At 40.9% G+C, this 72,089-nt stretch overlaps 1 protein-coding gene and 2 long non-coding RNA genes across 3 annotated transcripts; 1 reads left to right on the top strand and 2 right to left on the bottom strand.

Annotated features, from left to right (window-relative positions):
* Window positions 1-17,567: 17,567 nt before the first annotated feature.
* Window positions 17,568-20,099, bottom strand: LOC146755690 (uncharacterized). Its single transcript, XR_014937948.1, has 2 exons — window positions 19,948-20,099; window positions 17,568-17,722 (listed from the first exon to the last, which is right to left on the bottom strand). It is a non-coding gene; the product is annotated as an uncharacterized LOC146755690 (long non-coding RNA).
* Window positions 20,100-20,162: 63 nt separating this feature from the next.
* Window positions 20,163-63,230, top strand: LOC146755688 (cytosolic carboxypeptidase 4-like). The gene is made up of 4 exons (XM_085525324.1): window positions 20,163-20,235; window positions 24,594-24,725; window positions 32,011-32,187; window positions 61,671-63,230. Exons 3-4 carry the CDS (start codon window positions 32,053-32,055, stop codon window positions 61,887-61,889), a joined length of 354 nt encoding a protein of 117 aa, XP_085381450.1. The 5' UTR covers window positions 20,163-20,235; window positions 24,594-24,725; window positions 32,011-32,052; the 3' UTR covers window positions 61,890-63,230.
* On the bottom strand, window positions 58,824-61,560 carry LOC146755689 (uncharacterized). Its single transcript, XR_014937947.1, has 3 exons — window positions 60,512-61,560; window positions 60,250-60,341; window positions 58,824-59,099 (listed from the first exon to the last, which is right to left on the bottom strand). It is a non-coding gene; the product is annotated as an uncharacterized LOC146755689 (long non-coding RNA).
* Window positions 63,231-72,089: the final 8,859 nt, after the last annotated feature.

The raw sequence follows: 72,089 nt of genomic DNA, 5'->3' as shown, positions 1-72,089 counted from the left end.
AGGAAGAAATTAATCTTTGGTTCTTTCACATTAATAATCCTATTAAGGGTTGGCTTAATGAAGTTTTACTGACTAATTTTCGAGCTGTAATTTGCCTGTGATTCTTTTGAAAATTTTTTAATGAAATGGAAATTTACATAGACTGCACAACAATAACCTAATGAAGTGGCAAATCATATTTTAAAATCACTTGTGATTCCAAATGGCATCTTAATTCTTGGAATTGAAGACCATTCACACTGAGAGGTTCTGAATCATTGAAAGTAAGATGGAGCTTTTTCTAACCCAGGAAATGCTAACGAGTACAAAATGAGTCTGTGAAATGGTTCATGCAAGCTTGGACCAGTTCTGTGTGTTGCTGAAAGAAAATGAAATAGAGAAGATCTGAAAGGAAGCCCTCATCTTCTTGAATGAATGCTATGGAGAGTCTGTGCTTGGGTAGCACAAACATGATACTGTCAGTGAATGCAGCCAGTACCGAGATGGGGCTGCATTCCTACAGACTAATGGCAAAAGAGCCTGGATGGATCATGGTCTGATTGTCATCTCTTAACACTTGAGAGGGAGCGCAAAGAGTGATGAATGTATGTGAGTGTTACAGAGAGCAGAGCTGAGGCCCCAGCAGTGGCTCCAGTCTCCTCTTATGTTTTCACAAATCACCTGGGAACTGACTCAGTGAAATTTTTCATTATAGAGTGATTTCTGATTACTGTAGGTAGCCCAAAACAGGGCCTACTGGGTAATCTCTAGAGGCTTTCCTGGGTGTTTTAACTCCATTCCTTGCCCTTGAAGAGCTGAGATATGCCTCCATTAAGCAGCCGAGTTCAGGAGCTTATCTGCATTGCTTTAAGCTTTCTAGTTTTGCATCAGCCCATTAGAGAACCTCTTTCCTGGGTTGGAAAGGAGAAGGAATTCTTTAGATCTGCCAGTATTTTTCCTGATGGAACTGGAGATTTTTATCTTCCTCTTTTCTGCCAGACCTGACATTTTTCTGGTTTTCTTCTACACTGAAGGCTTAATTTCTCACATGTGTGAGACAGAGTGAAAATTAAACAAACAAGCTGGCAGATAGATAGAATGGTTCTTCATGTCTGGAAAGCTGCAATGAGCTGTGACTTAGGAATTACAATGCTTCATATTCAAACTTTTCTTTTTGATGCATTGGGGTGGCACAAGAGCTGACAGTGACATATGGAGAAGGCCCTGTTAGGAGGATTGAGGCTGTTATGTGATAAATGACACAGTATGTCAAAGGACTTCTATTATCCATCATGCTGGCTTCCTCTGAACACGGTCTCATTGAAAAGAGAAGTAGCTGCACGTACAACTGGGGGATGCTGTAATAGGGTCAGTGGTATGCTCCAGAGAAAATAAGAAAGCTGGCAAGTACATGTTTGCGTGGGAATTGATGACTCTGGAGCTTTGAGTTCAGAATTTTCAAGTCAAATTTAATTCAAATATCTGAGGTATCCCCACTGTACATTTGTGTCAAGGATGAGCCCTACCTTCAAAAGAAGCTTTCTCAAAGCTCGCTCACGTATTCAGAAGGCTTCAAAAACCCACCAAGTTTTCAGTGTTGAGAAGCTAAGCTTTCTTAGGAAAAAAAAAGAAAGCTATTTATTATCAAGTTCTGGACTGATGGCATGATTCTGGCTGCTAATAAATCCCCAGAGTTCTCTTATTGCGTTTTTTTAACCTCTGTTGACTGCTTTGACTCTGAAATGCAGTGGAGTAAAAGTTGTGATCTGCGCTTTCCTATATGCAGGAGACATGTAAGTACTGTTGCCCTTATAAATACAAGGGATAAAAAGTACTGCTGACGGAACAAGACTTTGTCTCTCGTGACCTGATACAGAAATATCCTCTGTAAGGCGCCTTCCACCCTTCTTGACCATACAAGTTAAGAATCAGAGCAGGCTTTCACAGCTCTGTGCCTCACACTGGTGGAGAGTCTGTCAACATTTTCCTCTCTCTCATCACCCTTAACCCAACAGTGCCTCCTTGTTTGTATAATCTATGTCAGAATGACGCACGAACTGGGGGCTGTTCAAGAGAAGCGAGGAATGTATGGCACGGCACAGGCACTCATCCTTTTCAACCTCCTTTAGACCATCTCTTTTTGCAGTACCCATAATAGCTGTTTTTTTCCCTGCTTGATTAATGGACCCTCAATAGCTATGTAGTCTATAAACCCAGACAAGACAAGTAGCCTGTCTCTTTTGATCCCTGCACCCTAATAGCCTGATTTTGACTCCGCTTAAGTGGTGTTTATGTGCCCACATGAGCGGTAGTAATTGGTGCAGAATATCAAATGTCACTATTTGACATTTCATTCGTAACAGTAGTATTTAAAGTAAAGGCTTTAACTTGATGATTCATCAGTAGCCAGTGTCAAATGATCTGGGACGGTCGGTATTTTAAAAGTGTCAATCAACAGATGGATCACTCTGGAGATAATTTAATCAGAGCCCATCAGTGAACTGGCCTTAAAAAACAATCCTTCAGGATTATTGTCACAGCCGTATTGTTTAGAAGATGAGAGCGGTGCTTCCTTGGGAGCAGGCTTGGTAGCAGAGTGGCTCCTTCCATAGCTCCTCTAACAAGCCTGTTTCCTGAGAGGATGGAGTTGCAACTTCCTCAGTTGACTCTGCCCTGTAGTTAAATACAGGACTTCAGGCTCTGTTGCTGTTGAGCTGAAAGCTCTGCTTCTTCAGAACAAAATCTGCAAAACACAAACCAGCCTAAATATATAGATAACTTCACCCCCTCCAACTCCTAGCACTGCTGTGCTCTGTTTTATTTGACAGTACAGCTTTTTCTTCACCAACTCTTCATGTGATGAGACGCTTATTTCAGCTGTTGACCCCTATCAGTGACCCCTCACTGGGAGATCAGGTGTAGAGAACCGGGCTATTATCTACCTTCCACTCCTGTGTTTCTAATCAAAGCAGCCGATTTTGCTAATGCATACAGCTGAAGTCACAGTGAGGAAGACCTGGCTGAGTACAGAGAAAAGAAGTGCTTGGAACGGTAGAGCAAGGGGTAAGAAATCCTAAGAGTAAGAAAAATCAAGCTGGGAGAAAAGATGAACAAGCAAAGCAGGGAGAAATGTTAAATTCAGTTTCATATAGAATGTACAGCCATGGCAATCAGTTCGTGGAGTGAGGCAGAGCATCACCCTCCATGCACCTGTCCATCCATGTTCCTTTAGCTTTCATACTCACTGAGGTGTCAGCAGCACGCAAGCGTTGTATTAGATTTTCAGTTTATATATTTAAGATAAAGCAGGTTAAAAAAATGAAATCCAGAGCGGATCTGAGAGGGTTTAGTCCAGGTGAAACACATACTGTGCTCTTCTGACCCAGGCATTGAATTCTTTGACATCTCAGATGCACAGAGTTCTGAGCCCCAATGCATTGGGTTCACAGAAGAGGAGATGGCAGGACTGTCACTTAGCATCTTCTGTTTCAGAACTTACGGTCCGTGCTACTACTGGCAATCACTGTTTACGGTTATTACCTGTAACCAGGTAAACCTTGTTAGAAAGGGCAGTGATGCTTGATAATGTATCAGGCATTGCTGCTGTTCCCTTCCTTGCAGTATTAGCATTGGTTCAATCATTTGAAACTCAGTTCCTTTTCACCATGATGTAGAGCTGTTACTGTTGTCACGTTTGAATGTTTTAACTGCACTTCAGTAATAGGCGAGTGATCCCAGTATCTTATAACCTGGCAGAGCAGGTTGTCAAAGGTTTACAATCAGAAATGATTGGCTGGCAGCCCAGGCTGGAAACTGACACTGCCTTTATCTGCCATGGTCTTTGATTTTCATTTTTTTTTTTCTGGTTTAAAGGTCCTGTAGTCTGTAATTGCTTTTTTTGGGCTGATAAGGTTGTATTGTTAGCCATGAATTTGAGACCAGCTGTTGTCTTCAGTAGTTGGATGTTTCACTGCCTGAGTTATAATTATAGTCCATAAATTGTGTTAGAATACTTGGTAGCAAGGAGCATACTGAAAATGAGATTCTTTTCAATATTTGTGTCACTTTGCAGAAGACAGAGAAAGAAGTATTGTCAAAGGACAAGTGTGTGCTGTTTTTCTCATCTTTCTGGGGCTTTGAGGTGAACGAGAGTTTGTCTGGCATTTTCTCTTGGATTGTACTCGGATAAGCATGTGGCACTACTTGGATTTACAGCATGAACTTTAAGCCAGAACCACCATGCTGCAGAAACTTCACAGCCATAGGAGTGCAGTGTGAATATCTTTTCCACTGAAAGACCCGATTCCTTGTTTGTAACCCTGCAGTGAAGCTGATGGAAGAAGCTCTAAGCAAAGTGCTGGCTCTCTATGTGTAAACAAAACAGCACTGAGAAATCCCCCAAGGTCCAAGCTGTTGGTTTTTCTTATGATTTATACCTTCTCAGTTATGTGAATAGAAACGTAAATATTTACCCTATCTTTGATTGTTTTCTTCACTATCTCAGCATACATTTTCTTTCCTTGAGGTGCCCCCAAAGGGAGTGAAATCCCAATTTCTTTGCAGTTCAGAGTCTCTTTTATTTTTGTCTTTTATTTCTTAGCAGAAGTCTTTCTTTCTGTTTGCACTTCAGCTTCTGCCCTTTGTGTGCTGCTTTCCTGCTCTTCCTTTTTTACTCATTTTTTGTTTTGCTAATCCACTGAGATTATTGAAGCATCACATGTCGTTACTGGTAGGTACTGTCCAGAACTCTTTCCAACCCTTTACTTTGTTCTTTGCCAAATATAGCTCGATATTGGCCTATGGTCACAGTTTTATCTCTATGGAATCCATCCATGCTGTCAACTATAGAATCTCTGTCCTAGTAGTTCTTTAATATTTGGAAAATAATTCATCTTCATTCCTATTCAATGCAATGGACTGTATCGTATTTCTTGAGTAGCTTTGTTCCCCATTGGCCTATTCTGTTACAATATTTTCCCTATTACTTATGTAGGACTGTTTTATATTAAATAATAGAGAGCGTTAAGTGGTTTTGTTATTAGTGTTCAGAAATCGTTAGTGTAGCTTATGCTCTCCTCAGACCCGAGTTTAGAAGATATAATCTGTAGTTTTCATTGCTGTGGCAGTTTCCCTTCATCAGCAAGGAAAAAACAAGTGGTGCTTGTAAATTCTCTGTCTAATAATTCAGTGATTACGATATTAGTAACATGTTGTGCAAAACAGGTGGTGGTGGGAGGAAGAACTAGAAGAGAAGAGAAACTGTCAGTCTTGAAAACGGCAGTAGATTTCTTTGTTTCTCCTCCTTGAAACTCATTTGGTTAAGTGAAGTGGGATTGGGTTTGATCGCTTGTTTGAAAAATCACGTTAAATAATCCATTTATCTGCGGGATGTGTGGAAAGGCCTCTGGATTCCATGACTTACTGTAAAGAGCTGTGGGGTTTCACTCTTGGCAACTGCATTTGATGCCACTCATCCCAAATAGGTAAAACGTACCTCAGTGGGGTAGGAAAAGATCTTGATATCATTTAAAAGCCACACTGTGGGGTTTATTTAGATAAAATTAACCAGTATATGCCTTTTTTTTTTCCCCTCTTTCTTTCTATTTTTTCTTCCAGTCGTGCGATATGAATAAAACATTTGCCTGTGTGGAGCTGATTGTAACGCAGTGTTCCTATTGCTTCCAGTAGGGATTTGAGAAGGAAGTTGCTTTTCATATACAGTCCTATCTGGTGGTTAAAAAGATAAACGTCTGGTAGGGAAGATGAATTGTTTCCATATATTTTTCGGTTATATTTCTTAATGGGGCACATTTAAGAAAGAGATGATTGTGTTTATGTAGAATGATGTGTGTCCTATCTGTGGTACATCCAGGTGTTTGAAGGTCATTGATGGATCAACCCCCTAAATGTGAGGCTTCTCTTTGAGCAATACTTTTCACAGTCCATAAGCGTTTCTTCACTGTGGCTTTGAAGTGTACTGAAGATGGTTATTGTTGTTGGAAAGAAGGCATCTTTTCTTTAAAAACGTACAATGTAATGGAAGTTGAAAGGAAGGTAGAAAAGCACAGTGAGGAATTGACAGGCAGCTCTATCTATCACATGACAGTTGTACTCTAACAGGACAAAAGTTGACATTTGCTACAGTCATATTCAATAGGCGACACTGAGTGTCAATATGGAGCTCTGGGCAGTCGTTATAATGGCTATGAGTGGTAAGGGAGAATGACATTTTTGATCTGTTTACTGAGATCATCTTATATCCAGAAACTGAAGGAATAAGAATCTCTACGACTTGGCTCTAAGTAATTTATTTTCATTTGCTCCTCTTATTAATAGAAATCACTTCTTTTAACATGCACCATAATGCATTGAATGACAACAGTGATATCTTTGGCAGATTCTGAGCCTACAAATGTACTGGAAATGCATGTTCTGCTGGAAAATCAGACAAAATAGGAAGATACTGAGTTGGTGAACTTTCTTGTTTGCATTGTTACAGGAAATGATTAAGGAAAACCAACTGATGGCCTTTTGGGTCGCATTCTGTGAAGCATCTCTAGTGCCATCAGCATGATGGGGAAATTGGTCAATAAAGGGGCAGTGGCTTATGGTTGCATTCTGCTTCCCCTGCATTCTGCTGTAGATCTACCATTGCTCTGCTGTAGTAAGTGAAATTAGTTTGCAGGCTGGTAGCGTTACTGGTAGTGTAACCCAATTGTGGTGTGTAAATTCCCCCATTTCCTTTTTTATCTTCCTTAAGAAACTGTAAACTTTATTTGTCAACCAGTCAGAATCTCTCAGTGAAACATCTGGCTGAAACAACTGCTAGCAGATAAAACAAAAACTTCATCACTGCTAAAAACAAGTAGCAAATGTTGTGTATGTGAGGATAGTGATGATAAGGGACCATTTCCTTTGGGAACAACAGAAATGAGGGATGTACCGATGCTTTCTTGCCATTCCAACTTTTGCTAGGACCTGATGTGTACACAAGTGTGCTCTGTTAGAGGATATTAGAGGATATATATTTGCTGTTCAGGAAACCTTCTCTGATAATCTGGCTTAGCCCAAGCCTGGGGTGAGTTTCCCTGCTCCATTTTTTGTTTGTGCTGATGCTTTTTTGACTCAGGGTAAATGGCAGATGAACTGACCCTTCCACTCTATGGCACTATGGTTTTGGTTGTGCATGAGTCATCTACTGGTATTCAGTACTTGGTGGGATGTGACCAGAGTCCTTCCTTACAGTGCTAGCTGATTTTTAGCCCAGGTTAAGTATCCATTAAAATGTAGCCCATGATCTCATGCATAAATGCAAGGCACATCTTCTCCAAATGTAGTGTGGATATTTTCTGTGTGGACATTCTGAGTGTAGTTTGAAACATAGATAAGTGATCAGGTTAATGGAGCAGCAAAGGGATATTTGCAGTTGCAAGCAGAGAGCTAGATAATAATAATAAATCAGTAAGAAACTAAAATTCAAACATCTCTCTTCTTTGATTGCCATTAAGGGATTGTGGCCATTCAATCAGTGGATATACTTTGCATTTGATGAAATCCTGGGATGTGCGTGTAAATAATACTTTGAAAACGTAGTTGACTAAACTACAACTTAAAAGACACATGATTTGACTGTACTGATTTCTATTATTCCTTTGTTCAAATGGCATCTCCCATATTACTGCTGCAGCAAAGCTCTCTCTTCAGAGAGCTTGTCAGTGGTATCATTGCTTCGAGTGCCTCAAGGGTTCTTCTCCTTGCTCTTCCCTTTGCCAACTTTCAGTCACATCTATGAGCTCAGCAGGAATGTTATTTGAAGCAATGGCAGTGCTTCAGTTCTTCTAACAACCCTCTGCTAAATCATTTCCCTGAACTCAAAATGGCAATGCATCTGAACCACCGATGGACTTAGTGAAGGGAAAGTATGGGAGAGTTGGGAAGGGCTCAGCCAGATGCCACAGTGAAGCAAAGCTATTGAATATGTGATCATGCAAAAGTATCTTAGCTTCTTCCACCTTTGCCAGCATCTTCAGATGGAATTATCTTAGACGTAAGCTAGATGAAGGAGGTGCATGCACCCTAAAGGGTATATTCAGAAGTATTTCTCATCAAGTATGACATAATATTGAGGAAGAAGACATAAGTCTGTACTTTTGCATGTAACTGTCAGGCTGTTAATTTGTCCCTAGTATCTGTGAACCATCCAACACAGCTACTCTTTTAGACAGCAATCAGTACTCAATGCCACATAGACAGGAAAACCCTAACAGATAAACAAGAGAAAAAGGCACCTGCTTGTTCTGTAATCATTGGAAACTTGCTCAAAGTTGGAGTCATGAGGATTTCCTCTGAGATGTGTCTACTCTGAAATTCAGCTATTATCTTTCTGTTTGAAACCATTATGCTTAGGAGGTCACCTCATCACCTCTTCCAGTGGCGTAAAACCACGTTCTTGTGATATCTTCCAAGCAAGTCCTATTCACCTGACTGAGCTGGGAAGCACTAGAATGAAATAATGCTCAGCAATTTTGAACCATTCCAACACCCACAAAATTTGTGTTTTCCTAACGTTTGCACACAATTGCAGTTACTGCCTTTTTTGCGAGGCAGCAGCTGGGGGCTGAGAGCAGGCAGCTGCAGCCTGCCACAGCCACCGCTGGAGTGCCTGCACATATAAAAATGATGGAACATCCAGCCCCGCAGTTCCTTAATTGCAGCTGGGATTTTGCAGCTGTGGAGTCATACCATGAGAAATACATTCAGTGCTGCCATTCAATGAGCATAATTTTGGGGCCAACAGATTTGCTGTGTGAGAAACGAGCTCTATAAGGCCTAGTTCTTCCTCTTTCTTTTTACCTTGTTGCTATCTCTGTTAGCTTTCTGTTCCTGGTATTTTGCAGCACTCAGGGCTAGAGATAAGCGTCTATCACGCTATCCACCACTAAGGAACTGCTGCTCAGACTGTGAGGAGGTTAAAAAAGTGTTACACCTTAAGAAGAATTAAAGATATTTAGCATTTCACAGCACTATATAGCACTATTAATTATATATATTTGGAATTAAGTTGTTCAAGAAAGGTGGAAGGCTGAAGTTTTTTTCTAGGTCTTCTGCTTCAGGCAATCAATGACTTTGCTTACAAATACACTATAAAGATAAGAAGCTGAGAAAGCACTAATTTACCTAAATTCAAACAGTAACAGCTGAACTACGTTGTTTATATATATAGGAGAAAGATAACTTAGATCTTAAGGTCTTTCCTTTGTTGGTGTTTATTCCTCAGTGTTTTTACAGCCACGGTCAAAATAATTTGCAACATTTATTCCAGTTGATCAGAATGGCCTACTTGAATTTGCACATTGATTTTTGTAGAGGATATTTCTATGAGCTTATCGGTATTGATTAAATGTTATGCAGCTGAGTCTTTAATCTCTCCTGGGTCTGAGAGGGGCGGGATAGCTCAAAGTACAAGGAGTCCTGGAGAAATTCAGAAAAGAAAAACACTATCAGATAACATCAGAAATATTCCAGAGCCTCGTTAGCCTTCCTGCCTCTATTTATGATTCTAAGCACATGGCGTGTTTCTGTTTCAAATCCATCTTCAAACAGAGAATTTTATTCCCCTGTACTTCCCTTCCATGTCATTCTGTGGATAGAAATGCTATGGATGCCCTCCACTGAAAAATATGGTTGGAAGTTGCGTCTAAGGTTGTTTCTTTGCAGTGATGAAATATTGGTCTTTAGAAGGCAGTTTTGAAGCTCTTTTGGTTTAAAGTTGGTGCTTAGCACAATTTCTCCTTCGTGGCATAAGTAGTATTGCCCTGTATGATGCACTTAGCAATAAATCAGTACTGTTATTCACCTGTTAGGTCTGGAAGGTCCATCAAGAATTAAAACATAGAATCATGGGCAAACCCTGCTTTACCCATGAGGTGATGAAAACTGTTTCTCGTATTAGAGAGAAGAAAACTGTAGTGCTCGGTCGTTAACTTAAGTAAAGGTAGACAGTATGGTCCTACTCCTTGTTTAGTGACTGAGCATGTAGAGCAGCCAGCAGACACATGTTGTTTAGTGGCACTGTATCAGCTTTTAAACATGGACCTTTGAAGTAGAAGAGCTATAATGATCCAGTGGTCCTATTAGTGTTCTTATCTTGTACCCTTTTCTCCATGTCTAAATGAGAGAGCTTACTGTGCTGCCCTTTGCTATGTCGTGAGTTATTTCAGCTTTTGATCAGAACCTGAGGTTTTGACTCACTGACGCAGGACAGTGCTTCTAATCTGAAAGTTTTTTAAGTGCTTTATTACCAGAATTGGATGCCGATCATTGATTTTCTTCATAAGTGTCTTCAAACCCATTGATGCCCAAATATCCTTAATTCATTACCCTTCAAGAGATTTTTCCTCTACTTCAATACATTAAAAACAAGGGAAGGGAAGGAAGAGCTATGCAGAAACTCACCAAAATACTTGGAAAAGTTCTGTGTCCTCCATTCTAGAATATTGCTGATATATTCTGATACGTAAAGCTTCCTGATTCAATTGAAGAACAGAGATAAAAACGAATAGTAAGGACCATAAATTAGTTGCCCTGATCCAATATGTTTTAGGAAGCTAGTTAAGAATTTCCTGACTTTGGAAGATGCTGAGTGCTTGCAATTCTATTGAACTTCAATAGGCAGTGATGAGTAGCTCCATATTTTGAAAAATCAGGTCATTTATTTCAGAATTCAAGTAACTTCACTTTACAAATCTGTTTCAAGAGGGATTTTTTTTTGATCGTACGAGCCCCCAATTAAAATTTGCCAATTGCTATGGAAAAAAAAAAAACAGCTTAGATTTCTGCTCACATAAGTATATAAGAACCGCTTACATTTGTTCCTATCTACTGTCCTAGTTTTTCTTTGACTTTTGTTTTTTTCCACTAGAATCTTCCAGCAAAACTGCTGCACTTAATGTGTTTGCCCTGGTTTCTAAGGCAGATCTCCCCTCAAATTCAAATCCTTTTTCTTAGGAGTCTTCATTTTTCTCTATGCGCCCTCACTTTTCTGTGCCAGCTTTACTTACCACTTGCGTGGCATCTCTTAAACACTTGGCCCAATCTCACCATTATGTGAGTTTCCCTGGAGAATTGGGTCTGTTTTGTTTTGTTTTATAGCGATTTTATCAGTTACTGCATTTTATATGGATATTTTAATTTTTTTTTTTTTTTTTCCTGAATGTTTTGCAGACATTTACAAGCCCATCAGGTTTCTCCAGTGAATACTTTATTTTAATAAGTGGGTATTGAATGCTTCGTTTAACTTTACTATTGTGCAGTGCCCAGAGACACTGTGCTTGGATGAGCAGTTACGTAAGTGCAATTTGTTTTAGTGCATCTTTTCGTATCAGAATTAGCATTCAGTTGAGCTTTGAAGTCATGTAGTGCATAAGCATAGGGGGAAAGTAAATAAAACAACTTAGTGCATCTGCAGATATAACCCCAAACTGATTTACTTATCTGTGCCTGCTCACTCTGCTCAGTGACAGATCAGTCCCTCAGATGCTTTTCTAGTGATGGTAGAGCAGCGGTTGCCTGATCTCTGAGGATGCATGGAATGCGTGTCTAGTTCAATAGAAGACATGCATTTCCCTTCAGAGTCAGGTGGAATGCATAACTTGAAAATAAGTCTTTTGTTGTTTTTTCAGTGTTTTGCTCTGGCTTTTTTTCCTATTTTGACATGGAAACTGTATTGCAAACAGACCTGATCTGTAACTATTGCTTATCTCTACAGAAAGGAACACTTATTGCAAAGAAATCAAATTGTTTCATAGGAATTCGTGACTGTTCAGTGGACTAGGCAGGCAGAGCTGGAAATTCTGTGTTCAGAAAGGGGAAAAGCTTGCATTCATGTATATGATTGCTGAGTAACCTGTGAGGAATTATTACTTCATTGCGGGGAGATTGTATTTGTCATGCAAGTAGCCTGTGAAGTTAGTAGGCATCGTCACACAACAGTGTATATATCCTGTTATAGCGGGCATTTCCAGTGGAGCTGTAGGCATCAGTAGCAATATGATCACAATCATATTGGTTTTAAGGCGTGACTGTAAAAAGAAAGGGAGAAAAGTAGGAAGAAAGAAGGGAAAGCTCCTCCAATGTGAGTGATTAGCAAAGTCTAGTGTTACTTTCTTTAACTGTGCCTGCCATGGAGAGGGTGGTTGACAAACTGTGTTCTTGGGTTTGTGTTATTTCATAAGCTACCGCTCAGCATATTTCTGGTAATGGTGCTTTGTCAGTACTCTAATTTACTGACGGAGGAAGTATAGTATGTCTTCATATATGTCAACCTGCAGTCAGTTCCAGCATAAATCACATCACAGTCTCATGTACTGAGATCTCTGCTCGTGCTGCTGTCAGTTTGCTGAAACAAGTCTGATACACAGATCTTTGCAGGCCCCAAACTGAAAAGGGACTCTAGGTTTCCAAAATTGGTTTGTCTTCTGAGGTAGGCGCACAATGTCCTGATCAATGACTAGCAGGAAGCGGGATGTTACAAGCTGGACAAAACCTTTTAGATGATGCTGAACATGATTAGACCAGGATGATGTTAGTGATGGTCCAGAAGGGAACTGTATCATAATATCTTGGACCACAGTCCTTGTGCAGTGTTTGTTTCATTACTCTCATTACTAAAACAAAAGTGCAACGGTTCTTCAGCACTCACTGACAATGTTTTTGGATTACTCCAATTATTCTATAACTTATTAGCAGAATATTTCTGATTCGTAGCATCTGTTCTGAGGTCTTTTCCTCCCATTCTAATTAACATCTTCAGTTCGCTCTTGCCAGTAGGAATGAGTGCTACCTACTGGACTATGGGGCTGCATAAGGATCCTAGGAAAATTGAACAGATCTGAAGGTATCTCTGCACATTCTATTTATTTTTTATTCTTGGCCTCTACGCAAGGCTCTGCTTGTAGTTCTTATTATTGATCTATGATGCCACACTTTGCTCTTATGTGTCACTTAGTTGGGTTTAAATTTTAGAACAGTCATCTGGAAAATGTATTTCTTAGTGTTCATTTGTATATGGAGATTGCTCTGATATAACTACCCGATATTTAAATCAACTCAATTAATGCAATCCATATGTGAGCAATTAGCTTAAGTCAGTTAAGAACCTTTCTTCAGGTATATGAATGTAAACCATATTTAAATTAAGAAAGTGAACAATGCAAGACTTAGAAGCAGGCTGAAGGACATTACTTCAAAAGTAAAATGTTAGTTATTCAGTCCTTTGTCTTGAAACCTCTGGTTCTGGTCTTAATTTTTCACTGATTTGCTACCTTGTTGCATGAGTGTCTTCACTTTTCAATATTTGTGCCTGCAAAATTAGGATCTGCTGAAAGAGTTTGTAGGAGGATGAGGCTGTCTTAAAGAACTGTTTTCTCCCCATGGTAAACTTAAGCTTTTCAATGAGTAATAGTCAAAATTGGAGCCAAATCTTCCCATTTAAAAACATCATTTCCATTTGGAAATGTCATTGCAGTGCCATTTGGGAGTTGCTTAGCTGTCCCGTTGTCCTGGCTTCACCTGCCTCCCCTGCTGCATCTTAATTTGTGCATCTTACTGAATTAGTGTTGTCAGCGCTTTAAGTTGTGTTGTAGGACACGTGGCCCAGACAAAGAGGCGCTTTGGCAGAGAAGAATGAGTACCTTAGAATCCTTAAGTGCACATATTCTGCCATATGCTGAGGGCATCTCTTAAACAGTTTAACATTCTGAACTGGCCAATTTGAAGTTTTGATGGAAAACTCCAAGTTTTGAAGAGAATGAGCTGAGGAAAAGCTATGATTTCCAGCAGGAAGCAGGTACTTGTTAAAAGAAAAATCTTGAGTTGAAAATTACTTTTTCCAGTCAGAACTAGTGACTAAAAATTCTGTTTTGGGCTTTCTTACCAGTGAGAAAGTATTTGAAGTTGTTGCAAAAAGGGTCTAAAGATGACTCAATCTCATGGTAGGTGTCAAGAAACTTTCAGTTTTTAGGTGCTTCCTGAATCCTTATTTACTCCTCCACAAAACAGTACAGATCATCATAACTTGCATTTTCCTCATAAATGACAGTGCAAAGTGTCACCAACTGCAGGTGAATTTGTTCTCATATTTGATAGTTACTGTTGTTGCAGCTAAAATAGTAGAAATCTGATGAGCGTCCTTTCATGTGGAACTGAGGAGGTAGTTTAGCTGTGATAAGGCTGTTAACTCACCTTTTCAGTAGGTCATGTGAACTTCTTGTCTCATTTGATTATGACATTGACAGTGTTAGCTGGGAATGATGCAGATCTCATTCTGTGTCTAACTGGTTTGTGACAAAGTGCGGCTTAATGAAATGTGTCCGCTGAGAGAAAAGGAACTCTCCTATCAGAACAAGGACAGAGACACAGTTACACGGACCAAAAGGAGAAAGCACAGACTAAATCATTTATCTTGGGAAGGAAGAATTGTCCACTGTAAAAAAAATCAGTCAGATGTAGAAGGTGAAACTCTGAAGGCTCGTTATGCTAATTAGCATCAATGCTCTGATGTGGGTAGGCAAGAAGAAGCTGATGGAGTGGTGCTTTAGAACACCATTTGCTCAAGAGGAAGTACAACGCATCATGGATTCATTAATCTGTGCTGAAATGGAAAAGTCTTTGAGCAGCAGTGGTCTAAAGTGGTCAGGATCTTTCCAGTGGCCTTGTTCAGTTGGTTGGCAGCCAGATAGTACGAGTGTCATCTAAGAGATAAGCTATGATCAGTAGTGAATTGTTAGCTGCAGTAATGTGGATGGAAACTGCTTTGGTCATTGGTGCCTGTATATATGCCTTGCAGATATTCACCTATATTTCACTGTGAACAAATGAAAATCTGGTAACTTCAATCCCTGAACAAAGAAAGAACATTGCCCCCTTTGTTTCTTGAAGTAAATGGGGAAGGGATCACATTTCTTCAGTGAAACCCCGTGGCTTGCCAAGATGCCCAAGTGAGGTATCCCAGAGGGAACTTTAAGCAGCTCACTTAAATGATGGGAAAGAAGTTTCACTATGAAATTAATGATGCAGCCCAGAGCACAGTAGGAAAACACCTTGCCCTCTTTTTCCCCATCTTTGATTCCAGATGTAGAGTCCTGTAGTGCTTATCTGTATATTTATCTGCTATAAAATGAAATGGATTATATGAAGAGCTCTACGAAGCAGTACTCAGTACTTCAACATTTCTCTAATGCAATTAAGGCAGATATTTCAGAAAATGGAAGACTGTTAGTTGCCATAAGCTGGTGTTTCATTGGATTGCACACAGTTTAAAGCCTCCAATATTGCTGTTGTTGTGGGGGCTTCCTGTTTCTAGAATGACCATAGACATCGCAGGGCAATGCTGTAATGCAACGACTAGATGGCATTGGATGAGCATCTCCATGGAATAAATGTATGGTGAATGTAGTCAGTTCCAGCGCATGGACTTCAGGCTGTAAAAAAATAATTCTATTTCTGTCACATCTTCCTTTTAATTATGAGGGAGGGCTTTACTGGTTCTGCTGCTTTCCAACATCACTGCCTTGTTCTCTGAAAAGGTTAACAATCAAGAAAATTCACGATTCCACCTGCCCTCTCCACATGTACTCACATCTCAGGTTGATCTGAGCTTTCTTAATTGCAAGACCAAAACACCTTAATGCAAATATTCCTCTTGCTTCCATCCTGGGTAAGCAGTAGTTATTTATAAGTCCAGCATGCTGTGTCTGTCTGAGGCTGCCACACGCTGTTCAACGGCATCCTGATGTTTACTTGTGCCTACTTTCCTTTATAGATATTCTTATCCTGTGCTGGTACTGCTGTCTGCTTTTAAGATGCACAGTGAATGGTGATGTTGCTCTCTACATATCAAACACAATGCATCCCTTTAGATTTCATAGTTCACTGTGCCCCAGGTGCTGTTATTATCAGTCCTGACATCATTCATTTGATATGATGGGCCCTGTCTTTCCATTTATCTGTAATGGACAGGAGATTTTGAATCATTTTATCTTCCAAGCACAGCAACATCTTTTCTTTAAAAAGTGACTTTCCTCTCTTTCCACTTCTCGCTTTCTTCCTGGTCTAATATCTTGTGCATTACATTTATCCCCCCCATGTCTTTATTTCATATTTCCTTTTCCCTTTTGTTTTAGTGTTTTTTTTTTGTTTTGGTTTGTTTTGTTTTTTGGTGTTTGTTTTCTTTTTTCCCCTCTCCTCCCCATGTGTTCCCTTCTCTCTTTTTCCCCTCTCATTTTTCTTTCCATGCAGGGCATCGAACCAGTCTTACAGCAGCCAACTGAAGGGTTCTGTTGACAATATCAGCCTTGGGTTAGGACTAGTTCATGTCTCCCAGTCCAAAGACATTTCAGAATTCAGTACAGTTGGAAGCTGAGGCGCTCAGGGATCTTTTGCTTTGCTCTTAAACCAAGCAGACCTAAGGGTGAGAGAAAAAAAGAGGATGAATCTTCATTAAAACTTGATGTCAGACTTCGAGGTACAAGATTAAAAGCAAGGTCTTAAAATTGCAAACAGACTTAAAATATCATTCTGTTTTTAACTGAATAGGTCCGTGCTTTAGCAACTTAACCTCTTTCTCATTAACTCTCTGTGAGGTGTCCCTGCCTTCAGAGCAAGGTCTAATGCTTCTCTTCGAAGTGCATTTACTGCCTGTGTATTCAGAAGAGAAAACTCAACCTCATCTTTATGACTGTGGTGTATCAATTTGAGATGTTAAGGATCTGGCTTTTTTAGAGTAGTTCTCCCATTTGCAGTTCAGAATGACTACCTGCCTTTATACATCTTTAGAGGTGCGGCTTGCAGAGGTGCAGGAGTATTACTGATGATGTGTACTGATATTTGAAACCAACAGTCATCAACAAATTCACCTGTGGTTGAGTTTTCTTTGCTCACAGCCAGTCACAGGAGAGCTGAGCGTGTTCCATCAAATCTTTGCTTCAGGGTGTGGGCTTGACTACTTTCTGTTCATTTTCCAGGGCTGCATGGCACTAGTATATCTGAAAGGCAGACAACCCAAGCGTTTCTTTCCTCAGACAGTTGTGAGTGCTGGGTGCTTTGCTGTGGATCACTGTGGCAGTGTTTTCTGGCTACGTACGTTTTTAGAACACCTTAGTTATGCTTTGAGGGTCCCATCTTCTACCAGCTCTGTGGGTTTTCCTGAGTTATTCTAGAACTACTTACAGAAACGTTACAGCCCCAGAGTCTGCTTGGAGGAGAAGGTCAAAAGTGTTTGGTCTTGATTGGTGGGAGAGATGTGTGATATTTGCACAAACTACTTCAAATTGTGGAACTGATCCTTTCTACAGTAGCACTAATGGATCGTGTATCTCAAAGGTTGTGGCCGAACGTTTAATGGAGCCACTTCAGTTCTTATGTAGAACAAAGGAGCAAATAGTTTCCTTTTTTCTGTGCTCTGGTAGTCAAGCAGTACCCCAGGAGGCAGCTAACAGCTGTCCCACATGCTGACCCCCGTCAAAGAACTGTTTAAAGGTAGAAAAGGAGGTAGAGCTATAACAGAAGTTCAATCCAAAGCATCAGACTTGTGAGCAAGAGAAATACAATTTAATTACGGGTAATCTGTTTAGAGGTAGAGGTGGGGTTTCCTTTACTCTATTGGAATTCCTTGTGGCAAACATTTTCATCACTTGGTTTGAGCTGCTGGGAGTCCCATCCAGGCTGTCACGTAGTCTCACTAATGCTGCAAAGGAGAGAAGACATAAAGCACTTAAAGCAAATACAGTAGCTTGGAACTACGTTGTGAGAAATGCCTTTGGTTTGAGAAGTGAATTTCATTAAATCTTGCCAAATGTAGAAAGCCAGTCTCAGCTTTCCAGTCTCTTTATTTGCTATCAGCACTTGAGATCAGCTTAATATTTTACCTTCACCCTTGGATGCAGAGCATAACGGACAAAACCATTATCTGCGAATGTCATCGCTATTAGGAGAGGAAGAGAAGGAGGAAAGGAGCAAGGGAACAGCTCTCCAAAAATAAACAGCCTATAACAGTATGGTCAGAGGGAGTGAGCGAGGTTGGAAAAATCAGTGTCTCATAATTTAATTAAAGTTCTGCATCTCCTTCAGAGCTATGGCTACAGGCTGCCAGGCAGAGGGCTAATATCTAAAGGTCATTCGAATGAGCGAAGATACTAATCACTGGAGGACAAAACTGAACTCTGCCTCCCAGTTCTTGCCTTCTTGGTGAGATTTTACCTTCCTTCCATTATAAATTAGCCTGTGAATGTCATGGGGCAATTGAACTGTCATAGAGTCTCCTCTAGGAAGAACCTCCTTTTGTATCAGAATGATGGAATTGGTAAATTGCAACATGGGCAGAGTAAAGACTGAAGAGTGAGGGTACTGTGACCTATGAACATGTCAGCATGCTGTGTACAAGATGTGCTTGTGAACCAGCCCTACATTCCAGACCACAGTCCATAGCAGAATCTAATGCTGCAATGAGAAACACTGCAATGCAACAGGATCGATTAGTTTTTCTTGCCTCCTTTTCTAAGAGAACATCTAATTTCTTCTTGTGTTCAGAAAGAAAAATAATTTATATATATATTTACAAACTGGCTTTTTGTTTAGTGACTTTTAGAATGGAGTTACGCCTGCTGGAAGGAAACTGTGTATGCACACAAGTTCTTGGCAGAAATACACTTGTAAATCTCAGCTGAGCATCTGTTCTCTTGCAGGTCAGGAAAGGTGAGCCTGCAGGTAACTTTGCCTGAAGGGCTATTAAGAAACATAACAGAAACGGTCATGTTTTTACATAGAATATTTGGTAGAAGCATTCAGTGACTTCTCATGCTTTTGTTACTGGCAATATTTTTCAGCTTTCAGAATGAGCAATGTAGCAGCTGTGGGTTATGAGGAAAAAAGGGAATTCAGGTAACACTGAAACTAGAGTAAAGTCAGAATGAGTCTTGTGATGTTGCCAGAAACCCCAAGATGGCATCAGAGACCTTGTTTTTCTCCATTAGAAACGTATGACATTTTTAGTGGATTTTATTGTTTCTTTGTTTTCCTTTCTTAACCAGTTCTCCATTGTATCTAGTATTTTTTGAAGTATTCCAGCCTTAAGACCTTTTTTCTGCAAGCATTATTTGCAAGGCTCACTGATAACGCTGGATGCAATGCACCCCAGTTGCAATGCGAGATTCTATCTTCAGACCGCCAGATTGTGTCCCCAGGAATACATCTGTACTTATTCTGTGACTAGGAGGCTGGAACAGCAAAGCTGGATGTAACTCTGTAGCTAGAAATTTGTCCAGTACTTACAATAATTAGGCTCTGCAGTGCACACAATCACTAATGAGGGAAATTAGTCAGATTCTGCAAAATTGTACAATGATGTGCTGCTCCTTACAATCAAATATCCTGCAGATTTTTTCACTGATCACTGAGTCAGGAGCAGAATATTTTCAATCCAACTAATGAAAACACTTTCTCAGTGCAAATCTAGGATCCTTATTTAGCTTTTTATCCAGTCTTTGCAGTGAATCTAGGTAATTGTTCCACATAATGATGTAGCATGCATCAAGATCTTCTTGATGTGCTTCAGATAGCTACATTTCTCATGAGCGGAGGAGCTTAAATGAGATATCCAGCTCATCTCATTTAAGTGCATACATATTTCAGGCTGGTCGAAGAGATTCAAGCACCTGTCTTCAATTAGAATGAGTAGGAGTTGGATGTACTTATTTGCTGTGGAGGTTTTGAGAAGCCTTTGCTGTGCACGTAAGCTGGGTGAGTTTTGTAGATAGCGCAGAATTTAGAGCGTTTCCGAAGGTAATTTTGTTTGTAAGTGGTCCTGATTGTGTATGTACTTAAGTAAAGGAAAATCTGCATTTATTTTCAGGGCTGTAACTGTCTGAATTCTGGAAGGAAAGGGGATGATAAAATCTGCATGGTGGTACACACCTCTGAAATGTACCGACTGTTGATTCATTCCAACCCAGTGTTAAAAGTCTTTGATCTGTGTTTTAATTGGCATTCCCCATCTTTGTGCCAGGTCTTGCCAGAATCAGGAACTCTTTGGAATCAACTTTTGTTTGTGATGTGTTGCTTTGTGATTTCAGCCACCGTTGTTCCTTGAGTGGAGATGATCTGAACAGGCAGTGGCTGACTCCCAGTTATCAGCTCCATCCAACAATTTACCACACCAAAGGTCTTCTGTATTATCTGCGCAGCATCAACCGGGCCCCTGTGGTGAGTAACTCCCTGTATCTTCTATGGGTTATTGCACGCAGATGGATTATTGCAGTTGTGTCAACAGCCCTGTTTTATGGTTAGAGATGTGGAAAGCATACTATACCGCTATACTTTCATCATTGTGGGGTGTTTTTGAAAGTCTTGGGTTATCTACTGAATCTTCTAACCAACTCCAAACTTCAGAGTCTTCGTGCACCTGCAGAGTGAATACAAATTCCTTACAGCTCCTTAGTATCCTCAAAGTACTTCAGCTAAACTAGATATTGTTAGTAAGTTATTGTTATCTTTCTGGCAATGACAGGAGAAATTCTGTGAAGACATAGTCTGAATGGATCATGCAAAAGCCCAAACTGGAGCAATCTGTGCAATCAGAGAAACACAAGTTAGCTTTCAAAATGGTTGAACTTTTCTGCTGCTTCAGTGAGAAGAAAATGACTTTTTGGGGGAACTACCGGAAGTTCATGAGGGGTGATACTACTGGCATATGTCTGGGATCTGTCCCCATCTGTTCGGTCTTGATGCCCAACAGAATGAATAGTTCTGAGACCTCAGGATAAAAAAAAAACACTGATGGTTTCAAATGTTGATGAACAGAATGGAAGTGGATGGAACAGCGAGTTGGCTTCTTATAGCCCCAGTTAGGCAGGAAATGTCCTAAGATGCACTGTTCACTCTGGTCTTGATGAGAAAATCCTCAGACAAGGTGAAAATGTCTGTGAGTTTCTTTAAGTGAATATTTGTGGAAATATGCTATTTTTGGCCTAAATGACAGCCCTGACATCGAGCTCTGCACTCCAAGGAATCTACTGGAAGTTCAGCTTGTATCTGAGAGTTTATTCCACCTACATTTACTTTGGGTTTTGAGCTACATCTGATCAGTTTTGTTTTATTGTGCTAATCGTATTGGGCCTTTTTAATTTAAATTTATCATAACCATCCCTGTCACATCCAGATGCATGAAGTTGAACATGCGCCCAGTGGAAGTTTTCATCTTGCTGAGTGAAGTAAGACTATTGATCGTATCATGTCTCTCACTCACAGGCAGTATGTCAGACGTGGTAAACTGATTTTTTCTTTGCCTTTGAAGAGTACATTGATTTTGGTTTATACATGCTCGCAAATGTCTTTTCCCAACTCCAGAAGAAGCTGGATTTCTTCTGCCCTGCACTCACTGCCAAGATGCCATGAAGGCAATTTCACTGATAGCCAAATGATTTCTGTGGAGTGAATTAGTTTAATTTATCTTGGGGATGCGCAAGCAGTTTCTTCAAAGGAAAGGAAAGCTTCTTGAAAGTGAAAAGGAAATAACTTTAAAGTTAGCGGCCTTTCAAACCAAACCCATTTTAATTGGTAACTTCAGCCATAGAAAACAGCCATCTAAGTGCTTTATTTGTTTATTTATTTTTGCTTCTCTTGTTGGTTTTGGAAACCCTAGTAAAAGAAGGGGCTGGATACGCTGTAGTATTGCAACTCTCCACTGAGGGTGGTTTCTTTTCAACTGAGAGCAGCGGGAGTATCAGAGAGCTAAGCTTGGGAGCAGCTAGGACTGAAGGGGAAAGAGATGTTGCTTTTTCCCCTTGAGCATTCGTGGTGAGGAAATGTGCAGTTTGTGAATTACAGTTGACAGTGCACTTGCAGGATGCAACAGGAAAAGTGTAGCTCTTACAGAGGGATCAAGCTGCAGCAAAGAGCAAGTTACTTTTGGAGGGGACAGGAAGATGCTGTTAGGGACCAGGAGACACAAAGCGGTGTTTGCTTTTTGAGATATTCTATCAAGGTTGGAAACAGAATCTGACTGCAAGTACATAGCTTTTTGTGAGCAAAGCATCCTAAACGTGTCTACCTCAGCAGTCTGAGATTGGGTCCTCTCACGAAGCTACTAAGGAAAAAAAAGAGTATTTGCATCCATTTTCTGTCTTGCTTTTCCTTTGTTTTAAAAGCTTCCTGATTCTGTGAGTCATGAGGGGGATTGTTTTTGAGTTTGAAAGCAGTCCTTACCTTTGTGGTGCTCAGTGCTGGCACATTACTTTAAATAGATAAAAATTTGCATGTGTGTCTTGAGTCATACCCCAGTGAACACCAGACTTGGAATTTGACTGTGTGTTGGTGTCACAGCTGTACAAGAAGGATAGAGAGAAAAAAGGGGTGGGTAGGTCTCAAGTTTACCTTGTGGTTGCCCAGGCTTAACCCAAGGAAAGTTCTTCATTGGGTGCTGCAACTATAAAATACAGTTTTGTCTTGGCTGAGTGGTGAGGCTTGAGCTACTCTGTAGAATAAAAATAGAGCAGAAGAATGCATTGTAAAAACAAAAACAAAACGATTTGTCATAAACATTGAGAATAACTGCAGTGCTCAGTAAAATTAATTAAAATGTAGGTATATATGATACACAAATGGAATGGAAACATTTCCAGTAGTGTTGACTTCTCTGCTGTGGAGGTGGGTGGCAGTCATGGATTCATCCCATGGCATGAAATAGTGGTGTTACAGAGCCTGGCTTTTACAATGCTTTACTAATATGGAAGGCTTGTTCCAGACTTGTCACTTAAGGATTCACTCTTGAGATGCAGAATTATGGACCTCCTGCTTATCAGGCAGCACAGCTATCTGAGCAGCTGATCATCCCTGTGTGGTTTCTGATAAGTAATCTTTTAGGTAATAATATATGCATCTTGCATGTTAGTAATTCTGTAAATTGGCAGGTAATTGATACCTGGTTGAGCTGGGATCTCTGCCTCAAAATAGAACCACAGCTATAAAACCTTCTTTGATATTCATAGGAGTAAATTCTAGTTGGTACCTGTGGTTAAACTAATCTATGACTGTATTGCTGGAAGCATAGATGGAACGCTAACTGGAAAAATGCCTGTCATTAAAAGAACCAATAAATGCAGCTGTTTAGAAGGGGGCTTTATGGGATAATTCCCTGTTTTTCAGGCAGTTGCTTGAAGTGTAGGACTGCATAAGCCCCATGTGTTGGACTGGGTGATCCTTTTACAGGTCCTGTCCAACTCAGGATGTTCTGTGGCTATAGCAGTCCTGTTAACTAGGACTTGTGGGATGAATCTGCGTGTGAGTGTCTTAGCATCTCCAATCAACGTGCAGCTTGTCAGAGCAGCTGGAGGAATTTAAATGCTCAGTTCCTTAGGTAATTAAACTTCCTGACTGGCTGCAGCTAAACTGAGTTACTGTATAACTACTAAACAAGCATACTAGGGTAAAACTTGCCTTAACAGTTGGTGGAAGAAGTTGATCTATTCCATCTGTTTCTCTCCTCCTGTCTATGTTTATATAAGAATATGTATCTTTCTTCCTCATCTTTTTAATTGATCCACAGTGCTTCCCTACCTTATGACACCTGTCCCTTTGTCTCTGATAGATGCCTCAGAAAACTATTTAAATGATATCACGATGTTCCTTTCTAATCGGCAATGAATATTGCCTTAAAACAAACCAATTTCTTCTCTTTAGAAATCCTTGTCTTTTCACTGCTGGATTTCTGAATGTTTCTGATAAAGACATGGAGAATATATGTAACAGCAGTGTCTATATTGACTTCATATTCCGGAGGGCAATGAGATTGATTATTATTTAACACTTGGGTCAATATTTTCCTCTTGGGTCATTAAATCGTGATTTTCATTTTTATCAAAGTTGATATGTGCCTATGAAGGCAATCAAAACTTCCATTAAAACCTGGAATGTACCTTGTACCTAGTTTATATGATAGCTGACATGAGAGATGGATTAAATAGATACATTACGTTGTGTGGAATCAGATTATTTGTCTGACAAAGATAATGTCCCGTGCTTTATGTCCAGGAATTCATGTAAGTATCTGACCACATACAATACATTTTTACACAACTGCACAATTACATTTTCCTAAACATTGTGTAGCACAGTTTTTGTGTTTAAAGAAGCCAAGGTGATTAATTGCTGGCAAAAGGTGCAGTTTTAAAATCTCCTGAGGCTAATGCTAGAGTTGAGAAGTCAGAGGAGCCCAACAAATTGCTCCGTTGTATCATAAGTTACCATGAACTCTCAGGTTCCTCGGTTGGCATGGAATCTTGCACAGATGTCATGTTTATTTCTGCTGTGGACAGAAATGCACCGGTGTTGACACTGGATTCATGAGATCATGTCAGTTCCAATAGGTAAAACGAGGTACGGCTGACTAACAAAGTTTGACACTGATTATAGGCTTGGCCCAGAGCTCTGCTCTGAGTTTGTCTGAAGAGCACTGACAAAGGTGTAATTCCTCACATACAATCCTCTAGTATTTATAGTGTCTGTTGTGAAGAACCACAAAGCTTACTTCAGTATTACAGATTTTGCCTTTCTTTCCTCCCTAGGTGTTCTGTGACTACCATGGACACTCCCAGAAAAAGAATGTGTTCCTCTATGGTTGCAGTATCAAAGAGACCTTGTGGCAAGCAGGTTGCGTGGTCGACACAGCAGTTATCACAGAAGATGTTGGCTACAGGGTAGGTCTGCTTTGTTCCTTTCTACAGTTGTTGGCATATATGTGCACCTACATCCCTCTTTAAGATGAGGTCAGATCACAAGTTCTGTTGGTAGGTGCAAACTTGTCTTGCAGCAGAGGAGTAGAGATCCAGAAAAGTTTAAATGATTCCTACTATCTTCATGCACCAGATATCTGCGAGAATATTGTCAATAGGTGGATCTCTAATTCATTTCATTAAGATGCTGTTTTGTTGTCACTGCCGCTGACTAATAGAAATGTTGTATTTTTGTGTTTTATAAGTTCCAAGTATACATGTGCTTCTCTCACCCTCAACTCACGAGAAGTCCCCGTGGAAACACTTGTTTCACAAGGAAAAGCAGGAAGGGTGCTTACAGTCAGAACATCGCTTGTTGTATTTGAAATCAGTGGGCTTGAAAAGGCTGAGGATAGTTCACTGTTACACAAACAGAATTCAAATGCTGCTTTCAGCATCTGGTGCCTGTCTTGAATCTGCAATGAAGAAACCAAGAGCAAGCCTCCAAGGGTGTCCAAGAATCTGCAGTGGCCTAGATGAAAGGCTTTGTGATTGCAAAATATGGGAAGTTTCTCTCCTTCCTCCCATGAGTAATTGGGGACGATCCTGCTCTCCATGTATTTACTTCCCAAAAACATGAGCAAAATACCTCAAGAAAATTGTGATTTTTGAACAGCCTTTGCTGTAGCCCTTGATTCGTGGGAGAAAGAGGCATTGTTACTTCCTAATACTTGGCCTCAGATGACATGCGTAGCATTGACATTGGAAAACCCAACTTCAGGATTTCTCCTTTTAATCACCATTCTGTTGCCTTGTGTAAGGTAACCTAAAGAACTACGTCCATCATTGAGAATGTGCATCTGACGGCCCCATGACCAAGTTACACGCTGATCACACCAATATGGTGAGCTGTAAAATGGCGTTTAATGAACCGTGTGAGACCCTTATATAGGGCTCCAATTTCAGCCTCATACATATACATTACCGAGCACGGGGAGGCCTATCGCGTTACATCCCGTGAGTTCGTGCCGCCTAATACATCATTTCCCCCTCTCCATGCTCGATAAAGTATGCCCCGTTACATCCCGAACGCTAATCCTAATATAAAAATGTTAGTCTCTATAATTTAAACTTAATAAGTTATCTAAAAAGTGAGGTAGACAAGCTACAGAGGTAGGTAGTGCAATATCTAATAACATCAGTAGTTTTCTAATGATTATATCCAAGGCATCTTGGGTTTATACAGTTCCTTCTTCTCAAAGTTTATCATATACCCGTTGGTACTCCATTTTTTCGTTAAACATTCTTTCTATCATACGCTGTAAACAACCCTGGACACACTGAAACAAACAAGGTAAGCAAATCATTAAAGCTAAAAAGAATAAAATACCTATGATTAATACTTTGAGAAACTGCTTAAGCCATGGGCCCAGATTACCAAACAGTCCCTCCAACCAGCTTCCGAATGCATCATCTATTGCGATCTTCTTCGTGTGTTCTTGCATCCATTCCAACTTCCTATGTATCGAATCGCTGTGGTCGCTCAGATTGAAACAACACATCCCTTCAAAGTCCTTGCACCCGTGCCCTTGAGCAAGCAGCAGAAAGTCAATTGCAGCTCTATTTTGAAGAACAGCGTGTCTGATGTTGTTAACGTCCATCAGGAGTTCCGACAGGACTGCTGTGGTGACATTAGCTTGCTTCACGGACCAGCATGCCAATCTCTCAGTTTCTCTTAGGGCCTGGGCTGAAGCTACTCCCGGAGCTAAGACGGATGCAAAGATTCTAGCTGTGGGACCCCACAGCTGAACCTCATCACTACAATCCTGGTCCAATGTTTTTATTGACCTTTTCTGGCGTCGAGCTCGATCGATCTTTTTCATAACACTTATCATTGCAGTGTGATTGGGAGCCAACAATGTCAGCTTTCCCAAATAACACGGCCCCCCAACTGGATTCTTTGGTATCCCTTGCCAAGCTCTATCCCCACATATCAAAAATATGTCCTTAGGAAGGGCCTTGGCTGTACCATTGCAGTTTATTCCTTCCCCAGCTAAAGGTTCTTTTCGAGAACAACAACCAGAACATGCCAGATCGTCAGGGCCCCAGTAGCATGAGAGATTATAGGTGGACCCGTTAGGATGACGTACCACATACTTCTGATTGTAAGAGAGCCACCTCCCACCCTGCTTTATGCATTGGTCTGCAAATCCATTCTTGGAGCCATCCCCGGAGCAGGGATGGGAGAATCCCTCCACCCTTTCAGCTGAGAAACCACAATATGCCCCTGACAAGCTATATATGTCAAATTGAATGGGGTTAAGTAAAGTAAAGGGTTCCGACCCAGTTGTTCCCGAGAATGGTGCCCCATTCCCGAGTAGGCCTTCCCATACCCTGCGATTGGACAGTTGACCCGGTGTCCTAAAACCCGAAAAATACAAACATCTAACCGGGCGTTCCCACTTTTGAGAGTTCTTATTCCATGTTACGTTACCAACCGATTGGGATCCAAGAAGCTGCAACTCTGGTGGATCCCAGGGCAAGGAGGTGTTCAAGGATCTAATAAAACATGCAGACATTCTGGCCCAGTCAGTGAATTTAGACTCAAATGCTTTCATAAAGAAAACTTTGTCCACTGCATCTCTCTTGCAGTTGTTCTTATGCACATATCCGTTAAACTCCTTTGGGTCCCACCTGGGTACACCTATAAGGCATGTTCTAAACGGTGATGTGGCTGACTGCAGGCTAAGGCAGAAATCTTTCTGCCCAGTTCGATTAGACCATGTAACCCAAATATTTTCTGGTTGTGATGTTAAGTGAGTACCCTCTCCCCCGGTAATGAATGCAATTACACAAAGACACACAGCAAGTGATACAACAGATGTCCTTCTCGTTGGTACTAGCAGCAGTTCTTTATCTGTTCTTTTTCCTTTTTCTGAAGAGTCACTTTTATGAGCCTTTTGCTTCAGGCAATCCTTTATAACAGAAGTCAGCGCTTCCTTAGGCAGTTCCGATCCTTCTACTGCCCATATCAATCGATTGGCAAACTCAGAGAATGACTCTGAGGGACCCTGCATAATCTCTGACCATGGGGCTACAGGCTCTGCTTTTCTTATAAAGTGTATAAAAGCAGAGGTAGCTGCCCCCGTGGTGGCAAGCAGCTCTCCTGGGCGGAGGTCCCTAAGCTGCCTCTCTGCAGATCCAGCCAAATCCGCAGATGAACCTGAAAGCCTCATTAAATCAGTTTTTGGATCTCCCTCCTTCCCATTTGCTGGATGCTGTGGATCGCGCGCAGCCTGTGCTAAAACAGCTTTGAGTTGTATTATCCACTCCTCCTTCCACACAGTAAACTGTACTGGTTCGAGGGCTACTCTCATAAGGCTTTCAATATCATATGGGAGTAGGGGACCTGGGGCTACGAGAGCCTCAAAGGCACTCATTGTCATCGGGGATCTCAATCCCTTTTTGTCAATCGCCTCTATAAACCGAGCAACTGCTTTTGCTTCCAAAGGTACCCAAACCGGTCCCTCCTGTTTGACTACAATTGGGAACACCGCCCAGTCCCGCTCCTTGAGCCCCACCTCTCGCATTGTATCGCAAATGTCAGTCCAATCAGTGGGCTTACGCGATATCTCTCGCTCCTCCCACTTCTCCCCCCTCCTCCGGGGAACCACGACCGACTGGGTGGGGACAGGCAATTCCTTCCGTTCCTCCCCTTTCTCCTCCCCCTTCGCGGGAGACGAAACCGACGGGGTGAAGGCAGACAGTACCTTTTGTTCCTCCCCTTTCTCCTCCCCCTCCTCGGGAGGCGAAACCAAAGGGGTAGGGGCAGGCAGTACCTTTCGTTCCTCCCCTTTCGGGGAATGAGGTCCCTCCTCCGGGGGCGGGTCTAGGGGTGGCTTAACGCCTCCACGGCGCGCCTCCCCCCATGACTCTCCCTCCCTCGGACAGGACCCACCCCCCTCAGGTGAACGAAAGCTCTGCAAACAGGGGTATAGGCGGGGATAATATGGCGGCGCCTCCCCAGATGAGGTAACTTCCGCCATCCCTTCCGGAGTTGTTTCGGGCGCCGCCATGGCCATTGTGAAAACGGCCGGCGTGGTCGGCGCCATCTTGGGTACGGAGTCGCCGCAAGGGAGCGGTTCCTCCGCACCCTCCGGGACCCCAGACGTCCCGGAACCCACCCCAAAAACCCCATTCGCGACTGCCTGGATCTTTTTCTCCTCCTTAGCCGCTTTAAGCGCACCCAGGACCAAAACCCAGGTTTTTAACTCCTCCGCCTTATAATCGTTTGTTGCTCTTAGGAGCAGGGCAGCGGTGAAAGATTCCCACCGCTCCGAATCGAGCAAATTACAAGGGGAGGGTGAAAGCTCCGCTTCCTGCAAAAAAGTAATAACGGCAACAATCTCCTTCATAGAAGGAGCATTCCTACCGCAGTGGGTTTTACAAACCCGTAATAGTACCTTTGTGACGGAATCCATGTTTTTTCTGGTGCTCGACACCGTACGTCCTCGCACCCTTTGTATATATACCCGGGCCCAAAGTCCCACGGTCTTCCACGGTCTTACCGCAGGATAATCAGTAGCTGCAGTCAATATATCGCCCCTCTGGCGCTTCCACGGGATCTAACCGTAGGATTCGCGTCCGTCTCGCGGTTAGCCGTCGCACACTCACTCTCAGGACATCCTCACACGGGGCACCAATTGTTGCCTTGTGTAAGGTAACCTAAAGAACTACGTCCATCATTGAGAATGTGCATCTGACGGCCCCATGACCAAGTTACACGCTGATCACACCAATATGGTGAGCTGTAAAATGGCGTTTAATGAACCGTGTGAGACCCTTATATAGGGCTCCAATTTCAGCCTCATACATATACATTACCGAGCACGGGGAGGCCTATCGCGTTACATCCCGTGAGTTCGTGCCGCCTAATACATCACCATTCCAGGCCCCTTTGACAGTAATCTCTGAAGGGACCTCAGTAAAGAATCCTAATTCCATTCTGACCAAATGGGAACGGAGGTTTATGGACATGGGCAGCACCCCCGTTTTTGTGCATGCTAAATCCAGCTGTATGAGAGACAGGGAGCATGGTTAAAGTAATGTGTTGTCATAAAAGAATCCTTTGAAAAGATGCGTTTTCACCCTCCCAGAAATACAATTGAAAGATAATTAATGAGAAAAGCAGAGGGGAAAGAACTATTAGTGTGAAATCCAGTGAAAGCTGGTAAAATGAAAGGAATATTAAATTCAGATTTGATAATGCTTCTAAATGAGTCCTGACTACAGAGACATTACTGTTACCTGCCAGCGTTTTTATTTAATCAAATATAGAAGACTGATTATGCATATAATTTCAATTGTTTTAAAAACTAAACTGGATTAGAGATCTGATTATGGTACTTCATAGCATATATTTACAAAAATCTGTGTGCTGTTTCAGATAAGGACAGAATGAAAACTATCTGAACCTTCACACGCAGTTTAGCTGGATCTCATGATTGTGTTCAGGATTATAATTGTTTGGGTGACTGTGCTTTATTTTTAACCCAGCTCCAGGAAAACCTGGATGTGTTGCTCGGAATCATAATATTTTGCAGCAAATTGTACTTTGAGGGCAATTCAGAAGCAGTGGATGTTTAGTTCAGAGCAAGTAATCAATTTTAAAGATTCCTCTGTTCGGTATTCTCCCAGGAAAAGGAATGCTGTAGTTCTTAATAGCACACTGTAGATCTTGACTTAAGAGTTAGGCTCATGCTGGTCTCAGGTTTGAAATGTAATCTCTCACTTTGTTCCAGTTATCTGTTCACAAGGTTTTTTTCTGCTGATGAATGGACCTTATAGATCTTTATGTCTGTACCTTACAGAACTGGTAGGGTCCATTCATAGCTATAGATTGGATATGCTGAAAATAACATTTACTTTCTTATTACAGAGGTATGTATGATTATGATGTTTGCAGTGGATATTGCAGAACAGTTTAGGCCAAAGATTTTATCTTCTGCGTCAGTCATCCTTTAAGAGAAGACCAGCTATTAAATGTTATTTTCTCAATTTTGATGAAACCAAGCAGTCCTGTACAGAACTGTGATGTAAAGCTCAACAGAGTGGAACTAGAATTGCTTAGAATCAATCAGTTTCACTGATTGTTATTGGAAAGTGAAATTAGCTGGTTGGCTTTCACTGCCCAAACTGAATGAAATTTGAGGGTCAATGCCATTAGCAATGAGCAGAAACTCCTTCTGTATGATTCCATTCCATTCAGAAGTTTAAGAAAGCTGTCATCAAAGAAATAATGAACGTTCTTATTTTACAAGCTCTTCACTGGATGGTCTTTGGGCATGTACTGGGATGCAAGCACAAAGGTTTATATGCACATATGTGCTTTTGTATGTAAATGCCCAATTTCTACACCGAGTACACCTAGTGTTAAGGTATCTAGTATATACTTTTACAGTTAGCATGAAGAAGTGTTGCATCCACACTGATAGAAATATTTGATAGCGCTGTGTATTAGCAGTGTTTATAGGCTGCTGTTGAGAAAAATGATTTCTAGAATAAGAAAATCACTCAGAGCTAAGAGGTAATTTTACTGAATTTTCATATTTACTCTTTATTGCCGCTTTCTATACAGAGTGCATTCAATGTACCATTTGATCCCAGATGAGAATAGTTTGGTTTATTTCACAATGCAAGATAGTTAAATGCTAAGCTCTATTTTCCTATAATTATCTGTGACCTTCAGTGGGATTATGCATTCCCCTTCTTTGCTGTGTGCTGTGTTCAAACAAAATTCCTCCTATAGCTGAATCCCTTGTCAAATTGTGAGAAGGAGCTGGAAAGGAAAGAATGGAAACATTGTGTGCTGAGCTATGACTGCAGCCCTCTAGGCAGAACAGGAAAATGTAGTTAATGTTGAAGCAGCTTAAAAAATAAAGCTTCATAAGTGACTTCAGCAGTCCAAAACTATAGGATGTGCAAAGACATCATTTTGGATGGGATGTACCAAATGTACTTACAGCATTTTTGTCTGTGACTGGGGACAAAAAAACAAACAAACACAACAAAACATTAGAATATGAAGATTTCACTTGGGATGAAGATGAGTCCAGTTTGGCACTAACTGGAACTATCACAGTGACAGTTTCTACAGGTAGCTTTGGTGATACGCGCTTTAAACAGCATAGGCCTCTTGTAGATGTATTTGTGATATAAATGCATGTACATCTGTTTGATTCATTTTCTCATTGCTGATACTTTCTTATAGACTCTTCCTAAAATCCTGGACAAAGTGGCCCCTGCATTTGTCATGAACAGCTGCAGCTTCCTTGTAGAAAAGTCCCGCGAGTCAACAGCCCGGGTGGTGGTATGGCAAGAAATGGGTGTGCTGAGTAGCTACACCATGGAGAGCACGTACTGCGGCTGCAGCCATGGTCTCTACAAAGTAAGTACCTCTTCCAAAGAACTACATGGCACACTCCTTCTAATGTGTGTCTAATGAGCTTGGGAGAATAGAGAGTGCTGTTTTAATGCTGTTTGGTATTGCCAGCTTCCTTCTATAATATAAGTGTAGCCATTCTACTGAGTTTCTTCTCAGTTAAATCCTTCCACGATCCTTCACTTTTAATCTTCCATGCCAGGGAAGTAGGTTCCTTGCTACGAGGTTTCATTTGACAGTGAAATAAAAAGAAATTCCAGTCTAATGCCAAAAATATTGAGCTGAATGAAGGAGTGTTTTTGAGATGATACAGACTGTGTCTTTATAATGGTATTCACAGTAGATCTGAGGTAATTAACATGAATATTAGGAGTCGTACACTTCCTGTTGCAGTCTATCTGGGCATTTGCTTGGCTAAACTTAAGAGCCTGCACTGAGAATTCTGCACTTGGAGTTTGTTACTGACAGCCAAAGGTAGCTCATCTATGAGCTGAAGCCACAGCTTTAACTGTGAACTAAATGGAGCTAAATTTCTTACCAAATGATGTTCCAGATACTGTGGGAAGGGCTGTACTTGTGCTGAGTGCATCAGAGACAGGAGCCTCTTGGCACTTTTTAAGTACATGGTTTGAGCTCTGGTAATTGTATTTAGCTGTACATAATTCTCCACTTGCTCAGTTGGTGAATTCTTTTTGTTCCTTTCCCAAACCTGTTGCTTTCCATGGAAGGGATTCTGTGCTCCACCTTATTTCTCCCACTAGGGAGCAATCCTTATCTATACAGCATTAATATGTGGTTAAGGATCCGAAAAGACCCTTAAGGAAAAAGCCATTGTTACAAATAACAGTTAATAAGACGTTCAAATTATTCTTTGCAAGTTCTATGTTAATCCTTTTACATTCCATAGAATGTGGCCAGCAAGTACTCAGCTACTGTTTTAACAGTGCTCTACTATACTCACATCATTTCTTAGATAGAAAAGGCAGAAGAAATATCTGAAGATGGTTTAAAGAAAGAGAATATAACTGCCCTGAGCATTACACCTAGTGCTCCCTACTCTGAGAAGAGCTGATGGGGTGCAATAGGTACCACAGGTTGTGGTGGGGTTTTAAATTTCCTTCAGACAGTGGGGAGAAATTCTACCTTGACTAATGTCAGTGGCAAAACTCCTAGTGATCTCCATGGAGAATTTAACTCATTTCCTAGATAATCTGAGTAACATCTAAAAGCAGTTGGACATCAGGTTATATCAGTGTCTAATGATTTGTTCTCTACTTCCTTCAGTATTTTCAACCCAAGTTTGCATAAGTTGTGCCAGCAGATCTAAAATGTTTTATGCAACGTTCTCCCAAGTGCACCACCACTCAGTAAGCTGGTGGTCAGGCTTCTAATGGTGTTGGTAGCAGTTCTGGATCCTGATCTTTGACTTTCTTCCTTCTTGAAAATGGTGAAAATAATGGTGAATGTAGCTGCTTTGCTGACTGTAAACTGAGATACAAACTTCTTGTGCTTGAAGTTGCACATATCTGATAGGGAGTTTGCAAAGGATTTAGGAAAAAACAGAGGAAGGCTTTGTAGAGACTGTAAGAAGCTTAAATATTAAATACACAGGGCTGTCAGGTAAGCCCCCTCTCACCACAGAGCAATGTTGTAGGAGGGCTGAGGTAACCTGTCTGATAGAGAGGCCCACAAAAGAAGTTCCTAAAGTTTTTCGATTGCACGGTGTGTGGCATATCATGTATAGAAATGTGACTTTCATTTCTAAAGCAGTTTAGTGAGTGAAAAATAAGGCATGAATTTGTTACTAGTGATATGTAAATGAGAAACAGTTGTGACCCCAGCCTCGATTAAAAGTCATTTGATTTCAAATGGGTATGGGGGGAGGGCAGAAATGAGAGCAAAAGAAAAGATGACTTGTCTCTGTTGAATCTCCCTGTCTGTGTGATCAATGGAAATGCAATAAGCCATCTACCCTTAAGGAAGAGAAACATAAAACTAAAGAAACTATTGATCTTATCTAAGGTTTTATTCAACATAAAGAAGAAGAAAAGAAGGGGAAAAAAAATCCAGACTCTCTTTGATTTTGTCTGGATTGTCCAATTGAGTCTTAGAACAGCAGTGTCTCCATTTGAAAGCTGCCTAAAACAAAGCAGTCCATTTCAACAAGGAATTCTCCTTCCTACTTCTACCAGTTTACAATCTCACAATCAAAAAGTAATCAGAATCAGAAACTGCCTATCATTTCTCTCCCAGTGTGAATGCAGTCTGTATTAACTCCCTCACTGGACCTATTGCCCTCCAGGTTTGTATTACTGTCCTCCTTTTGGAGGATTTTGTTGAGCCATCTTGTCTTATTTGGTTTGCAGAATACTGAATATAAGGCTGTGCCATAGAAAGCTCTATTCAGTACAATCGGGAGCAAATATTGGCCCAAAAGAATCAAATCTGCACTGACGCATATGGATATTCTCCTAAGTTTCTTCAGTGTGATTCATTTTTAAACTGGCATAGCTCTTTGTTTTACCATATCCTATTGTACTACACTTTATTCTTCTTGATTCTTGGCTGACTAGTTAAGACGCCTGTAGTAACGTACTGCACTGGGATGTTCAGATTACTAACTGTATTCACCATCCTACGAGTTTGATGTATTTTGAGCCATGTATACATTTGCGTTCCAAAACAGATATAGTAGAAACATGGCAAATCTCAAAACTCAGCTCCGTGCTCTCTCAGTACATGTGGTGTTGGAAAGGCATTTTCCTTGACATGTTGTGCCTGGTAGAGGAGATGAAGTACTGATGTAAATAGACTTCAGCTTCTTGCTTCAAAGGGATACACGCAACAAGGAGTAACAAATGAGTTTTTAAATTATTCCAGATATTTTGACAGTACCCTTTGAAGGAGATTTTACTGGTGACGTGGATCCCTTTTTGAAGAAAGTCTTTGGGAGAGTCAAGAGAAAAAATTAATTCTGTCCAGTCTAATGCTTCTGAATGAGGGGAATTGAATGCCCCAACTTTTATTATCCGACTTGATGAGAGGGAAAAGCCATCCATTTGCAGAGATGATGGAATCAGGGAGAGCAGCACCGAGCAGAGTGGCCATACGTTCATAAGAAATTGTTGATAGTTGTTCAAAACACCTTTGAAAGGAGGATTTGGGGAATTTCAGGAACGCTCTTCCATAGAACCCATCTTCATGTTGGAAAAGTTTTTCTTCTTTTGAGTCCAACTACTCAATTCACTGAACTGGTAAAGCAAGCTAGAGGTGAGGAAAAACTGATGTTGTTTTGTTGGTTGGTTGGTTGGTTTGATTTGATTTTGCTTGCATTCTCTCCAGTCATTTACAGTAGGAGAAATTAGAGGTAAAATTGTGCCTGATGTAACGGCAGCAATTGGCAGGTGGAGCCTGGCCAGAGTAACTGTCAAAAGTCATGGCCTGTCTAACAATTAGAAGCCCCCATCTCTACAAAACTCACCCCAGATAAATTGTGAGAGTGAATGTCCCTGAAGGTTCTGTGAGCCATCTTCGTGTGAGCGAGGATGTGACATTAGTCATGTAACGTGTGTTCCACAAATCATGTGCCATCTTGCTGAAGTCTGTCTCGTTCTGTTTAGAAGGTTAATAAATTGCATCTTTTTGTTTTTCCTATGCTATACTGGCATAAAACCAAGATAACTTTCTTGTTAGATAAGAGCCAATAGTTTGTATTTCGGAGATGGAAGTACTTAAATGCTGAGGGATAAAAGGACGGAGCTGCTGATAAACGGGTAGCAGAACTGGATGAAAAGCTCTGCATCCTGGCCCCTTATACAGTAACTGCAGAGATGAGAGTCTAATAAATGGGAAGAGCTGCCATTATCCATCCCCTGTAACCTGGCTAGCATTTACTGAATTATTTTATACAAGTAATGAACCAGTGAATTGCCGTGAAAGTGTGGCAGAAATAAAGCAGTATGCCAAGATGAAAGCCTTTCCTCTTGCTACTCTTTCAGAGGTGGACTGCTCTGGTTTGACCCATTTCTGTCCAAAATAACCAAATTGTTACTAATACATCATTTGTCCCTGAAATTGCAGTTCTGTTTCTTTATAGTTATCTATAGGCAATGAAAGATTTTCTTTATCTTCCTTATTATTGCGTATCACATATTATATTTCTGTGGAATTTTTATGTATGCCTTATTCATAAGCAGTTTATTACAGTTGATAGTCAGAAATTGGGTTGTTTTGAGGGAGTTTGCAGTCGCATAACGTTGTCTTACTGGCATACAGAAGCAATGATATTCTTGTATATCATTCTTGTAATTGGATGCCTAGTGCACAAACTTGCAAATAATTTTAATTTGGACTCATGCCAGTATTCAGGCACCAACAGAAATGGTTGCAGCAATGTTCTTGCCACAGAGCGTATTTGATAAGTACTTGCAGAAGGGAAATGAAAAGAGATGGAGTTTATTCTGGGCTTTCTGATGAGCATTCCAGTAAATTGTTTACATCATCTTTGAAATCTGAGGCTTTTCCTATTTCTGGTTTCCATTGTCTCCCACGTTTTACACTTTTCCTAAGTATGAGTAAGTTTCACAAGCATCCAGAAGTTTCTATCCAAAAAATCATCTCTAAAACGTGCATCTAGTGAACCCTCTGAGGCCTGGGCACGTCATTCAAAAGCAGATGCTAAGAAATATAGAAGAATGTTTTTTTGTTTTTTTTTTTCTAAATAGTTCTGCTTCCAGTTCTGGTCCAAAGTGATTCAAATTGGAAGCAGCTGTAATTGTAAGAGAAGTATAAGAGAAAAACAAATAGTTATCTTGTAGTAATCTAAGGAGTGAAGGATTAAATTAAGGTTTTCTGCTCATTGTGTTTTCTTTAGTTGTTGCCCATTGCAAACGTTTGCATCCTGTTTTCCGTATTTTCATGCTCCTTTTGTGCCCACCAATCCTTTTCAGTAAATTGTGATTCAGTTTTCAAGATATTCTAATGGTACCTTTTAGTCTTGACGATTTCACTTAATGCAACGATATAAAGGTTAATGGCATTTAGGAAATGAGCAAAGGCACATGGGAAAGAGCAAACCAACCAGGAGACGGTGAGCATTCATCTTCCTTGGATGGCCAGAGCAACATAATGATTAGTCTGCAAGCACAGCACCAGGGCTTGTGGCTTGCAGCCACAAACCTGTATTTTCTGGTCCTCTTAGGCTGGATTGAGTCAGATGAGCAAAGTCTTGGATGAGAACTCTCCACGGACTTGGCAGAAAAAATGAGTGTTATATCCTAACTCGGATTTTGTTGATATAAACAAAAGGAGAAATGTATATGGCCTTGAACTACAGAGAAATGAAAAATCAGCTGACTTCTCAGCCTTTTGGAACCAATTTCAAAGCTGATCAAATAGGATCTCGACTTCTCCAACTCCTAAATAAACAGAGTAGCACAATCTGAGCCCTTTGGAAGTAATAGCATCTTAAATCAGTTCCTTTGTCTCTGTTGTTGATAGATTATCGAGGGCTCTCTGTCAGTGTAACTGGAGAACAGGTTCCCTCCCTTGTTGTGGTTTGTAATTGCTTTGTGTTTTGTTGTTAGTGGTGTTTTTTAGGTTTTGTTTTTTTTTTTTTTCTTCAGCACAACAGAAAGTAATGATGGGATGAGGTCATTGTAGATCTGACTTTGCAGAGTTGGAAGCATCTAGTTCTGTGGAGGTACACTAGACATGGATGTATTTGGAACAGCAAAGCAGAGCCATCATGTGCTCCCCTCTTTCTCTCAACTCTTTTCCACTACTGTATATAATTGATCAGTTGCTGTAGCTCTGATGTTTACCACTTCTGTTTGGGGCTTAGTCTTAAAGGGCTTGTTCCAACAAATCCCTGCGTTTCTTTCCTTTTACTTGCAAATGATGTGAGCATCTCCTAGTTAGCAGCTGGTTTATTTGTTAAACCAAGGAACACAGCAGATTCTGTGGGACCCAGGAAAGGAAAACAGATGTTACCTTGATTCTGTACATTTCTGAATGCTGATATTTCTCTTTTTTCCCCTTCCAATATACCATAAACAGCTGATACCTGTTTTGTTTGTTTGTTTTCTCCCTCAACTACTTCTAAACCTTTCTAGATGCTTGGTTGCAGCCCAGTCTTCCCATACTCTTGGGAAGAAAGGTGGTAGTAGGTACAGATTGGAAAGAGTTATCGAGCTGCTTCCCTAGAAGCTTTTTTTTTTATTTCCCTAGGAAATAAAAAGCCAGACTACATGGAATCAGAAATGCAAGTATTCAGTCATACCCATTTTCTGGGAGTTGTGGATGGGATTAGATCGAAGATTCCCAGGTGCTGACATTGCAAACCCAGACAACTTAGATGTTAGAATCAAAAAATTCATTTGCAATTAATTAATTTATGGTTGCATGGAAAAGATGCTGCACTTTGGATGAAATGTTACTCTTTCTGAAGCCCACTGAACAGTTCTGAACGGTGCAGCCTTGAATATAAGTGGGATTTGAGTCTGCTAATGAAAAGAACTCTTGGGAAGGATGTGAGACAGAAAAGCAAAATTCCTAATGAAAACTAGCTGTAGTATTCTGGCAGTGTCTCTTTAAAAGTCTAAATATCATTGCACATCATCCTTTCAAGTTTTCAGTGGAATTACAGCGGCTAGGTTTTTGATTTCTGATGTCTCTCTTGCTTGTTAATCTGGTCCCATGTGGATTTATTGTACAAATCTATTTGGCAGCTGAAAATTGCCCTTTGATGAAGCTCATAGTCTAATCATGAACTCCTCAGGCATGGCAAATAAGAATGGGAGGTTGCAAAAGCACAGGCTAGAGGAGCCACGTTTGTCTTTTACTCTGCATGGATTTTAGAAGCATCTAAATTTCAAAGTCTTTTATACACAGGATTTTCTGCGAAGATTGATTTTTACCCCTCTTAGCATCATAACATTTGCCATGCTGGATCAGACCATTGGTCCATATGATCAGGTATCCTGTCTCATACAGTGTTTGGTTCCTCGTGGCTCCTAAGAGAACAAAACCAGGCTGTAGTGCAACTGATTCAATTACACTAAGACATGGAAAAGAAGAAATAATCCTACCGGCCCACCTGACCTGCCTCCTTTCTGCTTCATATGCTGCAGCATGAGGCCTGATTATTTCGAGGGTGTGGTAATGATAATGAGCAACTTTCTCTGTTGATAATTATGGCACTTTTCTGTCCCCTTTCGTAATATTTTCCCACACGGGATTTCCTGCAGCAGTGAACTCCACTAGTTCATACTAGTGATATTAGTGGTATTGGATATGCTGTCCAATATTGAATGTAAACTATATATTGAAATTTAATCTCACTTCCTCCTCCATTCTGTCCCTCCACTGATTTCTGCACTGTACTTCTCACAGCTGCTGTAGCTCCCAGGTTCTTTAATCTGCTGTTCTCTGCCACATCCACTGTTGTCTTTATTCATGGATGATCCAATCGTAGGTCCCTTGGTCTTGTCAAAAAGAAATCAAACTAACTCTATTCATTCTTGCCAACTTTGAAATCTGTAGGTGCATCCTTTCTTCTTCTTTTTTTTTCTCATCCAGTTCTTGTCTCTTTGGTCTTTCCTTTTTTATGTTCCCAATTGAGATTTATATTTTTTTTTCATATGTGCTAAGCTCCTGTACTGATAGCATTGTCTTTCCTCTTTCCCTTCTTCCACAACACTTATTTCAGCTTATGGTCCCAGAAAGAACCATCAGCTCTTCTGGTTTTGACCTCCTATACTACATAGGCAGCTTTGTACCAAACCCTCGTGTTTGTGTAAGATTTTTCATAGAAGAAAGAATTCAGACTGGATTTGAGAGCATCACATGATTGGAAATCCATCTGGTCCCCTGATATTTTGTTCCAGGGATCAGAAAGTGCTAAATATTATTTCCTTGTACGAATTTGAATTCGTCTGCCTGCTATTTTCAGAGGTACTCTAGTTTTTTCTCTGTTGGTTTAAAGAGAGATTTAGTAACTTGCAGGTTCTTCTCTTAAAAATACTTACAATGCAACCAAGTTACCTTTCTGTTTTGATAATTAATTAAAACAGGCTGAATTCTATAATAGTTTGTATGAGAATGTGCAGGTAAGTACCTCTGAATTAGCTAAAGGAGCAAGTGGAAAGTCCTGTGCTAAACCACATTAAGCCACATGTCAACACTCTGAAGCAGAATTAAGGTGGCCTTAATTAAATTTGGCTTAACTCATTTCCAAAGTAAATTAAACCAAACTGAATTGCAAACACTTTAATTCTGAATAACGGAGGAGAAATATGTGTTTCTGAATGTGATAAACTTACAGATGAAAGAGGTTGCTTGTGCTGGGTAATCTATGAGGCAGAGAAGGCAATATGTTTAGACATGATATTTCTGGAGCTTCATGGCTTATCTTTAGGTAAGAGGCTCTGTTGTATACCACATATGGATGACAAAGAGAAACCTGCTATATTCTAATTTTTGTCCAAGGAAGAAATTTTTGATGCATGTGATGCCAGATGGTGGCTATCTGCAAGTGAAGATGCATGGTCAGAAAAGAGAAATTACAGCACACAGCCTATGGAAATGCAGACATTAGGGACAATTAAAAAGTGATTCACATACATACTATAAGTGGGGACAGATGAGAGGTGAACGAGCTGAAGACAGTAGAGATCAAAGAAGTTGTTGGCTACTCATAGTTGTGAGAGAAGGAGAATTTGGAGACATCCAAGTGCTGATGTTTTGCAGTATTTCTTTTACTCTCAGACACTCAAGACAGGCAGCTTCTGGAGTATAGAATATTAATCTTTGATGAATAGCTGCTGAAGTGAGACAAGGAATCGTTAAAATATTTTCAACCAAGTAATTATCATAAGCGAGTTCCACTTAGAAAAATGGACAAAGGAATAAACAAGTGTAAGTGTGATTTGGCGTCACACTTTCTTCTTAAAGCAAACAAATATGATACCAAGAGGAGCTTAGATGATGCATGTGGAAATGAGTGCAGTTGTGTGTCATGGGATACGTACGGTTCTTGGTGAAAAGGAAAGATGTATTATTGTTATTATCTAACAACTTTTTAGAGCTGAAATTGAGAGAAGGAAGAAAAGATGGAAAGGTAATGGTTGTGTAAATGATGGATAAACCGAACTGCTTTCCAGTGGTCATAGAGGAGAGTGGTCATAGAGACTTCTGTCTAGGTGTTATGTACCTGAGATTTTGTGTAGGCAGCAGTAAATTCTATTACAGATTCCGAACATTACAGATGATTATTTTCTAGTACAAAAGATGTTGTATCCAATATAGCTCTATTCTGGACCACACTATGATAGGAAAGGGTGAAATAATCTTCGGTGTGAGAGTTGGTGGTTACCTAGACACCAGTGATCATGACCCAATTACGTTTAATAAGGGCAGAGCGCATCATTTCTATTAACATGTGTTCATGTATGTTTTTCCCTTAATATGGGATAATAGTCCAGGACTGAGGATGTATTATAAATAAAGCAGACCACAAGAGGAAGAAAAAAAAGATTACGGAGGTATTATAAATTTTAAAACCAATGTTTTTAAAATAGATTCTGTTACATATCCCAAAAAAAGCTTAATCAAGAATTGAGAACACATTTAGTTAAAACCCATCTTGGTATAATAGTAAAGAGAAGGTGATAATTAGAGCATAGAGGACAGTGAATCATAACACTGATGAAGAATCTATGTAATAGATGGATTGTCAAGAGGTGGATTTCACTTCTTTTAGTCTGTTTCCTTTTTGCCAGTACTAATTGTTTACTAGAGATTCTGACAGATACGAGTAAACAGTGGTAGAGGCCATTTACCTAATCATGATCAAGATATTCTGAGGTGAAAAATGCATAGGTTAATTCTCTGTGAACAAAAGAAAAAGGGGAAAAAGGGTATCAGCCAAAGTAATGTAGGAATTAGATGTGGGAAGCTAAGAAAGTAACTGAAAATTCATGGCAATTGCTACTAAAGACAGTAAAAAAGAATTCAATGCAATGACTGGAAAAGAAAAAGCTATTCTTCTTATGACGTCTGATCAGAAATGTAACCTAAAACCCAAGGAGTTCTTTCTGAGAAGAGCCGCCTGAAGCCTGGTGTACTTCACAATTAAGTTCTGCCTTGGATTAAATAAGTTTTTCCCAAAGTATTCCTAACCAAATCTCTTACTGCGTGCCACCTCTTCTTGGCTATTGCGAAAAGTTTCCTTTGGTGGTGCTGGAAGTAGCAGGTGAACTTACACAAGAATATTGAATCAGAGATTCACTCAGAAACAAAATGAGAAAGGCGATTTTCAATGAGTTTGAAAACGATATTGCAAATGAGTCTGTGAGAGGGGTACAGCTACATACAATGGGAATAAAAAGCCCTGAAACACTGTCCATTTTGCAGTAGCTTATTCCTGGTAGAGATGACTTCTTTTACTAAGTAGGGTTTTAAGTATGTGTATGTTTTTGCCACATGATCAGAAGGACGGTTAGCATCTCAGTGGGAAGTATTCCTTTAAAAGCTGATGGCCAGCAGGCTACAAGTGGAAAGACTTGTTCTGACTTGGAGATAAATATAAAATGCTGTTAGCTTGTGAGGGAGCTGAGAATTGAATTAAGTAGTTTATTTGATTTGAAATGCTAATTCTGTGTGAAAACAATGGAGGACCAGCACTTGTTAAGATATTTCCTCTGCCGCTTTCTTTTTCTGTTATATTATGCCTTCAATTCCATTGTATTATTGTCTGTCTTGTGTTCTTTTTCCCAGCATTGAGAAGTAATAGAGTTGGATCTGACTTGTCATCTGGGTTGGGGAGAATGGGCTGTACAGCCATGTTGTGATGGCCCAGGGCATGCATGCATGCATCGCCAATTGGCAGTGATGGGAAAAAGGGAGACAGCTCTGTAACGCAGCATAAACACGCTTGAGCAACACAATACCTTGCTCACAACCTTCAGATGTCCTGCACCTGGGTGAACAGGCACCTAAAGTCAACACCGTGGCCAATACTACTGCTTTCCACCAAAGATGAAAGCACTGGATGAGCTATGTGATGGGCTTTATGTTCCCTGTAGTCTGATGGCGCATAGGAAGTTTGCAGCAGGCAGCTGGACACCATTTTCCCAGTGACCTTTTGCGAGCAGCCCTCTTGTCTTTTCTAGTGAGGGAGAATGAAGTAAATGGAGTCTGAAAACAGCTCAGACTGGCTCTGAAATAGTGACCGAAAGGTCGCTTTTCTGATCAAGCCATTGTCTTTGGTGATTGGAAGGGCTTCCAGAGGTCAAAGTGCTGAAGTTTTTCTAAATCAGGAATGCTTTCATGAGCCCCCGTGTGCACTGAAATGGCTGGAATTTCTGCTGGTTCATCAGTTGTAGGTAAATGTATTACATAGGCTGAATATCTGCAGCAAGCTACAGCACTGGTTCTGTGGTTTCATGTATTTGATCATCCCTCGCTCACATCAAATCCTTTAATTTGTGAAGCCTGATGTATGATTATGCTGGGGAGTGATATTAAATGTCAGCTTTGAAAATGGGCCTTGTCACGACTAATACGAAATTCACTCCTGTTGTTAATTTAATGAGATAGAGTGACATGCATCATACATTTATTAAATGACCATAATTATATTTATATTAATGCCAATCTCTGCCCAGGAGAGATTCAGGCCTGGCGTAATGGGACGTGTTCATAATGCAGAAGATCTCTGAATATAGATACAGTGAGAAACTCAGGACTGTAAAACCAAGGCCATGTTGTAGGCTGAGACCGAGTAGCTCTGAGATGCTTGGACAGCATTTTGGGTGGGTGAGGCTGTGAGCTTTGATGGAGGTACATGATTAGAGCTCGTGTCAGACCAACAGCTTTTTGGTTATTCCACATGCTGCAGGATTGGTTGAAATTCATTGAGGTATTGACTTGCTCTTAAATGTAATGCATTTGTATGTTCATTCCCTTTAAAAGGTCAACGAAGCAACTTGACAATTTTTAAAGGTAGCCTGCTGTGTCTGAAGTATATTTAGTTTCATGCTGTCTTCTCTGCAGGATATGATATCGAGTTGTTCTGGTGTTATACCGAGCATGTTGTGCATCGTTATGTAGACAAGATCATTGCTCAGACCTAGGAAACAAATAAGAATTGAATTTTTTTTCCGAATCTTTTTTTTTGTACAATTATGTTGTTTTAGGAAAATGGCCCTCGGTTATTGCTCTGGTTTCTTCTATCTGGTTGCATCAATTTCCTGGGAATAAACCAGATTTCTGGGACAGTGGCAGCTCTGCTTGTTGCAGGAGGCAAGAGCAGCCACTACTGAATTCAGTAGCTCCTGTCTGTTGCTTATGCTGATAGTGTCCACTTCTCCTACGCTGCATACTGATGTGTCCCCTGTCTTCACTCTTCTTGTCTGTCACTATAAACAGAGGGGAACAAAGTTGACAGTGTTGGATTGAAGGGCTGTAAGTGGTTATTGATTCCCAGCCTTCTCGCATGCATAGAGGTAGGGTATGTGTTAGAATACAGACACGAGCACACAAGTGGCAATGGCATGTTACTGCCACTGAGTTATGGGATGTGCATAATTGTTCTTTTCAATGCAGTAGCTAGGGGAACATCTGTATGCACACTAGAGGATGTGTTTGTGTGCTGCACTTGGAAGAAGTTGTGCCCAAAGATGTTTGTATGCATGCATTTATTTCTGGTTTTAGGCAGAACACAAAAGGTGTGCAACTGACATGCATATTTATTGCTTTAAATACATGTCTGTATTTTGTGCATCTATGCATAGCACATGTGGCTACCTTAAGGTCTATATTTTCTACGTACAGCTAGAATTATGTTGTGCTGTGTGTCATTCCTCTGTCGTATGACACTGTTTCATGGCTGTCAGTGGAAAGAGAAAAAGGAAGGGATGCATAACTCACCCTTTTGGCCAAACCATTCTTGCAAAGCACTTGTGGGAGCCTGGATTATCTCGTGAAGGGGAAAGGAAGTTCATTTCTAAATGAAAACTGAAAAGAAAAGGTACACAGCAATGATGAAGTTCAGGTTTCATTAGCTTTTGATGTCTGTTCACAGGAAAAAAATCATGTTTCCTTGGTGACCTTTTAATAAATGCAAAGCTAGGTGGGAAATCTGTCCTTCAGTTCCTTTGCATTTGTAACTAATTAAAGGTGTGGAGTGTGGTGTATAGGATTGCAATGAAGCCTGATGTCAGGCAGCACACTCGCAGTGCTGGGGTCTATGGATGTGTGCCTTGCTGTCCTGTGGGCTTCCACGTGCAGAGGAGATGGATGTCTTCTAAGGCTGTTTCGCATCTCCTCTTCTAGCTGAGATTGGAGCAGAAGGGTAAGGTGGGCTCCTCACACTGCGCAGCTCAGTTCTTATATGTATTGACACAAAGGGTGCTAAGGTGGTGGAAAGCAAAACAAAGCAGGCAATTGCTGTCAGTACAGGCTGTCTAAGCTGGTGTGACCTACTGCATTGTAAAGTGAGGGGAAGTGCCTTATTCCTTGTAAAGTATTTTCACTTCTGTTCATCCAGTGTTCATCAAGGTGTTGGAAGGAACGCAGCACATGTTCCTTGACTCTTCTACAGCTTTTTAGTAATATCTTTCTCAGCGTAGGTGTTGCAGAAATTAAACCAATCTGGTTACGTTTTGTGGCATAGGAAGACAGGATAAGCAAGGTTTGCCACAGCAGTGGGTGTTAGAGAAGCTGCTGACAGAAAGCAGAAAAGATAACAGACAGAAGTCAAGTCAGCTTCCATTTAAATACCTTCAACCTCTTGATTCAGAGATACAGTGTGTAAATGGTGAATTGTTTGTCATGTTTTTGATACTCACTGCTTCTGGACAGACATTTGATCTCAGGGTATTCAGGTAACGTTTTAGTGTCTGCCCTTAGTTGGTGTAGCATGAATGATGTCTTCTGTGAATTCATTGGTAGAGAGGAGGAGGAATATTAGCAGAATTTTCTGTGTCTTTTTGGAATAATCTTTAGTGATGCTCTCTGGAAGAGAAAACCTTAGATTTCTGAGTCTGTGTGAAAACATTCAGAGATGAGGGACAGCCCAAAGAGGTGTTGGTTTCATACTGATAAGATCTGGTGTGTTACATGCTGACATGCATCATAAGAATGAGTAGCACCGGACACTTCTGGGCTCACTCCAGATATATAAATGCAGTCCACTTAAGGCCAGGTTGCCTTTGCTTGAGATTCTGACTGGTTGGAATAAATGGGAGTGAAATTTTGTTTATTTCATGTACATTTAATAACACACATTTCAATCCCCAAGGTGCTTCATCAAGTACCCTACTCTTCTCAGTCAGTTCCCCTGATTTCACATGAGGATGTACAGCTGTGATAAGCTGAACTGAATGTGAGGTCTCATAACTCTACAATTTAAACAGTAAGAAGCTTCCAGAAAGGCCAAATCAGTCACTGAAGACCTTCTTTTTAAGACAACCAGAGCAGTCCCAATACAAATCATGTTTTACCCATATTATTTCTGTGTCCGTGTTACAGAGACTTGGCACAAGCCCCAAATACATCTCATTTATATATACACGCTTGACATTAACTGGAAGGGGGAGACTGTGGAAGTGGAGAAAAGACTCATAAAACCTTTAATTCTTGCAATGGCACGTTGGCACTTTTGTGTGCCACAGCTCAGCTACTTGTTGTATAGAGAGAACTCAGCCTATAGGACTGTGTAGGATTTGCATCCTGTTTAGAGGGGAAAGCCAGCAGCAGAGTGCATGGAGAGTACATGCCTATGGTTTTTGAATTACACATTAAATGAGTGTTTGTTCCGCTGGGCTGGGTTTGTGCAGTTAGTATTCGTGGGTGCAAACTACAGACTGTGGAAGACTACAATATAAACATGAATGTGGATACACGTGGGTGTGGAAGACAGTCCAATGCATGTTCAAGTGTGCACCAGTGTGTCTGATGAACGTGTAACTTTAATTGTGTCTTTATGGATGGTTGTTGTTTGTTGTAATGCTAGAGTCTTAGAAATGTGTCCCTGTACATCTGTGATCATGTAAATGTGTGTGTATGCACAGATCTATATAAATGCCTGATGAGAAGTGCTCAGGGTTTCCAAGTAGGAGATAACACAGTGTACCAAAATCAGCGGGAAACTCCAGTGCATTCACATTCAGCCATCATTTTGTTCTAAGAAAATGGGGATTTTCCTTCATGAAAGAAGAGGCACAAGTGCAAAAGGGCTTTTGTGGCACTGACTGTGCAGCTGATTGTCAATCTGAGACGGAGGACTTTCCATACGTGCCTTTTTCTTTCACTTACCCTCACAGATGTGACCTCTGGAAAGAAAAGCTAATAAAGCCTTTTTCCCCCCACAGAGAAACACACATAAGAGCTTGGCAGAAACTGCCATTTCTTCAAAGTCATGTCTAACAATTTTTCCACCAGCACCAGCTCTTCCTTTTAGTCTCTGAAAAGAAGGCTTGCCAGTAAAAGTCCAGAAATAACTTCTCTCACTAGAACCCGTGTTTGCCAACAATAGCTAAGGAAAGGGAATCTATTTTTGTATCTGGATTGTAGTGTGAGATAGTTCTGGTGGCCTAATCTAATTGTGGTTTAGGATGTTGTAATCTCTGTATTGAGGTATATGGGAGAAAAATAGTATGTGTGCCTCTTCTGAGAAAAGAATTAGGGTCAGTGCTAGCAGTAGGAGAAATTGAGATAATACCAGATAGTCTCTGTTTGGCAGCCAAGGCCAAGTCTCACTGTCTCCAAGCAAGGTAAGCAGACCAGGCTTCTGAAGAGTACTTGGATTCAGCCACGAGTCCACATTATTAGGCAAGTCCATGGTAGTGTAGCAGATCCAAAGTGAAAACACACGTTAGTAATTCAGGGTGATGTTTGTGGGATCAAACAGCTCAGAAACCACTTGGCAGGTCCACAGTGACAAGGTGATGCTGGGAAGTCAGTTCTGTGAGTCAGAGTCTCACCATAGGGTACACCATATACACACCATAGGGTGTGCTCAGGTAAAAGCATGTAAGCGTTGCTACAGGAACTACAGACCTGCAGTTTTACAGCAGAGCCCTAAGCTGAAGTGGGGCTCTTAGAATAGGTAGAGGGTATGGGTAAAGGCCCCAGGCGGGTCTGGCTGAGGACCTTTATGGCCTGTTAGTGCTTTCAGAGCTCTGAAAGAATGATTCATTTCACCATCAGAGTATCATGTCTGGGTTGTCTCTGTTCTGTATCAGAACTGTGGAACAGCTGCTAAAAATAAACCTTAGAAAATCTGTTCCAGACTTTATACGAGACCCTGTGTTGAGCAGGAGATCTGGGGTTCATTCAGACAAGTATCTGAAAACCTCACAACCAGCTGGGTGTACTCAACATGTGTGTTAGCTGTTCTGAGTTTTGTAACTTAAGCTATTAATTTAAGGCTTCTGTTCACTCTGACTAGCTAAGATCCTGACAGGGACTTTAATTCACAGGCATAAAGCTCTGACAGTCTCTGCTTCTAACTGCCATAATGGACAAACTTGATGGGCAAATGCGTTTGTTATTTTTCTTAGGAGACAAAAACTGATTCAGGTATTCAGTTGCTGTGATAATAGCTATTCTAATAGAAGCAGACGTCTCCTAGTGTTGTTTCTATCTCTTGCCAATCTTGAGCTTCACCACTCTCCTGAATGTGTAGCTTTTTAGTCCTTCTATTTACTGAAGGTCTGTAGTTGTACACTGCCTTTCTGAGAGAGCTCAGATTCCACTTGTCTGTCCCTAGTGGGCAGGATAGAAGGTACTCCCCTCCCATATGTTCAGGGGCACAACTGCATCTGCAGAGCTTTGAGGTTCTTTGTCAGAGAGTAGTGCTTGCTAGTTACTCTAGAAGCTGCAGGTGACCCAAAACACTGAGCAAGGGACTCCACACTCTCTACGAGTGTGGGATTGGCAGCACATCTGCCTGATAGAAGGTCTTTATCTCACAAGAAAAGAGAGAAGAGGGAAGCAACTGCTGCCGTGATCTCTGCAGCTGCCTGTCATCCTGCCTGAGTGAGTTTGATGTGGTGCTGTTGCTTCTTTACAGAAAAAGACGCAAGTTATTTTAAGACACTCTTATTATTTTTCTTATTTTTTGGAAATCTTAATCTTTTAAAATATGGCAGGATCTCGAATTAGATGCTTCAAACAATTTTGCTTCCAGCAGTGAGGGGTGAAGTGTAGGAGGTAAAGAGAACTGTGGGTTACCTCCCCATCTCTGCTGATGTCCTTCACTAGGTGCCCTTCACTAGGTCACTCCTCCTCTGATTCAGCATCCCTGTTGGCAGCTTGCAGTACTGCTCTCCTATCTCCCAGAGGATATCCTGCGATTAATTGAGGGATGTATCTAAATCGCTTTAGCATGCAAGCCAAAAGTCATCGGGGACAAAGCTGTTACTAGGGCAGGAATAAAGGTCAGACCCTTGCTGACATGGTTGTCTTGATTAATTACTACACTAATCTCTATAACTCCTCTTCAGCAATATAATTTGGCCTCATCCCTTGCTTGTTTGTTGGTTGTTGTGGTTTTTTTTCCTTCCATTTTCTGCAACTTAGTGGTGAGAGAATTACTGAATAAACCCACATGGAAAATGCTACTTCTCTCTTTCCCACCTCTTGGCCAAACCTATGCCTCATTCCCCCTTAGTGTCCTGGGGGAATGTGTCTTAGTGTCCTGGGCAGCCTTAGCTGGTGGGGGCAACCAGCCCATGGCAGACAGTTGGAACTCTGTGATCTTTAAGGACCCTTCCAACCTAAGCTAAGAATCTATAATTCCACGATTCTTAGGGATTTGAGGAGTGATAGACAATTACTTGAATTACTAGGAACATGATGCATGGAACTGGCAAAATCAGTTCATTTGATACTATTTTCCTGCAGCTTTTTTTATGTAGGAAAGTACGAGGTCGGTGCAAGAAATCCTTAGCGTCCCTGTTCTCTGGGTGAAGTGTATTGAAGGGCTGAGCAGCCAACCATGGCTGAGGGCAGGAGGTGCTGGTAGTTTGGATTCTGCGACTAATACAGCTCTGGGGCTCATTGTTTTGGGACAGACACTTTTGAACACAGAGACTGTGCAGAGTCCATTAAGGATCACCAGCAGCATCAGAAGAAGATACAGAGGGGCTTGGAGAGGAGCAGAAGGCAGACTGAGTGAATGTGTGTAGTGAAGGGTAGTGAACCAAACCTGCTTTGGATGAACAAGAGGGAAGATTCCCTCCAGGTTACTGCCCAGTGGGAAATCAAAGAAATGAAGAAAATCACTCCGTGTTTCCTATTCAGCTCCTCATTCGGATCTGTTGTATTTTCCACTCCTCTGTGATTACGTCCGTGTCTCAGTCAGGTATTGTTTTCTGCTTGAGTTGGGAATGTTCCCTAAAGCTGTTCCGAGTGCGCAATACTCTCTCATTCTCTTTCCCAGGCCAATTTTGGAGTGAATTTTGGCAGATTACACAAGTGCAGAGTGTTTACTGTCCTGTCTTACATCATCATTTTCCCGTATCGTTTATTTTTCCTTTGACAGATTTTTAACACTGCCAGTCTAATATGCATCAGAGATTGTTGAGTATTACCATAATGCAGTGTATTGTGGGTAATCCCATGCAAATTGTTCTGTGGAAAGTCATGCTAAATTATCTTCTTGGGGGGAGAAAGAAAAAGGCTTTTGCTTTCATTTATTTTAACCGTTTGTTCTTTGGATTTCAGAGCAGCTGCCGGTGGCAATGATTTAGAACAGTTGTTTGACACTCGGCACCATGTGAGGCGATGCTCCTCCTCAAAAGACATGGTGCTAAATGCATGGCGTTGTGTACTGTGCTAGGTTTATTGTATATGTGTCTCCAGTGTTCACATTTAAAACGTTGGTAGGTTGTCTAAGGAAAAATCTGAGTGTATGTTGGGTTGGCACAGTGAAGGTAGGCATTGCCAATTTTTCCAGCTCCATTGTATGAACATATTGAGGAAATACCAGTTCTTGTGAGCCTGAAGTGCATCAGATGTCTCTTGGAAGAGGCAGATCTGATCATACACGCTCTTGTTTTCTTTTTTTCTTTATTATCAAGGTCATTTGCTTGTAAACTGGCTGCTTTGTTCTTTCTGAGGTCCATATTACTTCCCCAAACCGAGACAGTAATCCTTCTTCTGGATGGAACACTTGATTGTAGTAGAAATGATTGCAGTGTCACAAACAGAGGATTATCGTTTTAAGTGGAAATCATAAAAACAGGTTGAAAAAGACTTCTAAGAAAGAGGCAGCTTGTTCTTATGCAAATTTTCTCAGGTAGTACAGCTGCAAGATAAGAAGTCTTGAAAGCCTATAATCTGGAGTCAGCATCTTCTCTGTTAATACAGGTTTGCCTGCGTCACACTGTGAACGGTCAGTAGGTCTCCAAAGACTCAGAGAAACTTAGTTTATTCTTCTGAGGCCTACATGTCTTTCTCTTTTTGCATGATGCTCTGGAGGTTGAGGCATTACTCAGCTGCTGTGCATTTGCTTCTGGCTGGTCTCCTCTGAAAAAGACAAAGTGGAAATATTCATTGCAGAACAAGAGGAAATATAAGCTGCTTTTGTGTGAGTCACATCAGTTATCCCACTTGATAGAGATAGTTGCCTCCCCCTCACCCTACTTCTGTCTCTCTGATCTTGTTTCCCTTTCTTCAGTCTGTTCCTTACAGCCTTCAAACACCTGATTTCTTTTTCTCTTTCTTTCCAAAAGCACAGTAAGTGGAGAAGTTAAAGTAAGCCTTTGCTGGTGGGATTATAAGAGCAGTAAAGGCTTATAGGTGGTTTGAAGAAGTTTGTGTCTAATTGACACTCATCCTTGGTAAACAAGTCCAAACGTCTGAGCTCATGCTGCTGGTAGGTTCCTTGTGGGCAAGCAACAGGGGCTCATATCTGCTGTAATAATGTAGAATATTCAGTTTTGATCTCTGTTGTTTTTGTTTGCTGGTTCCTTTCTTTTGATACTAATCGTATTCTCAGCCAAAAGAGTGGTTTAAAAAAACCCCATCAGCCATCAGACTACTTGTACCAGCGGACATCTGGGTTGGCAATAAAGTGAGCCTTTGGACTCCGCAGACCTATAAATCCTGGTTAGCAGCTGGTGGCAACTGTTTCACCTGGAGGAACTTATCTTGATGTCTGGCATCTGGTTGTGTGGTCTGTATTCCCAAGACCCTTCACAGGATGTCCCTCCTAACCCAACCTTCTTGTAAAAAGATCATTCTTTCTCCCTGGGCCTTTTGGTAAAATACGTCTGTTAAGGTAACTTTCTGACATATTCAAGCTGCAAGAAGCATCCTGTATCAGAATAATTATGCTAACACCCATTAGAACACAGCCAACAAGCCCCTTCTTTGTACTCCCATCCTTCACCTTCAAAGGGAGCAGTTACCAGGCTGGATTCCTCACCAAACAGTGTGTCTCTTTCCTCTCTGATCTGAACTGGGCACGTATGCCTTTTGTGCTTTCCTGTGTATCCTTGGCTTGGGAAATCAATGGTTCCTTTGTTGCTTTAGAAGTGCTAATACAATGAATTCTGGAATTGTAGTTGCTTACTGTCACTGATCACTTGGAAGTGTGTTAGGTGGGGAAACCAGCTTTGGCAGCTGGCTGAAGATAACCAAAGAGAACTTGTGAAATGAAAAAAGATAGAAAATTGACATGAGGAATCCTTCATAATATAGGGGAAAAGGCGCAGTGTAAGGGGACAGCCATACAATATATGTGAAATTTGAGAAACGAGAAAGGAAGGCTCAGAGCTGCAGATGGCTCTGTGCCCTTACCTCTCACTCATGAGTCTCTTTATGAAGACGTGTTTAAAGTAAATGTTTAAGGAGACCAACAAAGAGAAGGTCTTGGGCTGATCTGTGAATATGTGCATGGCAATTTAACTGCAGGAGCTGGCGTGTGGCGTGGCCCAGGCAAGGGGACTGCCATCGGGTAGAAGTTTTGCTCTGGTGCCAATGGAAGCAGGAGTCAGAGGAAATGAGGGATTTAGTATAGAACAGACTTAGATCTGGAAAAAAGAAGCATGCTCCAAGGCATAATCAAAAGGCTCTGGAAGGAAACAGTGGACCCTCAGGACTGGAATAATAAGGAATTGTGAAGGCTGAGATTTGGATGCATGCTGGAGCTATTTATGCTGTCCTGGGGCCACAGGCATGTTGGCAGAGCTGGTAGGCAGCCAGGACAGGCACAGAGCAGAATGCTGTGGGACCACTCTGGCTGTTTTATGCAGGAAGACAATGTCTGCACGTTATCTGTCGGTGTAATTTTATATTCAACCAAGGCTACAACACACAGAATCAGGTAAACCTCAGGTTTTATTGCTGTAAGAGTTATAAGGGAACAAAGGAACTGAAGATTCAAACTGGTAAAATCATTAATAATGGCCAGTGGGGTAGATAGCAGACATCTCAAACATGCTAAACAATGTGCTCATTCTGATTCCTTATGTTTTAAAATTTACTCCAGAGGTTGAGAACCACCAAAAAAAGAAAAAACCTACGAGAAACACAAGGGCAGGGAAGCACAGTGACTGAGTTAATTGCCTTGATGGCATGAGTGAAAGGGAGATGCAGTATACAAAGTTTGTCATTTGTTAAGACTCATATTTAAGTGAGCAGCATTGGTGGACATCCTAGTTAAGTCAGAACTAAGGAGAAGAGAGTTTCCCTCACCCAAAAGAAATCCCAAAGGGATTGGAGTTTTGGGGTGAGGCACAAAAGGGTCATTTGTATAGTGAAAATCTACTTAAAAGTCTGGAAAAATAGGTGGGATGTATTAATCATCACTGGGGTGGGAAGAAATGGATAGTAAGGTGACTCCAGCTACCACTCTGTTTTGGTCTGTATTTCTTTAATGACTGAGAAATGAGGAGAACAGTAAAATGCTAAGATTTACTGTTTGCAGCTGATATGAATTATACAGTAGGAAGGAGGACAGCAAGACTGTGGTTACGGGAATGGAAGATAAAATACAGACGGTGGCGGGGTAAAGCATGTTTGAAGGAATAGTTTAAAGCATTCAAACACATGGTTGGGTTCTGAATTAGCTCTGACTGTTCAGGAAAACATAAGTAGCGATTAGAAAGACAGCTCAATAAAGATATCTGTGCCATGTGCAGCAGCAACAATAAAGAAGAAAGTGAGTAAGATGCTTGTGTATGTGAGAAAATGTAGGCTTGGAAGATGCTATAATATCGCTATAGACGTGAATGGTAGTACCTCCTTTGGACTGCTTTGTCTGTTATGAGTTATTTTCTTTGTAAGGCAAAAGAGATAATGAAAGGGGGGGCTAGAGGAAGCACACAGTGGCCTGGAAGGCAGATTCGATATGGGAGAGTATTAGTGATACTTGAGCTATTGAGAGAGAAAGGGAAAGAGTGCAGAGAGCTCAGCAGTAACACTCAGCACTGTGCTGGGGAGAGGCTTCACAGTGATGTGGATATTTGGTGGCAGCATAGCAGGAAGCAAACTCGCCACCCCATTAAATTCCACTCCATGTAACGTTGCTATCAGGCCAACATGCAGCTTTGCCGGTCTGCTTGTGTCTGTAATGTGCTAGCATGGGAACAGAGCACCAGAGATCCTGTGGGGCAGACAGCTATCAGGCTGGAGCATGCTGTGATGTCTGGGTCATGCTGTGCTGGCTTCTTTCTAAATGCACTCTAGTGCCTAAATCATTATGTTGGTGCAAAAGTGATACCATGATCCATCATGGGGTCTTATTTTGTATGGGGAAGAAAAGCGTACTAGTGTTGCTGTGTCATTTTGGTCAATACATATTTTCATCACCTCTGGGATGGGCAGAATGGCATATGTTTTATCAGAGTAAGAGGGAAAGGCTTCAAAGCTTTCTATATTGCAGATTATAGTATAGTGAATTTCAAAATAAAATCTACTTTGTAATTTCCCAGTAACTATAAATACTTGCTCTGCTTTAAAGCCACACAGAAAAATAACAAGGTGTTGTGTAACATAGAACAATATGGAGGGCATTTCATGAAAAGATACAATTGGTTCTTTATATAACACATAATTAACCAGGAGAACCTGATAGTGAATGACATTATGGAGACAAATACTGTACTAAGAATGTTCAAAACAGGTCAGACGCTTTCTGAATAGCATCTGTATTTACGTTAGCCAGAATAAACATCATAAATCCTTTTGTTGCCAAGCATGTGGTGATCACCAGCCAGGATTAGGAAGTTATTTAACTCCCACGGTGAAATATGGCCAAATGAGTTAAACTCATAGCTGAAAATGCTTGGGTGGGCCTGGAGTCTGCTCACTTTTCTGTATGCTGAAGTTATTCATACAAGCAGAGAAGTGGAAGTAGAGAGGGAGGAAAAGTGATCCAGGGATTAAACTGCCAATTTAGGACTTGCAAAAATTCAACTTCTTGCTTTCCCAGACTGCTTTTATGAGCTAATTCATTTGACACAGACTCTCAGATGTACTTAGAGCTCCACCTCACATTTAATCTTCAGGCACCTCAGGCTATAACCTGGCTGTGACTTGTTCCAGGTTCCATAGAGTTCACACAGCAGAAGGTGTACGAGTGAGAGAAAGCCGTGGGTAGACTACAGATGAATGTTGAAGGCACAGTCAGATGGGGTAACAGCAGTTAACCTGTTGCCAGTACTGGAACCTGCATTAAAGACAGAAATGTTCTTGAACAAAGCACTTGGTTGTCACCAGTGTAAAGTAGTTTTCTTTTCTTACACTGCCCCAGAATCACTGTATGACCTTGAACAGTTTCCCCATTTCTTCTTCTTGTCTGCCAAGTAGGAGAGTTAATTATCTGGAGCACTATTTGTTTTCTTTCAAGAATTAGCACTTATTTTTTCTATTTATTTTCTGTTTTGTTGTTGTTGTTGTTTTTCCTGACAAACAAACAATGACAACAACAAAAACATACTGACAATTCCCACTACTTTTGTTCTTTGCCCTCTGGACCTTCTTTATGGCTCATCTACGTTGGTTTTGCTTTCTATTTTTGTCCATCTTTTATTCCTGATTCAGCCACTTTTCACAGTTATGCCCCACATAAATGTATGCATTGGTCCCAGTGATACCCAAGAAGTGATCTGGCAAAACTGGACCTTCTGGTACCATGTACTACCTTCCATCTCAGGAAGCAATGCGAAAGAGGTGCACCAGCATCCAGCAAGTATGGAAGCATTCCATACCCAACCACTACTGCTCTGTGTGAGTGTGCAGTCTCTGGGGGAGGGTGATGAGAATATATCCCCATCTTTATGCTTACTTTGGTTGGCTATCTATGCTATCTGAATAAGTAGAACTTGACAACCAGTTTTACCATTTGCTAAATCCTCAGTTCTCTTACAAACAGGCCTTTCAGGCCTCTTTCTGCTCTCTGATCTGCTTTCCTCCATCCCTTGAACAATCTAGCCTGTAGCATCTTTAGCCAGGGAAAGAGTCCGTTTGAATGACAAATCAATAACCCATCTTGTGACGAAACAAAGAAGTTTGCTCAGTCCCAGCTGAATCAGAGCATCAGCTAAATTCAGCAGATTTTCAGGGAGGGTTGACAGCAAGCTGGGCCTTGTTTCCTCACCTAGTAGCCAAAGTACTGAGGAAAGCGAGGATGGGCATTCATAACGAAGCACACCTCTCCAACAGTGAGATGGGGATTGAGGTTTCCATTAGTTTTCCTCTTGTTATCATTCCTCCACATCAGCATCCACTGACCTCAACCACCCCTCCCTCTTTCTCATCCTTTTATCTCTCCAGTCCTTTTATCTTCTGTCTTTAACTCAACCCCTCTCATCTTTCTAGAAATTCAAGCTACCCAATTTTTTTTCTCCATCTTCAGCCTTTTCTGCTTGCTTAATCCCTTTGAAATCTTTTGGCCCAAATTTCTATCCCCTAAACTTTGTCTGTTTAGAATGTCATACCTACTGCTTAGGGATCTCTGGGCCATGAGAAAAACTGGCTTGTTCCCTACTGTCCTCATCTCAATAGCTGGTTCCCCATTGTGCATCAGCATGTTTTCTTTCACAGGGGTTTAAAGGACACTATCTTTTGGGGCTGGCCCAGGCTAAAATTTCATCTGCAGGCACCAAATGTTTCATTCAGCTGTGTGGTTTGTCCTGTGCAGCCTCGAAGTAGTTTCTATTAGTATTCCAATGGAGAGCTCACTGATGGAATTAGTGGGAAACCAGACTGCCAATTTATTTATACCCAGCCTTAGGGCATAACCATTGTGCATGTGTAAAGCTGTTGAGATGCAGAGTATACTCTGCATGTGTGTGTGTATGTGTTGACTGGAAGTAAGTTTGCAGGGAAAAATATTGCCTCAAGGATTGAACAGTGCCCAAAAGTGACCGTACTGTGTGCCAAAGATCCCTTTTCTCTGAACGCAAGAGAAAAATGATGGCTCTGAAATCTGTTGTCTACTTGTGTTTATTAATATCTTTCAACTCCAGTTTAACTGCAGCTCTTGTTACCCTGGTGGAGAGAGAAAATTCTAATTTAACTTCTGGAGTCCTTCCACCTTCAACAATATCTGTGTTATGAAACTATCGCTGCCTTTGGCTTGTGGGGTTGTTTAAAGCATATGAGTAATGAATAACGAAGTTTTCCCATTACATTGTCTCTTAGCCTGTGATGTGTTTTTAGGTAAATTGAGAGACGTTGGAAGCATTTAGTTGTGAATATATAGTTGATGCATCAGTGCTGAATGCGAATGAACTCTTTTTCCGGTATAATTTCATCAACTTTCATTAGGAGAATTTTTATTGCCATTATCTTGGCCAAATGATAAATCACGGAATAGCTTTCTTATTTTTCCCCCTCCTTCCGTGTTTCCTATTACTGTGACACAGTGTCATTTAGGAGATGCAGATGAACACCTCACTGCCCTGTTATGATAAAAACAGTTTGGGCAGAGAACAAATGTACTGGTTTAACTAGACCAAGAGCTAATAGGTTGTGTTCATTTAATTCATCTGATTAGCCATGTTGAGTTCCTCTGGAATGTTTCTTCCCACCAAATCATATATACAGATACATCCAGATATTAGAGCATGGTGATGTCTCTTACCATACTGTCTGCTGTGGTATGAAAAAATGAGAAGAGATTAGCAAATAATGTCTAGTTCCATTATTCTTTATAACAGCCAGGAAACTATAAACCTGTTATCCTTTAACATTATGTCTTCAAAAGACATGCATGAGGGGGCCCAGGGGACCAGTGGGCATATTTGTATTGCGCAGCAATGTGTGTATTGAGCCAATGCTGATCCAGACTGGCACTTTCATGTTATGAAGAGCAGAAACTATGCAAAGATATGAGCTGATCATCAAAGAAGAATACCTTTGTTAGCATATCCATGAGGCTAAACTAATTAAGACTGATGATCTTGTCTGCAGCTTTCTGGTACAGTTTTCTGATTCAGACTTTGCTTAGATTTTGCTGGCTTGGAAGACTGCACTGCACTCCGCTTCTCATACAGATGCCTCCAGAGGAGGATGGAGCCATGTAGGATTGTGATGGGGAAAGATAGGGTCTCTGAGAGTTCAGGACATTGCAGAGGACCTGATGGCAGGTAGAACAGCTTCCTCCTGCATGGTAGTGGCAAACGGGTTACATATTGTCACTGTGAGTAGAAACAATCCAGCTTGACTGCTGTGGAGCTTCTTAACCAAAATCAAAAGTTCACCACTTCTCTTTCTTTATCTCTTGTAGAATTTCAAGAATTTCAAGCAAGGCAGGAGGGGCTGGTTTCTACCCAGAGCACCAGCTCTTGGCACTGCTGGCAGATATCATTAATGCTGTTAGTTTGATGCATCAGTTCTGTCAGCATCTTCACTTTAATGGTAGTCACCAATGCAGCTCCAGCTCCTGCCTCTGCTGAGAGCTGAGGAAGAAGAGGGAGAGCATTGTCTGAGTTGGAAAATAAAAGACTGCCTGTGTTTGAAGTGAATTAAATGTGTTAACTTGTAATGTTCTAGCTGAGGTTTCCAGCTGTTATTGCCGAGCTGTCTGTTCTCGAAGCAATATGGGTCCATCATAAAGCAGCTAACTTCAGAGCATGAGCACTTACTGTCTGAGGCTTCTCAGGTGTATTATACTTTTATTATTATTATTTCTCTGTTCATAGTTTCCTAAGGCCTCTTCATATCCTGAATAAAACCCTGGGGAATTGTAAGCCCACAGGCTGAGTTTTAGCACTGTCACTATTCGCATCTCCTGGATTGATAGGTATTTAGTGTGCTGCCTGGATCCTGGAAACAGGACCCTAAGATACACCCCAGGGAAAGCCCCAAGATGTTCCTTGTATTTTTTACCCCTGAGAGAATAATTCCTTTGCTGTGGAAGTGACTTATTTTTGCTCAGAAATGTCACCATTTCCACCTGCCAATTGTAACTGCCACACTAAAATGTCTTCTGAAGTAAAATAATGGAAGTGAGGAATCTATGTAGAGCTGCTAGGCCCTCGTTGTTTTGTATTAATGACCATTGGTTCCTCTAAGCCTCTTCATCTATTTTCTTCCCATTATTAATAATTACTATAGTTCATTGCACCTGGCTCTTACTTAGCAAAGCTTGCAGTGATTAGGATGGGAGAAGAAATGGTGTTAGAGATTTGCTGACTGCTTTAAAGATATTTAAGAGACTTTCTGAGAGCAGAAGTCAGATCTCCAGAGTCCTTTGTCTACGCCTGGCAGGGAGGCTCTGTTTTCTCATATTGTTTGTGTGCTCTTCTAGGCACGTCCTCTGCTTATCTAGCTGTCCAACCACTCAGTATATGTACAAGCTCAAAATAATGCATTATTTGTTCATTATTCATTATTATAATTACCTATTCATATTTATTCATATAGTTTGAGAAAACAAGCAGAATTTCAATGTGGTTACTATAGGAAAATGTGTTTGTTATCAGATAGGGCTGCTTTAATGTTAGATTTTATTTGTACATGCTGGACTTGCTGGAGTTGAAGTGAAGGCATTCGCCTTGTAAGACATTTTGTGGCCTCTAACAAACATGAACCAAAAAAAAGCATTACAAGGGAGCTGTAGATGGTCACTTGGGAAGCCTCTTTTTTCCATCCACCTCCATGCTGTTGGCTCCCAATTTCTCTCAGCTGTGCAGAAGATCCTAGAGAAATTATAAGTGCAACCTTACATAGGAAACATAAACAAATTAAAGAAGGCAAAACAAAACTAACTACTAAGAAACAGGAGACTGGAGCTCAGCCCCCTGTTATCAGTTACTGGTATATTATATATATATAATATATAATATATATAATATATGGGCTCTGTTACCTGTAAGATGTGCAGTAACAAACACCGAGTGAAGGGTCAAGAGCAGGCCATGCTGGTGTGGAGCACACACTGTGCTTGTGGCTGGTGCCAGGGCTGTGAGCACGGACTTATGGCAATTGCTAAGGAAACAGTCTTGGAAATGGGATTGGAGTTCTTGTCAGAAGGTTGGCTGCAGAAATGGTTTGTGCTTCAAAAGCACACGGGGCTGATACTGACAAAGGCTGCAATTGTTCAGCAATTGATTCAACCCCTGGTGTGATAGCATTAAGGAGTAACACATGATGTGATCACTAAATGCCAAAGATGAGGGATTTTGCAGTTTCTTTGGGTTATTTTCGGTGACTCTTTTGTGGTTTTGGAGGTTTTTTTTGGTCTCTTGCCATCTCACTGCTTGTGAGAAACTACCAGTAATTACACCGGATTACTCCTATGTAGGCCCTTGATGTGTTACTTTTTTGTTGGGTCTTTATTTTTTTAAGTAGTGAAAAAGCATGCACAGACAATTCAAAGTCAGGGCTCCTCCATGTGAGGATCCACAGCTTGAAGGAGTCCTCTTGGAAAGGTGATGTTGATAATCCCAGTCCTGTTTTTGCATTTCTTTGCCTGCACGTCCCTACTAGAGACATAGGCTTTTAATACACTGAGAAATTCCTCAGAGTTATTTGTTATTTTGCAATTACTTTGTAATTGATTTTCTTAAAAAGCAATTCATAACTTGTTAAAGATGTTCCCTCCTTCCCCTCTTCACTGTTTTTTCTCTAATCTCTGCCACTGTCCAGTATTTACAGTCATAAAACCTATTTGTTTCCCATTGCTTAGGGAGATGACGCTTCTAGAGAGAGAAAAAAGATGAGACCTAATGATTTGTAAGAGTGTATTTAGTCAGATCCTCTTGGGGTATGAGTCTAATTTGTACAGTGACAACTTCAGTGTAAGTAACCAGAGCAGTTACACTACTTGCCTCTGTTGCCTCTGTAAAATAGAAGCTATTTTAGAATAGATCCTGTAGAACAAATGCTATCATTGAATTCATGATTGACTGTATGGGAACCTGAATGAGGTGATACTGTAATACTAAGAGCTGTCCTTCTGAAAAACAGTCTCCCAACACCTGCGCTTTGTACACTCAGCAATGAAACTTCCTCCTTTTTTCCACCAGGGCCTGCAGCTGGGAACTCAAGAGCTGGAGGAGATGGGAAGCAAGTTTTGCCTTGCTCTGCTCATTCTGCACCTCAAATCCTTGCCCTGCAGCAAGAAGGTGATGGCTCAGGCAGCGCTACTCCTAGATCTGGAGGAAGAGATAACAATAACAGACCGGGCACAAAGGTCAGTGACAGTTTCCTTACAAATTTCATTTTCCTCTCAAAATATTACTTGAGCATATGGATGGCACTGTCTCAGTGAATTCATCAACAGGAAACTGAAGTTTCAGGTGATACTCTGTCCACCTCAGATCTCCTCTGTGGAGTCAATCTCCTACAGGGAAGATGTTCTCTAGGTGAAGGACTTTGATGGTATGATTTAGAAACAGTATGCCTGATTCTGCAAGGATTCGCACAGTCATTCCTCTTTTCCTCACAGCATTGTATCCTACAGACATATGAAGCATAGGTTTGTGATTTTTGGTGCGTGTGATGAAGTCATTATCCAAACAACCATATGGGAGGTGTTTTTTCCTAATTGCAAAATTCATTTCTTAGCTTCCTGTGTTCAATGGGATGTATGCAAGTGAGGTTGCCTCATATGTGGGGAATTTGGCCTGGGTAAAGGTCAGAATATGGGATGCTTCAGCTGTGATGAAGCAGAAATGTATGTGCTCTTTCTAAACCATGCTATTCCTAGTTCTACATGCAAGCACTTACTCTTGCAATATTGTTTTTCCAAGACAAATGGAGGAAAAAATAACTGAGTGATGTGATATGATTTGAAGTTCCCAGTGGGTTTGTTATCAAAGAGTGCTTCCAGCTTCATCAATGAAAAGCCAATTTTTTCTGTTGCAGAAATGCCCCCATAATTTACAGCAAACTTCCAGTCTTCCCCCTGCAGGAATACTTAACTGACATTCGCACCACCTGTTCCTCATGCCTGAAACCATTCTTACAAGCTTGTTCGTGGTTTTTAATGTTTATGGGGAACAATGAAAAAAAGAGAACTAAAATATAGAGACATTCCTTTTGTATAGCTGTGCTCACTTGTACATATGAACACATAAATGAAGCAATTAACATGTATCCTAAATGGTTTCAGTACTGGGGACAGCCATCCGAGAAATCGTTGGTGTCTCATTAGAGAGAGCTACTGAAGCCTGGCCAGGTGGATGAATTTGAGATATAAATCAGATTTTCCAATTCTGAATTAGAGCTGGAGGAGTTTTTGCATGAAAGTAACTTCAGGGAAGGAAAATATTGAACTCTGACTTGTCCCAGACACTGAAAATAAGCCATCTGGTCATACCAACTCCATGAGCACTTTCTCTCATTTGTGTGGTTTTCCATTACCTTTTTCTTTGGTTGGTTTCATGTTAGTGAGCATTCATTTCATTTTTCCTGATGTTGTGTGGGCGATGAACCTTTACCAATATAGCAGCTCTCTAATGACAAATACTTTTAAAGAAGTTAAGAATTAAAGAAAAATCCCTTACCTTGTACAGCTCCCATGCCATTCCATATCTGTTTGTGGTGGTCAAAAGCAAAGCGCTCTGTCCCTTCAAGGTTCTGTGTCATCTGGGGATGGGATGTCACTGCTGAAGGCAGTGTGATGGTTACTTGTTCATTTTCACTCCAATGGGTGGAATTGCAGATTTATGGAGTTCTGATGGGTTAGGTGCAATTAGTTGGCATTTGTAGTACAAGTAAACATTACATTGTTTGCTCCTGTCTAAAGATTTGCCATATTACAGGAGCTTTTTGCAAAAGATCAGGAAAAGGGAGATGTGGGGACCAAGGGGCTTGGCTTGTAAGTGTATTCTATTTTATGATAAATAATTCATTGAAAAGGATTGTGCAGCTTATTGATTCTGATTCAGAAAATTAATATTTTGCTTCTGGGTTTCTTTGAGTCTCGCCAAGAGAACTGCATAATTTGATTTTAGAGGGAATAAGAGGCCTAAAGCAACCAAAGGAAGAATGCAGAATAAAGAGAGCACACTGCTATGGGCAGGAGAGCAGCTGTATCCAGGCCTCTCCCCCAGCTCAGACTTTGAAATAAAATAATGCATAGACTATGAAATAAAAAACTGATTATCCATCAGAACTGGAGGTTGCAGTGTGGGGTTCCACTCGGTCTAATCTTACTCTGTAAAGATGAAATCCAGTCTTTCTCCATTTAGGTAGCACAGGGAGCTCAGCAGAGTCTTTCTGCTTACTGGTGGTGTGTCACTACATCAATGGTAATTATAGTCTACTTTTGCCAAGACTAGAGCTGTCTTTCATGGTTTAAGGAGCAGGAAGTGTTTATAGCTTAGAACCAGTGCTGTTGTCTTCTGTAGTTACCACAAAAAACACTTGAACACTTTCTATGCTTTCCTCTTGTGAGGATGGAAATAACCCAAATTATTTTTGTACCTTTGCCAAAGCAGAGTTGAACTCGGGGCCTGCAGGTGCTACACAGGAGCGACCTAAATGGTTACACTGTGGGATGTCTTTCTTGTGTGCTTTACACTGTGAGCAGAGGTGGTTTAAACACCTTGCAGGCAATCCCTTTTCCAGACCTCTGTACTGTGTAATGAATAGTGGGTGTTTAAGTGGGAGCCAATGGGTCTGACTGCAGCTTAAGTTTGTTTTTGGTAGAGCGTGTTGCAGAAGACTGTCTTGACTGACTTTCTCACGTAGAGAAAGATACACATATGGATGTTTCCTATCAGAGCAGGATTAACAGTGTCAGAAGAAAACGATGACTGTCACTCGACCTTGATGAAAATACGATCTTTATTTAGTTGATAAGGTTCTGTTTTGCAGAAAACATGCTGAAATTGCTCTGACCACTCCAGCTGTGATCAGTGAGATTAATTGCACAGTGCTTATGTTCAATACATCTATCTAATTTTCTAAATGTGCATTTCTGAGTGCCCGTCTCTATAGTACTCCGGGTGACAGGTCAAGCCATGGAAAGAGAAGTTAATCCAGTACTGGACAGATCTGACTTCCAGGTGATATGTCTCATGGCAAAGGTACATAGATCACAAGCCAGAGGTCTTTTATGTTACGAAACTCCTACGGTTCATGTTCTGCATTTGTGTCTTTTTTTTTGTCATGGTGTCTGGTGTGCGTGGCATTGACTTGGCATCTCAGCATCTCCCTCCAACAGCGAACATTTTCACCTGTCAACGTTTATAACTGGATGTGTCTTTTAATTTTCCTCTTAGAGCTCTCTCTGCTCAGGGCATTTTGCAGCCTTACTTTTCCGCTACTGCTGTGAGGAGGATGAAGGAGCAGGCTGGACACTGGCTACTTCTCTAGAATAAACTATTTGCTCTGTCAGAGTCAGTGAGCGGTAGATCGAAGCAAGGTAATAGCTACTGGGGAAATGACTGGTCTAATGGAGGCATCTTGTGTGAATGGGGGATTTCTCCCACCTGATTTCATAGTGTTCAGTGTACAGTCTCCAGTGAGCCGAAGAAAGGTGTGCTAAACCTTTAGTGGTCCTAACAAAATGTATTTTGGAACACAGGCAAGAATTCCTTCTTGACCTCAGTCTAGCACATACAGTATATGAAGTCATTCAGGAGCATTAACTGTGTAGTAAGTTCCCAGCAGAGGCAGGGTAACAAAGTAGCTATATCTGAAAATAAGCAAAAAGGGAGTTGAATTTTTGTCTCTGGGGCTACATTACTAATAGAACAGTAGAGTATTTCCCCCAGAACCTGGAAATCCTTGGAGAACATGAAATTCACATAACAACTCTTCATCTCTGGTTCTCTAAGGGCAGCTGTCTTAAAGACCAACCGGTAACTACTGAGATTATTGCCATGAGATGCAGTGAGATCATAGGATTCTGGATTACCTGAAAGTGCTTGACTGTGTGGAAATAGTTTAACTCTGAAATCTCTACAGTACACTGCAAGTTCCTTACTCAGATATTCTCTCTCCACAAAAACCTCCTATTTACTTCCTACTCAATGCTCTACTCAATGCTGTACCTTTCTAAAACTGGGGAAAGTCTAGTAAGGGGACTTTTGTTTTAGCTCTGTTTAAATGGTATGTAAATGATGTGCTAGCAGAGTCCTGGAACCAGTACTCCAAAGGTTGTTGGTACCTAATATATTGCTTCCCATGATTATTAGTTGAAGACAAAAACAAGTGATTCTTTAAATATTTCCAAAAAGAATATCATCCAGAGAACATCCTGCAAACTTCAGAAGCATAGATGCATCTGGGGATGGAACAAACTCTTGATCATCCTAATACAATTCTCATAACTGCCTGTCTAGTGGTTAAATTGTTCAAGGTATCAGCCAGCTTTTAGTTAGCATCCTGTGCCCCTGGGGCATTTCTCCTTAACTCTCACACTTGTTTAGGTGCCGTCACCCTCATATTGCACAAGACCTACTAAAGAACTTAGTAGTTTGTGGGTTTTTCTTTTCAGAAACTTTTTATAGGTGTTTTTCTGCATCAAAAGGCTATTCCTCTACCAGCAGGCCAGTTTTAAGGACCATTCTGCCAAGTCAAATGTCAAATATGTGGAGGGTTAACTGCATTTTGCAGCCATCTTCTGAAAAACAAGGTAATGTATCAGTTGATTGTAGAGGCATTTTACTCTCTTATCTCACAAAGATACAGTGCTGTAGATGTTGGCCTCACAACTCTGCTTTTGCTCAAGAAGAGCCACTAATTCTTGTATTTCCAGCCATGTCTTGCAGTCAGTTCAGGCATTCGGAAGCTGTCTTCTGGGAAAACAAAATGACAGCATGTACTTCAGACATCATGTTTTTTGATAATAAGTTTCATGCCTCATTTGCTATGAAACAATTGGGTTTTAAGTCAGTGCTGCCCAGGTAACTTCACATTTTTCATGACCACAAAGAGGATGAGAAGTGACTGCTCACTAAGAGCAGGTTTCAGAAAGCATTACCTTGTTAAGGGTGTTTTCCCCTTTTTCCTCATGTTTTGAACGGATGGCACTTCTGTTCATTCTCTTTTTGCATTTGTGCCTTTGAGTGTTTTGCAAACACTGCAGCAGTTGTAGCCCTTTGTTTGGGAGGTGTTTCTTACATACTGAGGCAGACCCTTGCAAAGTCATTAAGTGTTTTCTGCTGACTCAGATATTATTCATCTCTTGTGTTTCTTTATCATTTCTTATGTTTCTTGAACAGAGATAAATTTCTCTCCTCCCCAGATGGTAAATATACCTTACTGTGATATTAATCAGAAGCAGAATGTTTAATCACTACCATGGCCCTTTGTCCAGGTGCAATCTATTCATCTTCCATACAGTGAGCAGTTAAAATGGTCAGTGAGTGGATGGCAAATCCAATAATATACAAGAAGGATTTGTAGATCATTTGGAACTGTGCTTGCTCTTCTCCTATACTTCATTGATGCACCATCACAATCCTACATAGTATTGAACTGTTGGATTTCCCATCTCTTCTCTGTAATGCATCCTCGCCTGATTATGGCTGTGCAAGCAATTCTGCTCATCTTTTAAGCTATGTGGCCAAAATGCCATTCAGATCAAAATAGAGTGAAGCAGACCCAAAGGTGGGAAGTTCAAAGAGCAAAAGAACAAAGAAGGAACGAGGCGTGTTGGTTTCAATTCATGCATCTTTAACACATATTTAAACAGCAGAATTACGACATGATAGTTCTGTGCAGTGATGGCAAATGGCTCCCTTGCTTCCTGGTTTGTGTCTTCCTCTGCTTACAGGTGAATGTGGGTTTCATTTGTTGTTACAGTTTTTTGTTTGTTCGTTTAAATTATATGAACTGGAACTAATTTTGGCTGAAGTGTTTGAGTGCAAGACAGTGCTTCACCCTCCCAAATGCCCCATCTCCTCATGGTTCCAACAGGCTGAGTACCTGATCCACTGGGGCAGTCTGTACGGTTGGACTCTGGGGAGTCCTCTGACACATGCATGGAGATGAAAGGGCTCTTTCATCATTTTGTGAATCTAATTCCCTGGAAAACATCAGCAGGAATCATCTGGTAGTTTTGATTCAGATTTCTGTTTGATTGAACGTTCATTTTTCTTTAAGTAAAGATTTGGAACATTTTTAACCTTGATCATCTGTAGACATTAAATATCTTGGGGCAGCTTTCAGAAGGAGAGGTTATTTATTGATTCCATTTTTTAGCTTGGTCACAGGTTATGTAGCTGTTAGAGGAATTTGAAGTTTCTACTGCTTTGTGAACATCTATGAATGTGATATTCCTGTGTTTGGATGCCTGAGCAAAAAGGGCATGGTGATGGTGATAGCTTATTAGGTAAATCCAAGTTTCGTGTTTGCCATACTGTGTCATGTTAGTGGTGTAGAACATGGAGCAAAAGGAGCTGCTAATGTATTTCATATAACTCTTCAAGGGCAACGCCTAACTTTTAACAGTAAAGGAGTGTGTCAGCTATGAGAGCAGCTGCAGAGTTCTGGGGTAGACTCACATTACTGTAAGGAGTCAGAATCAGTTTATGACTACCAGGAGGTATTGCTTAAATACATATATACTCTACAGTGCTCTTTCATACAGATGCTGCAAAAGGGGAGTATCTTCTTTCTGTCCAGGGTCTGACGTAAAACCTTGATGTGCCTGCTCATGAGAGGAAACACCTCCAACTTTGGATTTAGATCTATTACTGGATTCAGATTTTACTCTCAGTACATATATATTGATAATTGTGTTTTGTAAATAAGAACATGAACTTTCTTCCATCCCTCCCTCCCTTCATCCTTCTCATCCAGCACTCTTCAGCGTCTCTCCTTTGTTAGTGTGAGAATACAAGCCCAATGAATTCTGTGGAGGTTCAGCCGAGCAATGCAGTCTATAATTAATGTATTTGGTATTCAGAAGGCTTTTATGTAGCTGTGCACAGGTGAGCCACTGTAATTCAGCAACTTTTCATTAACACTTTCTGGAGCTGTCCCTGTTTTCTTCCTATTGATTTTTATTATTATTATGAAATAACCTTGGGAGCCACACAGATCTTGTTGACTGTTACCAAATACCAGTCCAAGCCTATCTCAGGCTGGGAACAATTATTCATGCTTACTTCAGAGGTAATTCATTTATCATTTAATAGCTAATAATAGCAATTTAAACAGCAGTAGGAAGGGATGAGATGAAAAGAGCAAATGGCAGAAAAAGGAATCACAGAAGGACTGCATGCTATCATATCGAAGGTTATTCAAATTACTGTACACGTACAGATCTGACTGGAGTACCGATAATGAACTTGTATATATCCAGCAGAACAAATGGGCTCTGCATTGCCCTTTCTGTGAGGCACATTGCTACTGCCTGGTATTAGACATTTTCGTATTGATTAGGAGCATCTGTATTTCTGTGGTACAGTCCTTTTCCCTTAAAATCGTACTTGAAATGTGGAAGTCATTGGGTCCCTTCACATGCTGGGATAAAAATTTACTTCTAAAGCAATCAACATTAATTTATGAAGTTATGAAATATCTCCCAAAAGACTGGATTATGAGGGATATGCACTTCCGTCTGAGGTGATCTTTATAGACCAGGATAGTGCTGACACTGGAACGGGATAGAGTCTTTCCTAGAAGTCACAAAGGATAATGAGAGGATTGATATGTTTAGACTTACAGTCATTTTGAATGCAGCCAGATGAGACAATTTTGGGTTGACCATGGATCAGGTGTTTAAGAGGCAGTGTTAGGACACTCCATATAACATTATTGCAGAGCTAGGTGGTGAAGGCTTTACCACACATCAGTCCTGCACAGCATTGATGGCGGCAGGGTTACGTGTGCTGCTACTGTTTAAAACATTAGTGTTTAAAATGGATGTCTTCTGTCGTGGGCAAAATATGATAGAAGGAGCTGCATCCTCAGTGAAACCATCAGTGGGATCCACGTTTTCCTCAGGTCAGAATTTTATATGTATTTAAGTTTCTCAGGCAATAAGAGCAAAGGAAAGCATTGCGGTTCTGATACAGTGATGCTCATCAGCACACTGTGTCCCCATCTCTCTGTTCTTTCTCTGCAGAGGGAACACATGAGATTTGTGCTTTCGAGGCAAACAGCTTATTGCAGGTTTTGGTCTGATGCCCAGCCTGCAAATGAGAGTCTGACCAGGCCACTTGTACTGTGGTGACAGTATACAGCTGCTATCTAGGAGCATATCAAAAATCTTAGCAAGACAAATGAGAGACTGAACAGTTATAGGGATAGAAAAAGACAGATAAATTCATAATTAAAGCTGTCGAGTTGCAGTAAAAGGAACATTTAACTTGGAACGAAAGTGGGTGGGCGAACAAAGTGTCGTATTTGGAGGTGAAAGTTGGCACTTGAACAGCATTTTTAAAGTACTCCAAAGCCACCTCCACTGACATCTCAGCTCTATTGTATATTCTGTCAGAGGCTCTGGCTGTGCAGTGTATTGTGGCTGTGACTCATGCGCAGCCCCTGCTGCTTGCTGCCATATGAGATATTAGAGAGACAGACATGGCAGGAGTATTGTGTGAGACTGAGGTAAATACGTGCAGGTTGGTGTTTTTAGACCCAGCACACACATGTACATGGACATATATGCATAGAGGCATAAACATGTAAGCCAGCTGCTGTAGCCTGTGGCGATTCATTATATCGTCTCAGAAACAGTGGGGGTTTATTAAGATGTATAAGCTAAATGAGATATTAGCAGGAAGAATTTGTGAGAATTTGGCTGGAGCTGGGCCTGCAAAGATGTGATGATAAGATCATGTGATGTTAATACTTCATACGGATCTTCACAGAGGGTTGGAACTTGATGATCCTTGAGGTCCCTTTCAACCTGAGTATGGTTCTGTGAATACTTAACATCTGAAGAACACACACACACAAAAATAAAGCCTAAAATCTCAAATCCAATTCCCATGAATACTGGGGGAGTTCACTCACAAGATGAAGACCTGTGCCATTTTGGCCACGGCCAGTCTGTAGATAACAGTAGTTCAGGCTGAGCAAAGACAACATGCCAAGCACTGGCCACCACCAGAGCAGGAAGGAGAAGCAGGGTCTGTACACTGTAAGAGGATAGAAGAAAAAACAGCTGTTTCCAGCTATTAGAGCGTGTTCTTTCCATGTTTCTCCCCTGATGCAGTCGGAGTCCCTCGCTGAATATGTCTCTCAATCCTGCATCCATTTCTTCTTGGTAAAACTTGTGTTTTTCGGATGGATGTGAAGCTAATTTCTGGAAGGATGAGTTTCATTTTTAAAGTAACAGAAGCAGGCTTTGCGTGGTTACGCTTTCAAGTACATCCTTAACCATTTAAAAGTGCATTACCAGCAGTGTTATTTATGGTATCTTATTACCTGTTAAACTATAATGGCTTCCTATTAAGCATTAACAATTAGTTACTACCTTAAATCCCTCTTTCAAAAAAGAGTTAGAGGAATTGGAGCTTGGAGGGAGAGTAAGCAATGGAAGAAACTAAATTCAAGAAGAGCTATCAGGGCAGTATCATTAGAAATAAGGAATAAAGGGAGGAATAGAAAGCATCTATTCCTGTCTATTCTGTCTATTCCTGTGTAATCTGTTTGTTCTGTCTGGGCTGCTCAACAAGTTTTTACATTACACTGTGTACTTCAGAATTGTTTCTGAAGATGCCATTCTACAGTATCTTCCATAAAGCATCAGCATCTCATTAAAAGATAAAAGTCCAAGGTATTCAAATAGCAAGCAAACTCCCAGTATCAAACAACAAAACAGTGTTTGATCTCCTTTGAACTGCAGGGGGCAGCCAAGAATTTGGGTATTGCTACCTGGATTTGTCTTGTCAGGCTTTCCATCGCATTAATACTTATTTTTCATTGTAACACACAACCTGTATTTTCATCTGTGAAGATGTGAATCATGAGACAGGATCCATTGTACGATGTTCAGCCAGTCAGGAGTCCTTCCTGACAGTGCCCAGCATTAGAGATTTCAGAGAGATGCAAGAAATTGCCATCGTGGACAATTACAAACTATTCCCACCATATGGGGGAATGCCTTTCTATCTTCAGACAGTTATTTATTTATACTTGGAAATGTGAGAAATTATAGCCTTTCCAAGTAATTATAATAACAATAATCCTTTCTAATGAAATGTTCCAATGTTCTTATTTTCTGTACGAGTGGTTAATGCTTTTTGAGTCTATCAGTTGAGTTTCATAGATCAGCTGTGTGTTGCTCAGAAAATGTTTCCTCTCTTCAGCTGCGCTTTCACCTTTGCAAATGCATTTTTGTCCTCTGCTGTAAGAGAGAATAATTGGGAGTGCCCAAATTGCCAGTTATTTTGTAAACAATGATTGTCTCTCTTGTGCATCTGGTCACGAAAGACACTCATATTTTTTAGCCTTCCTATTGCTCTAATGACTTTAATCACCTTCTCTGGAACCGTCCTTATTTATCTACTCAGACATACAATCTGATTTTTGGG

Source organism: Coturnix japonica, chromosome 31 (assembly GCF_054131305.1).
Source record: "Coturnix japonica strain WE chromosome 31, WE-NBRP24, whole genome shotgun sequence".
In the NCBI taxonomy this organism is placed as follows: domain Eukaryota; kingdom Metazoa; phylum Chordata; class Aves; order Galliformes; family Phasianidae; genus Coturnix; species Coturnix japonica.
This window is presented reverse-complemented; position numbering and strand designations above follow the sequence as displayed.

What these genes read in the sequence shown, in the direction of transcription:
- LOC146755688 (XM_085525324.1), top strand. Translation starts at nt 32,053, where the DNA reads ATGAACAGCTGCAGCTTCCTTGTAGAAAAGTCCCGCGAGTCAACAGCC. An exon ending in GCAGCCATGGTCTCTACAAA is followed by an intron (nt 32,188 to 61,670) that starts GTAAGTACCTCT and finishes TTTTTCCACCAG; the next exon opens with GGCCTGCAGCTGGGAACTCA.